The following is a 72,089-nucleotide window of genomic DNA, read 5'->3' on the forward strand; positions in this document are numbered from 1 at the left end:
ATATATCCATGTCACAAAACTGTGCTTGTATCCCCAAAGCTATAAAACAGTGTACATATATTTACTGATTATATAAATATAAAAGACCATTCTTTTATCACTTAACATTTTCACTTTAGCTTTAAATCTCCAGGAGGCTGCAATTGTTGAAGATCTGGCTTTTTAATGTACAGGATGGGGAGCAATGGTGAGCAAAGGATGAATACCAACTCCCGTCAGTGGTCCACACTCTGGATTTTCCCTGCGGGTCAAACACCACCCAAGGGGTGGCACTTGGAGAGCTAGGAAGGATTTAGAACTCTATTTTTAAAACGTATCTCACCAGGTAAGAAATTCTTTAGGTTCCCGAGTTTCCAGCCTACTCGCTAATACCAGGGGAGCCTCCTAATCTTAGGCTTTCTGATGGAGGCAGGTGAGTCCAAGTCACCAGGAGAAGCAGATTCTTAAAGCTGCAAGCTGAAAGAGGCTCAGTGGTCATGTGAAACTGAGAGGGGAATCTAGAATGAGTAACTATATAAGTTATTGTAAAATATTGATCACCTTTGAGAGTGAAAAGAGAACTCTTCGTAAATACGCTTGTGACAGCCTTTGAAAACCGATGTAATTCACCATCAAAGAGAAAAACCATATGGCCATCCCCATAAATGCAGAAAAAGTATTCGACAAAATTCAACATCCATTTATGATCAAAACTCTTAGCAAATCAGGAATAGGAGGAAATTTCTTCAATATCATAAAGAATATTATTAAAGGAAGTATGCTGATAACATCATACTTAATGGTGACATATTGAATACTTTCTCCTTAAGATAAAAGATAGGATGTCTGCTAGCACCTCTTCTATGTAAGGTTTTATTAGAGGTCCTAGCTAGTGCAACAAAGCCAGAAAAGAAAGAAAAGTCACAAAAATTGTAAAGGAAAAAATAAGACAATTATAATGGCAGACAATATTATTTGTGTATAAAACCTCGAGAAATCAATAAAACAACTAGTTAGTGTATTTAATAAAGTTGCGGGATACAAGGAGAATATACAGAAGTCATTTGTATTTCTAAATACAAATCGTAGCAAACAATTCGAAAATAACAGTTCCATTCACAATAGCACCAAGACAAAAAAGTTTAGGAATAAATGTAACAAAAGCTATATCATTATGCTGAAAACCAAAACATTGCTGAGAAAAACTAAATCAGGCCTAATAAATGAAGAAATACATGATGTTTGGAAGACTCACTATTGCCAAGATGTCAATTCTTCCAAAGCTGATCAAAGAAAAAAAAAAAAACAAAAAAAACAACCTTCGGCCTCTGGAAAGGCAAATAAAGAAAATGAAAGCTCAAGTCACACATTATGGGAAGATATTTTCTTCTTTCTTTCTTTCTTTTTCCTTTCTTTTTTTTGAGATGGAGTCTCACTCTTTTGCCCAGCCTGGAGTGCAGTGGTGGGATCTTGGCTCACTGCAACCTCCGCCTCCTGGATTCAACAAATTCTGCTGCCTCAGCCTCCTGAGTAGCTGGGATTACAGGTGCATGCAGCCACACCTGGCTAACATATATATATATATATATATATGTATTTTAGTAGAGACAGGGTTTTACTGTGTTGCCCAGGCTGGTCATGAACTCCTGAGTTCAGGCAATCCACCCGCCTCAGCCTCCCAAAGTGCTGGGATTGCAGGTGTGAGCCACCACGCCCAGTCAGGAAGGTATTTTCTTTTTTTTTTTTTTTTGAGACGGAGTCTCGCTCTGTCGCCCAGGCTGGAGTGCAGTGGCCGGATCTCAGCTCACTGCAAGCTCCGCCTCCCGGGTTTACGCCATTCTCCTGCCTCAGCCTCCCGAGTAGCTGGGACTACAGGCGTCCGCCACCTCGCCCGGCTAGTTTTTTGTATTTTTAGTAGAGACGGAGTTTCACCATGTTAGCCAGGATGGTCTCAATCTCCTGACCTTGTGATCCGCCCGTCTCGGCCTCCCAAAGTGCTGGGATTACAGGCTTGAGCCACCGCGCCCGGCCTGGAAGGTATTTTCAATATGTTAATCACCATAAGGGACTAGAATCAAGGATATGTAATGGACTTCTATATATCCAAAATAAGGACAAACAATCCAATAAAAAAACAGGCAAAAGATGGAATAGATATTTCACAGAAGAAGATGTGTGAATGATCGATAAGCACACAAAGACATACTTAACATCATTAATCATTGGGGATATGCATTTTTTTTTCTTTTGAGACAGTTTTGCTCTGTTATCTGGGCTGGAGTGTAGTGGTATGATCATGGTTCACTGCAACCTTAACCTCCTAGACTCAAGTGATTCTCCTGTCTTGGCCTCCTGAGTAGCTGGGACTACAAGCATGCACCACGATTCCCAGCTAATTTTAAGGTTTTTTTTGTTTGTTTGTTTTGTTTTTTGGTAGAGACTGGGTCTCATCATGTTCCCCAGGCTGGTCTCAAACTTCTGGGCTCAAATAGTCCTCCTGTCTCGGACTCCCAAAATGCTGGGATTATGGGCATGGACCATCACCCTTGACCAGGGACATGCAAATTGAAACTGTACTGAGATGCCACTTCACACATACTAGAATGGCTGAAATTTAAAAGACTGATAACACCAAATATTAGCTAAGATGTGGAGCACCTATGACTCTCATATATTGCTGGTAAGTGTATAAAATAAAACACCCATTTTGGAAATCTTTTTGGCAGCTTTTTGTTTTTTAGAGTTAAACCTACACCAACCTTATAATCCAGTGAGTCCACTCTTAGTTACATATCCAGGAGAAATGAAAGCTATGCCAACAGAAAGGCTGTATAAGAATGTTTACAGCAGCTCTATACATAATTCTCCAAACTGGAAACAACCCACATGTCCATCAACAGTGAAATATACTCAGCAATAAAATGGATAAACATACAACAGTATGGCTGAATCTCAGCAGCATTATGTTGGGTGAAATAATCCAAACACACAAGAGTACAAATGTATGACTTCATTTATATGAAGTTCAAGATTTGGAAAAGGTAATCTATGGTGATAGAAATCAGAATAGTAGTTGCCTATGTATGTATAAGTGAGAGTGGTTTGAGGGGTGACAGTATGAGGAAATCTTCTGGGGTCATAGAAATGGAGTATATTTTGAGTTGTTGCTTATACGGATGGATCTATTTGTCAAAACCTATAGAATTGTACACTTAACAGCTATAATTTTAACTATAAGTAACTTCTATTTTAAGAGAGATGGGGTCTTGCTATGTCACCCAGGCTGGAGTATGGGGGCGTGATCACAGCTCACTGCAGCCTCAAACTCCTGGGCTCAAGCAATTCTCCCACCTCAGCCTCCCAAGTAGCTGGGACCACAGGTATCCTCCACTGCTCCCTGTTTGTAAGTTTTAACTTAATAAAAACTACATGGAACCGGCTAGGCGCGGTCGCTCACGCCTGTAATCCCAGCACTTTGGGAGGCTGAGGCGGGCAGATCACCTGGGGTCAGGAGTTGGAGACCAGCCTGGCCAACGTGGAGATATTTTTAATATCTCTATTAAAAATACAAAGTTAGCCGGGTGTGGTAGTGCATGCCTGTAATCCCAGCTACTTGAGAGGCTGAGGCAGGAGACTCACTTGAACCTGGGAGGCAGAGGTTGCAGTAAGCCGAGATCGTGCCATTGCACTCCAGCCTGGGCAACAAGAATGAAACTTTGCCAAAAAAAGAAAAAAAGAAGAGAAAGAAACAAACAAAGAAAAAAAACCCTGCATGGAATCAATACGTAAACCCGGGCAGTCCCAGGGAAACCGAGATATATTGTCACTTAAGTCTGGAGGTTTCCGGTGCAAGTTGGCAAAGTGACAAAGGAGTCCCTGTTTCTTAAGAAGAAGTAACAAAAAAACTAGCTGGTCATTGAGTAGAAAATAGCCTTCTTTCCAGATCCCCAAGTACAAAGAATGGAGACAATGATTGAAGAGCTAACTGAAGCAGAAGACACTGTTGACACAGGTCTGCTCCGACCTGGGTCTGCCCTGGAAACTATTTTCTCCGTTGTAATTGCAAAGACTAGAGGTCCCTGAACACCTGACCATCTGGTCCCTGCTTGCTACCGGGAGCCAGAGTGCTGGAAGGGCAGTTTTTTTCTGTCCTATTGGCCCTGGGGCTGATTTTCTGGATCAGGGGCTTTAGAAAGAGAGCTCGTGTATAATCCTGAGGCATCCATATGCCGCCTTTTTCTCCACTTGGATTTGTACTTGAAGGACTCTGTTTGCAAAGTGAGATTTCTGCTCAGCGGAGTTGTTTTCTGAGATTCCGAATCAATGGCTTCTTTAACATGCTTTGATTACCTAATCTCTAGGCTGCATTTCAGTTTTTTCTTTAATTAAAGGATCCTTGGAGCTGAACAGAGAAAATCAAATCTCTTGAGAGCCTCAAAATTGGTTCATAGATGGAAAGAATCTTTGGGAACTACCAACTGCAACCTCCCATTCTGGCATCCTTCCTTATGCAGAAGGGGCCAAACCAGAAAGCTGCTGGTGTTTGAACACTGCACAGAACAAAAAAGAGAAAAGCAAAGGCATCTGCTGTCTTGTAGCTGTTTTTTTGTTTTTTTTTTAGATGGAGTCTCACTCTGTCACCCAAGCTAGAGTGCAGTGGAGCAATCTCAGCTCACTGCAACGTCCACCTCCCGGGTTCAAGTGATTCTCCTGCCTCAGCCTCCAGAGTAGCTGGGACTACAGGCATGCACCACCATGCCCAGCTAATTTTTGTATTTTTAATAGAGAGGTGGTTTCACCATGTTGGCCAGGCTGATCTCGAACTGCTGACCTCAAGTGATTGACCCGCCTCGGCTTCCCAAAGTGCTGGGATTACAGGCGTGAGCCATCACACCAGGCCAGAACTGTTCCTTTTAAAAGGTCTTCCTCATTGGCTTCACTTGATTGTTCCTTATAGTTTAATATTCCAAATAGGTTGTCCCTCATGGTTTTCCATCAAGATTGAGGCTACTGCACCCTCCCTACCTCTCAGACTGGACGCCTTGGACTCAGTTTGATTCCTCACTCTTCCTTGCCCTCCACAGATGATGATGGTCTCCAACTCCTGCAGAGGCTTCCTCTTTCAGGCCCCTCACATCCATCCACTCTCATGCCCAGTAACACCTCCCCTGTTTAGATCATTTTTTCTTCTTCCCTAGATCATTGCAATTGACCTGAACTGACTTCCTAACCTCTAGTGTCTGCCTCTGTCCAACCTATCCTGCAAAGGTATGTCCATTTATTTGACCCAATGTCCGGCTCAGATCACCACATTCCCACACTCCCTCATCTTCAGGGGCTACCATCACTCAGGGAATTAGGCACAGACTCTTCTCTGAATCAGTTTTCTCTTCTCTGACTCTCCCCCACAGCCTCAGTGGCCTGATTCCTGCCATGTTTTTTCAACTCTGGGCCTTGGCTAATAATACTTCTCTTTTTTTGGAGTGTCCTTCATCTCTGTCCATTTCATTCTTTAATGCTCATTCCAATGCTAATTCCTTTATGAAGTCTTCCCTGAACTTCCAATTGGATGTGTTACCTTCCTCCTCTAAGTGTCTTAGTATATTGGAAAAAAATCTTATGAATGTACTTTCTGTCTTACAGTAAAGTCTACATTTGTCTTATTTCCATTATTAGATTATAAGCTCCTTGAAGGCCAGAGCCATGTTTGACTTATCTTTGTAAGCCCGTCTATATTTTATACAGTACTTAACACATAGTAGTGCTTTAAAAACTATGAGTTGACTTCAATTCAATTCCTACTACTTAAAATTTGTATTTATACTACATACTTAGGATGAGTGTTAGCTCTCACTTTCCAAATAATTGATTACAGTCTTCATTTGGCATGACACATTAAAAATGAAGGGAAAGGGCTGGGTGCGGTGACTCATGCCTGTAATCCCAGTATTTTGGGAGGCCGAGGCAGGCAGATCACCTGAGATCAGGAGTTTGAGACCAGCCTGGCCAACATGGTGAAACCCTGACTCTACTAAAGACACAAAAAAATTAGCCGGGTGTGGTGGTGGGTGCCTGTAATCCCAGCTACTTGGGAGGCTGAGGTGGGAGAATTGCTTGAACCCAGGAGGCAGAGGTTGCAGTGAGTCGAGAGTGCCATTGCACTCCAACCTGGGCAAGAGGAGCAAAACTCCATCTCAAAAAAAAAAAAAAAAAAAGAAAAGAAAAGAAAGGAAAGGCCAAAAGACAGGACTGCTATTTAATGAATTAATGTATTTATTTGAGACAGAGTCTCACTCTGCTATCTAGGCTGGAATGCAGTGGCACAATCATTGCTCACTGCAGCCTCAAACTCCTGGGAACAAGTGATCGTCCTGCCTCAGCCTCCTGAGTAGCTGGGACTACGTGTGCATGCCACCACATCTGGCTAATTCTTGTGGGTTTTTTTGTAGAAATTGGGTCTTGCCTGGTTGCTCACTCTGGTCTTGAACTCCTGGCCTCAACCGATCCGCACACCTCTGTCTCCCAAAGTCCTGGAATTACAGGTATGATTCACTGTGCTAGGAGCAGCACTGAAATTCCTTAATACTCATCAACTTCAAAGCATCATATACTTGTCATGGCCCTCAGTTAAATAGGTGCTGTGCTCCCCTAGGAAATAAAATATGGAAGTTGTAAGAGAACTGTGGGTCTTAGGAATTGTCTGGGAAGCAGAATGAGCAGGAAGCTTAGTGGTGGTTAACGACCTGCCCTGCTGCCTGTGACTACAGCAGAGTTATCAACAACTCAACAACTTTGGAGTCATAACCATTTTTCTTTGGAGAGCTGTCTACAAAATATTATTTTTGCTGTCTTAATATTTGATAAAGTTGTTCTTGCAAATGTCAGGCTTTCTAGGCATCACTGGAGGAACCAAGGAAAGAACATTTTTTTCTAAGGTTGAATGGGGTTTTAAAGGAAGAAGGGTTGGGTTTTATGATAGTAGGAGAAATTGAAATTCTTAAGGGAAAAGTAAACATCTACGGGTCAGAGGAATTTGGGGGATTTGAGGTTGCTTTTACATTTCTCTCTCATTACCTAGAGATTTCCTCCTGGAACTCTTCTCTGATAAAACTGTGATGTATTTCATTACTGTTTTAAGCAAGACAGCTAGTCCCTGTCCAACATGCTCAATAAATATTCACTGATGAATTGCTGATAAATATCCTTGACTATTTCAAATGGATTAGCTCTGCTTGATGTGAGAGCCATATGGAACTTCCATCTAAAATGACTACTAGCCCTCCTGCAGTTCAGAGATGACCTGGAATTGCATTTGTTTTTTGTTTGTTTGTTTTGATAATCCATGAGTGTATTAGTCCATTCTCACGCTGCCATTAAAGACATACCTGAGACTGGGTCATTTATAAATAAAAGAGGCTTAATTGACTCACAGTTTTGCATGGCTCGGGAGGCCTCAGGAAACTTACAATCATGGCAGAAGGGGAAGCAAATATGTCCTTCTTCACAAGGCGGCAGGAGAGAGAATGAGAAACAAGTGAAGGGGGAAGCGCCTTATAAAACTATCAGATCTCATGAGAACTTACCACAATCATGAGAATAGCATGGGGAAAACTGCCTCCATGATTCAATTACTTCCCACCAGGTCCCTCCCACGACACGTGGGAATTATGGGAACTACAATTCAAGATGAGATTTGGTTGGAGACACGGCCAAACCATATCTATGGGCTTCCAATAGCTTTGATACCCCAGCCCTGGCCCCCTTGACTGCACATTAGACACTTCATTTGGACATGAGTGGATCCTAAATTTGATGAGAAAGGCTCTTCAGATTATTTTTCGTGTTTTCACAGGCCTTGAAGGACACATGCTTTTTTTATTCATAATCTTCCACTCTGTTGGTTTCCTCTTCTTCCATTGTGAAGAGCAGATTCTTAGGTAGGAGGCCACTTAAGCCAAGATGTTCACTGGAGCCTGGGAGGAATGCGGAACTCCTTTTAGTCCTTGGCAAGGAATGACCGTCCTAGGGAACAGAGCAGGAAGAGAAGAATCTGAGCCGGAGAGGCCACCTCTCCTCACTGTTTCTGGACAATGCTTCAGGATGTAGCCTTTGGGCTTCAGGAACCAAGTCTCGGTTTTAATCAGGACAGTGATTCTGGAACAATTCGTTTCTAAGACAAGGTTTTCCCTGCCACCGTGGGAAGAAGCCAATGCAGAGGAATTACCATCAACTGGGTTTCTACCTTTCTGATTTAGAGTTGTAACTAACTTTTTGAAACTAAAAATAAATGTAGTAAAAAAAAAAAGCTACAACATATTGATAAACATTCTAAAAATAAAATGTAAAATATTACCATGCAAAAATAGACACTATTATGTACATATCAGGTAGATCCTTCTAGATATTTTTCCCAAGCAAATATACACACACATATATTTTAAAAATATGTTCATACTAATTGCTCAGCCATCTGGGTTTTGTTTTTCTTTTTTTATTATTTATTTATTTGTTTGAGACAGAGTTTCACTCTGTCACCCAGGCAGGAGTGCAGTGGCATGATCTCAGATCACTGCAGCCTCCACCTCCTGGGCTCAAGCGATCCTCTTGCCTCAGCCTTTCCAGTAGTTGGGACTGCAGGTGCATGCTATCATGCCCAGCTAATTTTTGCATTTTTTCTGTAGGGATGGGGTTTCACCATGTTGCCCAGGCTGATCTTGAAGTCCTGAGCTCAAGTCGTTCACACACTTTGACCTTGTGCTGGGATTATCGGCATGGGCCACCGTGCCTGGCCTGTTTTTCTTTTTTTAAAAACATATTACCTTGTATAGTACTTCCCTGTCAATACGTGTAGATATATATAAACATTTGTAGTGGCTTCATGAATATGATTTCAGAAATGTTTTATGTTAAGTGGTATGTATCATTGTTTCAGCATTGGATTTGAATGAAGTTGCAGTCATTAATATTAATTATTTTGCTTAATTTTGTTTTGCAATGAGGATTCAGAGTTCCTTTGGTGTAATATTCATATTAATATTTGGGCAAATAATTCTGACATTTGGCCTAAAAGATTTTTATGTAACCCAAATATTATGATACATCATTCAGGGCCGTGCTTTCACTCATGAGTTTAAGTAACATTAGCCTCTAGCTCTTATTCTAGGTTGGAGGATTTCAGAGTCCCCCCCAACAAATTCTACATTTTCCTTTCGTTTTTCCTTGTTTTTAGTTCTGATCCCATAGATTCTTCACTGTGCCACCTTAAGTCATATTTGGACATAAAGCCAAACACAGGGCCTGCCTTTCTCTGTTTCTCACATCAATGCAATCTCACTGTGTTTTGTGCTTAATTGAAGATCTGAAGTGTCAAAGGGAAAAACCCCATCATGTGTTATACAGCCTTTCTCATTTCCCAGATAAACCCCTTCCCCACTGCATGCTGGCTCTGCCATCACCCCCACACCGTGACCCCCAGATCACCCTGTTCCTCCACTGAAGAGCCACTCCATGTGGTCGGACAGTCTGTCCAGTGGGACCCTCAGAATTCTGGTGAACAAAAATAGCACAGACATATAACTGTGTATTCATTTTGGTTTATTGGAATAGAATTGGCTACCTTTTGATGCTACCATTCAAATGGACATATTCTCCTAACATAGAGTTATGGACCTATGGAGCAAAAAACAACCTCAAAGGATGAAGTCCAGCTTCCTCATTTTACAGAGCAAGAAACCAAGGGCAATATTTCCAACCTCTTTGGGATCTTTAGGGCAGAGCCTTACCCAGAATTTCAAGTTTCTGGATTTTGATACCACTTCTTTGCATCATGAGACAAAATCAGGAGCCCTTTCCCCACCACAGAGAAAGAAGGAAGCCCCTGCAACCACTAGCCCCATCTCTGGGTCAACAGGATTCAGGACCAGAAGATACAGACAGAAGAGTTACAAAAAAGATACAGATGCTTTAGGCTCTAAAGCATCCGGGCTTAAAAAAATAGGCAGAAATTAAAGGAGACAAGTTTTTAAAGACCAGAGAAAGAGCGAACTATTAGCATTCAAACCACAAAGTCTAACGTTACTGCTGTGACTTCTGCTTATCTCATAAATCTGCCTAAGCCTTTGTGACCAGAAGGATGACCTCAGTTTGGGGACCCTGAGCCTGAGATCCAAGATTTTGAAGATTTGTTCCAGGAGTCGCCCTCTGACTCTTTATACAATCCTTGGGAATCACCTTAACCTTTTTGTGAACTGACCCGTCTGTAAAGCAAGATAATATTACCTGCCTTCATACGATGCCTTTTAAAAATCTATGAGATTCCTGGGGGAGGGGGAAATGTTGTGTTTTAGTTTAGAGGGAAAAGTCGTACTTTGCCCTTTCACCAATGCTTAGATGATTATCTGAGACAAACAACGTAATGAAGTTTGTGTACGTGTGTGTGTGTTTAGTACTTTTCAGCTGAACAAAAGTTCACCCCACGAACGGTTTAACCTTAACTTTTGAAAGTCTTTTTTTCATCTTGGGATGTTATAGCTCATTTCTCATAGGAAAAACCAGCCTTGGAGAATAAAATTTGAAATTATAGACAAATATTGCCATCCCTTCTAGAATGTAACTGGAACTTCTCTTTTCTCTGTCTGCATATAATATAATGTACAGTTCTTGCTGGCTACTGATATCTAGTCCCTTGAGTTAGGGTGCCAGTAGCTTATTTGCAAGTCAATTTGCTGATGACTTTGTACAGCATCTGTTCTGATCTCTCCAGTGAGCTTTAAAATTGAATTCTAACTGCCTGCAGAGTCTCCACTTGAGTATCCAAAGCCAAGTCCAACTAAAAATGTCCTGAACAGAGCTCGTCATTATCTTCCCTGTCCTCCATACCAAGTTGTCCTCTGTCCCAGTTAGTCATTCAAGCCTGACATTCATTCCACACCATTCCCCTTGTGTCATCCAGCACTTTTCAGTAATTGGGAAATCTTATAACTATATCTGAAGTCTTTCTCCTTTTCTTTGCCGTATCATAGTTCTAATTCAGTCCCTTATAGCTTATCTGAACTACTGCTACTTATTGATTCAACAAATATTTGTTGGGGATATATTGCATGCCAGGCACTATTCTAGGAAAGTGGGATACAATTAGCAAACCAAATGTACAAAGATCCCTGCCCTAGAAGATTTAGGGGAAAAAAGAGGGCAGAAAATAAAAACATAATGAATGGGTAAATTATATAGCAAATTTTAAAAATATAATGAATTTTAAGAAATTATTTAGTAAATTTAAAAAGTAACTGCTGGCTGGGTGCAGTGGCTCACGCCTGTAATCCCAGCACTTTGTGAGGCCAAGGTGGGCAGATCACCTGAGGTCAGGAGTTCGAGACCAGCCTGACCAACATGGTGAAACACCATCTCTACTAAAAATACAAAAATTAGCCAGGTGTGGCAATGCATGCCTGTAATCCCAGCTACTTGGGAGGCTGAGGCAGGAGGATCACTTGAACCTGGGAGGCAGAGGTTGCAGTGAGCCGAGATCATGCCACTGCACTCCAGCTTGGGCAACAACAGTGAAACTCCGTCTCAAAAAAAAGATAATAATAACTACTATCCACAGGGCATGGGTACTAGGAGGAATTTGGGTGGAAAAGCTGTAGTTTGCCTTTTTAGATAGGATAATTGGAGTAAGACTCTTTGAGAAGATAACATTTTGTGAAAGGCTTGAAAGAGATAAGCCATGTGCTCCCTGGGGGAAAACATGGCAGACATGGGGAGAGGCCCTTCAGTTGGGAACGTGGCTGCTAGTGTGCAACTGGAAGAACACAAGTGGAGGGGCAGGAGCCAGGAGAGAGTGACTGGAAGTGCGATGAGGGTTCACTATATGAACTTCAGCTTTTTCTGAATAGGATGAAGAGTGATTGTGGAGTTTTGAGCACAGGAATCATGGGACCTGATGTTTGTTTTAAGAAGGTCACTCTGGCTGCTGCCTTGAGAACAAACTTAAGAAACCAGAGACAAACTGGGAGACAAGGCTGGAAGCTGTAGCCACAATGCGGGCGAGAGATATTGGTGGCTGAGACAGGGTGTTAGCAGTGGAGGTGGTGAGAGAAGGCAGGTTGTGGAAATAGTTTGAAAGTAAAGACAACAGAGTTTCTGGAAATACTGGGTTGCAGTGTTAGAGAAGTACCGGAACCAAGGATAGGGAGTTTAGTGACCCAAAGGGTTTACCTGCCCATGGGTTCTCCCTGTCCAGTAGTACTTCCTCTGCGAAACTCATCTTCTCTCTTTTTTTTTCCTTGGACGGTGTCTCGCTCTGTCATTTAGGCTGGAGCACGATCTTGGCTCACTGCAACCTCCGCTTCTTGGGTTCAAGCGATTCTCCTGCCTCAGTCTCCCGAGTAGCTGGGATTACAGGTGCGCGCCACGATGCCAGGCTAATTTGTTTTTTGTATTTTTAGTACAGGCGGGCGGGGTTTCACCATGTTGGCCAGGCTGGCCTTGAACTCTGACTTCAGGTGATCCACCCGCCTCAGCCTCCCGAGGTGTTGGAATTACAGGCGTGAAACAACACACCCGGCCCCCTCCTGCTTCCAGGGTGATCCTTCTACGGGGCGAAGCTGGACCTGTCTCTCCTTGCTTAAAAGGTTCAGCAGCATCTCTTTCCCTAGAGCCCCTTCACTGGTTACAAGATGCCGTCTGTGAGGTGGCTCTGCCTCCCCATCTTCGTTTCCCACCTCTGCACCTTGTGCTCCAAACCACCTGCAGGGCCTGCCTGCACTTCCAGGTGGGCTCATGATTTTGTCTCTTAGACAACGGTGTTTCATGCTTTCCTACTTTGCTTGTGTATACCTTGTTCCTGAAACTCTCCTTTCTGCTGATTTGCCCAATTGTTGGGAATTCTATTTCTACTACAATATCAGACATTTCACCGGGGAGGTGGAGGTTGCAGTGAGCCAAGATCGCACCACTGCACTCCAGCCTGGGCAACAGAGCGGGACTCCATCTCAAAAAAAAAAAAGTAATGCTATATCCTGAGTTGCAACCTAAAGCCCTGTGAACTGGGAAGGGGTTTGGTTTAATTTAGATTCACATAGACCCAGACTCTGAGCATTCTTTAGAAGCTGGACTGGCCACCACCCGTGGGTACCCAGGGTTCATGGTGCACACCTGCCATAACAATCATTGCATCACATTGAAATGTGTCTGTTTCTTTTGGGACTGAATATAAGTGCCTCACTCCCCTCACCTGCAAATACTTGGCACATTACTGGGCACAAAAAGTAAAAGTGACCCTTGGACAACACAGATTGGAACTTCAGAGATTCACTTATATCCAAATTTTCTTCTGCCTCTGCTGCCCCGAGATAGCAAGACCAACCGCTTCTCTTCCTCCTCCTCCTTAGTCTACTCAACCTGAAGACGACAAAGATGAAGACCTTTATGATAACTGATGTTCACTGAATGAATACTAAATACATTTTCTTGGCTAGGTGCAGTGGTTCAAGCCTGTAATCCGAGCACTTTGGGAGGCCGAGGCAAGCGGATCACCTGAAGTCAGGAGTTGGAGACCAGCCTGGACAACATGACGATACCCTGTCTCTACTAAAAATACAAAAATTAGCTGAGTGTGGTGGTGCGTGCCTGTAATCCCAGCTACTCAGGAGGCTGAGGCACCAGAATAGTTTGAATCCAGGAGGCGGAGGCTGCAGTGAGCCAAGATCACACCACTGCACTCCAACCTAAACGACAGAGCAAGACTCCATCTCAATAAATAAATAAATAAATAAAATACATTTTCTCTTTTTTAATGATTTACTTAGTAACATATTCTTTTCTCTAGCTTACTTTCTTCTAAGAATACAGTACATAATATATATCACACACAAAATATGTGTTAATCGATTGTTTTTGTTATCAGTAAGGCTTCTAGTCAACAGCGGGCTGTTCATAGTTAAGTTTTGGGGGAGTCAAAAGGTCTACGAGAATTTCCGACTGCACCGGGGTATGTCCTCAACTCCCACACTGTTCAAGGTTCAACTGTAGAAAGAACTCCATTAATGTTTGCTGCACTGGTTTGAATGCTAAGAGTCTGGGTCTTCGTGAATCTAAATTAAGCCAAATCCCTTTACAGTCCAAAGGGCTTCTGGTTGCAACTCAGGATTTAGCATTAATTTTTTCTATTTTTAGATGAAGTCTCACTCTGTCACCCAGGCTGGAGTGCAGCGGTGTGATCTCCGCTCACTGCAACCTCCATCTCCCAGGTTCCAGCGATTCTCCTGCCTCAGCCTCCCGAGTAGCTGGGATTACAGGCGTGCAGCACCACACCTGGCTAATTTTTGTATTTTTTAGTAGAGACAGGGTTTCATCATATTGGCCAGGCTGTTCTCGAACTCCTGACCTCAGGTGACCCACCCACCTTGGCCTCCCAAATTGCTGGGATTACAGGCCTGAGCCACGTGCCCGGCCTAGCATTACCTTTTATCCCTGAAAACCCAGAGGTGAGATGAAGTCAGTGCCTCATGTGGCTAATGACTTTCCCTCCATCCCACTTGAGGTTCTCTCCGCATCGCTTCAGCCACCCTGGGCTCCCGGGGGCCCGCATGCCCCTTGGGTATTTCTGTAGTAAATCTTGTATATTTTACATTTCTCTCCAGAATATAAGAAAACAAAAGCACAAACAGCATTTTCTGTTGGCAGGCCTGGTGACTTTTCTGTGTAGGGTTAGTATGGCGGTGGAGACAGCACAAGAGAGTGACCAAGGGACATGTCTTTGTGGCTGACGGAGGTCGCCTTTGTGGCCCAAGTCTGAAAGACGCAGATGGGGCCATTTTGCAAGCTTTCTATTTAAAGAAAATCAGGAACAGAATAAAAAGGGGTTTTGAATGCACAGGCTAATGCAACAGAGCAGATGCAGGAAGCATCAAACTGAGTTTTTCGGGAGGGAAAAAAAGAAATGAGAACCCGAACAAGGCATTCCCCCTACAGCAAAATAAAGACCCCAATGCTCCATTACACTGTCTGTTTAGCTCTCCCAGCAGGGGTCCTGGGATTGCAGCCAGGTGCACAAACCAAGGCTATTTGCTGAAAGACAATGGCGCCCAGCCTTTAGCCAGTGCAGCCTCGCACATGTGCTTGGGAGAGCCACAGCCTCCAAGTGGCTACGTTCGTGGCAGCCTGGCAACCTCACGTTCTTCTGAAGGCTGGAGGGGCTCAGGGAGAGCTAGCGGGGAGGAGTTGGCAAGGGCAGTGGGACTGAGGCTTTAAACAATCTCAAATGCCCTGTGACTTTCTAAGTCTTTGGTCAATTACCCTTTATTCGCTTTGTTAAACCTCAGCAGCCTGGAATTGTCTCCTCAAAACTCAGCCATCTGTTCCCCTCCTGTCTATATTCTGACCACAAAAAAAGGGGCTTAATTTCAGTAAAAGACTATTCTTTCCTTTAAAAATAATGGAAAAGGAGCCAGGCACCATGGCACGTGCCTGTAGTCCCAGCTACTAGGGGAGTGTGAGGCCTGAGATGGGAGGATAGCTTGAAGCCAGGACTTCTGGGCTGTAGTGCCCCATGCCAATTGGGTGTCCGCACTGAGTTCAGCATCCATATGACCTTCCAGGAGTGGGGGAACACCAGATTGCCTAAGGATGGGTGAAACCACTAGGGCCAGGAATGGAGCAGGTTGAAACTCCCACGCTGATCAGTAATGGGATCACGCCTGTGAATAGCCACTGCACTCCAGCCTGGGCAGCATAGTGAGACCCCATCTCTAAAAAGAAAAAAAAAAATCTATAGAAAAAAATAATGGAAATGGAAATGGAGAAGGGGAAATGAATGATGATGAGAGTTTCAGAGACACCAAAGAAGAAGGTGGGCATTTTTGAAACAGAACCCTGAAAAAGCACATTGTGAATTTCTTGGTGACTGGAGTTTGGATGAGTGGCACATTAGTCAGCACGTTACTGAACAAAAAAACAACATATATCAAGCTACTTTCAAATGCAAGGAACTGGATTAGGTGCTGCGAAGGGGGTTTGCGGGAAGACTTTCAAGGAATAGTTCTTGCACTCAAGGGAGACAAGTGTAGAAATTTAAATAACAATGTAAGAGAAAAACCAGCTCAGGAAATGTTGCAAGATGGATGTCAGGTACAGGCTAGAAGTTCCGTAATCATTTAGCAGAGGGTGCAAGCACTGTGAACTGAAACGTTTCAAGGAAGGGAAAGTGAATTTAAGGAAATAGAAAAGATTCACAGAGGCACCAAGTCCACCTTCCTACCCAAACAGAATCCTTTCTGCAGCACACAGCTTCCTTTGAAGTACTTTTGATGACAGGCATCCATTACCTCTCAAGTCCAGCCCTTTTGTTTTGAGAATGCTATTTTTTTTTTTCTAGAAAATTCTCCTCAACACAGAGCCGAGGGCTAGCTTTCTTTAACTCTTCCAGTCCCTTCTTTTTTCCTTCTAGACAAGATAGTTTTGCACAGCCCCTCTTTAAACTTGAAGACAATCTCCAGCAGTTCCCGGGTCCTCTCCTCTCAGGACCAAGCACGCCTCCCTGTTCCCCTCACATGGTTGGGAATCTAGCTGTCCTCTGGCCTCATTCTAGTCTGGAAATGCTCCTGTCCCCGGGGGTTGCACAGCCCTGAGCCTAGGACTCCAGATGTGATTTTTTTTTTTTTTTTTTTTTTTTAAGACAGAGTCTCACTCTGTCGCCCAGGCTGAAGTGCAGTGGCACGATCTCAGCTCACTGCAACCTCCGCTTCCTGGGTTCAAGCGATTCTCCTGCCTCAGCCTCCTGAGCACCTGGGATTACAGGCGTGTGCCACCATGCCCAGCTAATTTTTGTATTTTCAGTAGAGATGGGGTTTCGCCATGTTGTCCAGGCTGGGCTTGAACTCCTGACCTCAAGTGATCCACCCGCCTCGGCCTCCCAAAGTGCTGGGATTACAGGCACGATCTACTGTGCCCCGCCCCCAGATATGTTCTGATCGATGATTCCGCAACCATTATTTATCATTCTCTGAACATGATTCTCCTATCCATACAGTCTAACGTTACCTTGGGTTTCAGCTACTACACTGTAAGTGGCAAACCTGTGATCAACCAAAAACAACTCTTCACTGTTTTCCCCTTAAACTTGCTGCTGAGACAGGTGTCCCCTGCTTGAGCAGAATGTCGAGATGGGCAGATGTGGAGATCAGGTGAAGGTGTTTGGATTGGGGATAGGTTGGAGCAGTCAAGGTGTTCAGGGAACTGAGGAGCTGCCAGACATCAAAATTTACTTTCAGTCAGGCACAGTGGTGCACCCCTGTAGTCCTAGCTACTTGGGAGGCTGAAGTAGAGGATGCCTTGATCCCAGGAGTTTGAGACCTGCCTGGGCAATACAGTGAGAACTTGATCTCTAAAAAAATTTTTACTTTAACACTACAATATTAAAATATTTTTATACCAGCATGAATACAGATTGAATAGAATATAGAAACAGAGACATGGAAATTAAGTATATGTTAGAGATTTCCTTTCCAATAAGTAGGTAGCTATGAATTATTCAGTATATGGTATTTGGAAATTTGGCTGTTTGTTTGAAGTGACAATTCAATGCATTGTTATCTACCACTATACACCCAAATTAATTTCAGATATATTAAGGATCTAAATGTTATCTCATATAAATATAAATATATAATATATAATATAATAAATATTCAATATATAATAAATCATATTTATTATATAATATTTAATATATAATAAATATATTATTATATATTATATATAAATTAATAATATGTAATTAAAAATAATATATAAATATATATCCCCAAATATATATAAAAATTTATAATATATAAATATATATAAAAATCTTCCCCCAAAAGACATAAGACCCCAAAAATGTTATTTAAAATGTTGTACACAGGCCAGGCACAGTGACTCACGCCCGTAATCTCGGCACTTTGGGAGGCGGAGGTGGGCGAATCATGAGGTCAGGAGATTGAGACCATCCTGGCCAATGCGGTGAAATGCGGTCTCTACTAAAATACAAAAAAGTAGCCAGGCATGGTGGCGGGTGCCTGTAGTCCCAGCTACTCTGGAGGCTGAGGCAGGGGAATCACTTGAACCCGGGAGGCCGAGGTTGCAGTGAGCCAAGATCGCGCGACTGTACTACAGCCTGGTGACAGAGCAAGACTCCGTCTCAAAAAAAAAAAAAAAAAGAAAAGAAAAATGTACACAGCACAGCCTTTAGATTTTTTTAAAGAATTAAACGATCCTACCTTTGTGGTACTCACCAAGACGGATAATGGATCTTTTGCATGTGAGAGGGTTGGGCTGTAAAGGAATGACTTTCTTAAGAGACAAAAACAGGTAGCATGCCACAAAGTATTATAAAAATAGAACGTACTATTGTTCTTGTAAACTTTTCAGATTACAAGTCTTTTCTAACTGGACGACCAAGAATAGCTACACATATATATGTAAATATGAACGTACGATATGTGTGCATATATCCATACATATATAAAATATATACATATATAATATATATGAAAAAAAGTATCAGATGTTTCCAGCGTCCCTGTTTCATATCATGTTTACATATAATACACACTTCCTCTAAACCCTATCCACATATTCCTTACAGGAAAGCTGTCACCTGGCTAAATGCAGCTGATGACCCTCAGAAGTCTTGGTGATAGAGAAAACAGCTCCATACAAAAAGATGGTGAGACAGTTTTTCTAAGAGTTAAAGGACTCCAGGCATGTGGTGGGGCCTTTGGAAAATATTATTGAATGAATAAGTGATTTAATGAACAGATAAATGAAGCATGATAGGTTGAAGGGCTTCTAAGTTTTTCACCCTGACGTGGGTGGATAAGGACCTATCAGAGGCCTTGAGAAAAAACTGCCCTCACAGCCTTAACCCTACAGGCCTGGAACAAGATGGACATTTTGGCTCCATTGATCATCCAGTTTACTTGTTTTTCTGTTCATCTCTCCCCTGTAACAACATGGGCTGTTCTAGCTATAATTCACCTCCAGAACCATCAGAACCCTCCTGGTGAAGATGGCCCTAATATCAAACACAGAGGCCATTGCTAGTGAACTTTATAAATCGAACAAGAAATCATGTGATATAATCAGATAAGTAGCCTTATTTTGTCTCCCAGTGTGTCATCATAACTCTTCCCCGGGGTTGATTACTCTCTGACACTGTGGTTTGGTAACTCTTTGGTAAAAGTTCTTCAAACATTTAGAGACACATGGTGTAATTCCAATGATATAAACATCCAGGCTGGGTACGGCGACTCACACCTGTAATCCCAGCACTTCTGGAGTCCAGGCGGCCTGATCACTTGAGGCCAGAAGTTTGAGACCAGCCTGACCAATATGGTGAAACCCCATCTCCACTAAAAATACAAAAAAATTAACCGGGCGTGGTGGCACACGTCTGTAATCTCAGTTACTCAGGAGGCTGAGGCAGGAAAATTGCTTGAACCTGGGAGGCAGAGGTGACAATGAGCTGAGATGGTGCCACTGCACTCCAGCCTGGGAGACAGAGTGAAACTCAGTCTCAAAAACAAAACAAAACAAGACAAAAAAAAAACACAACACAACAAAAAAAGTCCAGTCCCAGGTAATACACTTTAAACTTGAGTTAACGTTAACTCTTGCCTCCCACAGCTGGACCCCACTGAGAGCTGCCTCGTTGCTGGGGTGTGGTAGTCACCTTTGCCAACTGGGACCCAGGCAGGGGAGAGGGCAGGGAGTAAGGGGATGTTGGAAAGTTCTTGCTCAACTGTCACAGTCTTGCTCAACTGCTACTGGTCTGAGGAGACTCACTCTCTTGGGATCTCTAGATTTTTACAACCAACTTTTTCTCTCATCTGCCATTTTATGGGATATTTGGAGACTCCTAGCAATGCTCCTCAGACCTCAGATCTTGAGATGCAGTCAATTCCCTTTCATCAAAGGCCGCTTCAGGTTCAGACCTTGTTTTTCGTTGGTTTAGGCCATGAAGAATGTCTCCTTTGATCTCTCCTCCTTCATGTTGTGCTCTGCCTGGATTTTAAATGGAACCAGGATAGCTCATTCTCACCCAGGATCCTTTTTGGTTCTATAGGAAACATTTATGCATTCTCTGCCAGGCTGACTCTGCATATTCTAGGCAATCTCAAGTAGTGACTCTTTTCAAAAAAATTTTTCTTTTTTTTTTTTTTTTTTTTTTGAGATGGAGTCTCACTCTGTTGTGCAGGGTAGAGTGCAGTGGTGTGATCATAGCTTACTACAGACTCCAGCTCCTGGGCTCGAGCGATCCTCCTGCTTCAGTCTCCCAAGTAGATGGGACTACAAGCATTCGCCATCATACGTGGCTTTTAAAAAATATTTAAATAATTTTATTTCCAAATTAGTGCAGTAACCTGAGTTCAGTTACCAACACACTGAAGATTTGAAAATAATTATTTCCTTTTAGACACACTCTTACTCCCAGCTTTTCTTTCTTTAAACGGAGCAAGTAACTTTTGTATAGGTGGTACAAACGTAAACTGAAGTCGAGTTTAAGTCCCATATCAACAGAAAGCACATTAGAGAGCTTTTATTATACTGTTGTTTATTTGGTATATTTTCTTTAAAAAATCAAAGAATACATGCAAAAGCTCAAAAGACTGATTCTTCATTGTTTCCAGATGAATATGGTAGAGATGAAAAGTGGATCATTTTTACTTGACTACATCATAAGTTTTACATGAACGCTTCAGTTGACAGCTATTATTTATTATGAGTAACTATGCTCTTACTCTGTATGTATTACAACCCTTTAAAAACCCACAACATCACCTCTGTGTATTTCCCATTGGGGTAAAAGGCATTTAAAATATAAAGTATCCTTTTTATGCTAAAAAAGTAACATTTACTAATCTTCTACTACACAGCTAGTATTACTCATGCTGTTTTTATTTATAGGGTGCTTAACAGCCAGATAGTAGTTAACCTTTCCAATCATCCTGGGCAGGAGAATAGTAGGAAATCATTTCATATTAGCGCAGAAATACCAATCAGTAAATGCAAGAATTAGCAGAGGATCCTGGAATGAAACGATGACATCCAATTGACTGAGTACAGTATGTAGAATGTCTTTCAGATAAAGTTAATTTAAGAAATATATTTTTAAATTTGTATTTATTGATAATCATATTTGTATATATTTACAGGGTACATGTGATATTTTGTTACATGCATAGAACATGTAATGATCAAATCAAAGTATTTAGAATATCCATCACCTGGAATATTTATCATTTCTTTGTGTTGGGAACATTTTAAGTCCTCTCTTTCAACTATTTTGAAATATACAATATATTCTTGTTAACTATAGTCACCCTACTCTGCCGTCAAACATTAAAACCTATTCCTTCTATCTAACTATATGCTTGTACCAATTAACCAGCTTATTTTTATCCAACCCCCTTCTCCCCACCACACACCCTTCGCACCCTCTAGTATCTATCATTCCATTCTCCACCTCCATGAGATCAACATTTTTTAGCTCCCACATATGAGTGAGAACATGCAACATTTGTCTTTCTGTGCTTGGCTATTTTCACTTGACATAATGTCCTCCAGTTTCATCCATGTTGCTGCAAATGACATGATTTTACCAAGCCAGTGACTCTTCTTTACAGAGTGTCAACGAGCTCACCAACACATCTCTCCTGACGACCAGATTTCCTGGACAGAGTCAGATGTCCATCCATTCTGCACCCTCAGCCACGAAGAACACATTTCAAGCCTTCCAAACAATCCAATTAAAACTACTCTTGTCACCTTTAGATAGAACTCATGGTAATCAATTACCCCTCCAAATCAACTCCCCTCACACATTCTTTCTGATTTCCCTCTCTCTTGACTTTTTATACCTCTGATGTGGGAATAGCCCTTGGGTGCAAAGCCTAAGACTTGTCTAACCACTTTTCAGATATTTCTTTTGAAAAATTGATGCTTGTCTCACAACGAATTTCAATATTGGATACCTTTCTTAGTGCCTCAGTTGAGTAGTTTAGCATATTTTTATACTAGTTGATAAAATCTTACTTTTTGTCCCAGGTTAATGGCTCTGATTCTATGGCTAAATGGAGACCCTACTAGTAAAATAGCCTTATTAATCTTATAATATGAGTATGTTAAAAGCCACAGGACAAGGACTTTAAAAAGAATCACCTGTTTAAATTGTTGTCTGTTGTAGCCAAGCCTCCAAGATGGTCCCTGCCTCCTGGGATTCATATCTTTGTGTAATGTGACAAAATCCCCACTGGCTCAGGGTTCCTGGTCTGTTTGATCAGTAGAATAATACAGAGAAGTAATGAGATGTTACTTCCAAGATTAGGTTATAAAGTATTTTGATTTCGTCTCACTTGCTCCTTGTCTCGTGTAGATATTTGCCCCGGGGAAAGCCATGTTGTGATCAGGGTCACTCTGGGGGGGAAGCCATGTTGTAATCAGTTTCACTATGGAGGAAGCCATGTTGTGATCAGTTTCATGGACCATCCCACACAGGAAGGAACAGAAGCCTCCTGCTAGCAGCTACATGACTGATCTCGGAAGTGGAGCTTCCAGCTAGGTTTTCAGAGAATACAGCCCCTGAAGACAGTTCAACAGCAACTTAATGAAACATCCTGAGCCGGAATCATGCAGCACCCCATTCCTAGATTCTTGAACCTTAGTAACTAGGTGAAACTAAATGTTTGTTATTTCAGTTCCTAGGTTTGGAGCTTTTTAATCCAGCAATAGAAAACTGATATGCTGTATAAATAGTTGGACTAAAGTTCTTCACATTTGTAAAATGTTTTGCAAGGTATTACATTTACTGACATAACTGAGTCCCTCTATATTCTAAAGTCCATTATAAAAATAAGATATAAATTTATTGGACTCATCTTCATTCCTTTCAAAATATTTATTGCAGAATTCCTGTGAAAATATAAGCAGAAAAATTAGGAATATTTTTCTGACTAAATGATTTTGCATTCAAACTGTTCTATTTTTGTTTTGCTTAATTTTTATTATGTTATTCTGAGAAGAACAACCATTTAGCACCTGGAGAACTGAGGCAGAGACTGAAAGAGACTTTCAACAGATTGTGCAGCTAACAAGGGAAGGGAGAAAGAGGGTTAACCTGGGTCTTACTGACAGACTATGCCCCATGCTGAGTTCTGTTCCTAAACACAGAGATGTGAGAGTTTGTTAATGTAACTGATTTTTCATAGTATTAAACATGTTTCCTCTTTTATCACTACTAAAGCAGCTGAAAATAAAAGTCCTAAACACAGTGGTGTGAGGGGGTGGGGGCAAATTCAGAATTTACTAATACATCAGTAGCAAAGAGACAAATTATATTTGGTGCCATGTGAGAAGCCTAACACGGCTCATTAGAGCATAAAACATGTTCCAGAAGCCACTCCTAAGGTAGCCAGGATGAAATACACACAATCTCCCCATCCACGTCCTACTCTTTCCCTTGCAGTGGGAATCTGAATTCCGAAACTGCATTTGTAATGCGGAAGAGTCATCTTGCTAAAGACTTTCGTATCTTCCTTCGCCTTCCTACCTAACCTTCCCACCTCCTGGAAGGTTTGTGGTTCTGGTCTGCCTCCATCTCTATTACAGGGGTGAGATGCCATTTAGTAAACATTCCTGAGTCTGTGTCATGGTTCTGTTTGCATCCGATGCCCATTTCACTGTCAGACCTGAGCAGTGTCTGGAATGGTTCATTCTGGAACAGTCTAGCCTGCTTCAGACTTCCTCTGCAGCTAAAGGAAAGGCCAGGGCTGACACTGCTGCCCCTCATAGGTTACGTCTGTTAGCCGCATCTTCCTTCTTACTGGGAGAAAGTTTATATGGTCTGTGCGGGAACACAGGTTGACTCAGGTAAACTAAGGTAAACTCAGGTACACCCAGCTACATTCAGGCATTCTCAGCTATACTCAGGTTCAGGAGTTTCTGGTTCAATGATACCTTTCCGTGGTTCTCAAATTGCGATTTTTCAATTAAAAAGGATAATTTGAAACTCCATCTGAAGTATAGAATGAAAATTTGAAAATGAGATGACCTTAAGGATGAGCTTGTTGTTAAGTAAATAAGAAAAAAGATTTAAATGAATAATAAAAAATATTAAAAATGAGAGGACTAAATGTATTAAGTAGCTAAATTAAATATAGATTAACAAGTATATATTTTGTACTCTTTGGTATGAATCGAGTATAAACAAATGGATTCAAATTTCTGAACCCACAGTCCAATTTTTTCTTTTAAGAAAAAAGCTGTCATAGCCACAGAGGTCTCCCTTGGTCGGGCTTGCACCTGCGCTTCTCCCTCCAGTGACAAGTACAAGTCTGTAGCAGGGGAGTCTGATCATGTCTCTGCTTCCCGGAGCTCATGGTACCTGTGGGACAGGACATTTGCCTTCAAGGCCTGAGTTGCTCCCCATCAAGGCCTCCATAGGGTGGAGATACCTTCGGTGGAAGAAGAGAAAATGTTCCTTATGTGGTATTTTGCTTGTGACAAATAAATACTCACACATCAATGAATTGGTTAAGAAGTGAACTACACTAGATTTGTTAGAGTCTCCTAAAATTGGAATAGAGAAAAGAACTTATTTCCAGATGTCTGAAGCAGGACTTCCTAACCATATGGAAGTAGATGTTAAATTACGTAAAATAATCCTAATTTTAAATATCCCTCATATCTCACTGTATTAGTCCATTCTCGCATTGCTATAAAGAAATACCTGAGATGAGGTAATTTATACAGAAAAGAGGTTTAATTGGCTCACAGTTCTGCAGGCTATGCAGGAAGCATGATGCTGGCATCTGCTGGGCCTCTGGGGAGGTGTCAGGAAACTTACAATCATGGCAGAAGGTGAATGAGGAGCAGGCACATCTTACATGGCCAGAGCAGGAGCAAGAGTGCTCAAGGGAGGAGGTACTATGCATTTTTAAATAGCCAGATCTCACGAGAGCTCACTCACTAGCAGCAGGACAGTATTAAGAAGAATGGTGCTAAACCATTCATGAGTAATCTGGCTCCATGATCCAATTATCTCCCACCAGGCCCCACCTCCAACACTGGGTATTACAATTTGACATGAGATTTGGTAGGGACACAAAATCCAAACTATATCAACTGCTCATTCCTATGACACCACTCTACTAGCTATATATCTGCACAGTGGCTTTTATTATGTTAATTGCAGATAATATGCATTCCTTGAAGCTGGGTGTACTCTTTTTTTTTCTTTTTTGAGATGCAGTCAAGCTCTGTTGCCCAGGCTGGAGTGCAGTGCACTGCACTCTAGGTTCACTGCAAACTCTGCCTCCCGGGTTCAAGTGGTTCTCCCGCCTTACCCTCCTGAGTAGCTGGGATTGCAAGCGTGTAGCACCACTCCTGGCTGATTTTTGTATTTTCAGTAGAAAAAGGGTTGCACCATATTGACCAAGCTGGTCTCGAACTCCTGACCTCAGTGATCCGCTCTCCTCAGCCTCCCAAAGTGTTGGGATTACAGGCATGAGCCACCGTGCCCAGCCCTGGGTGTACTTCTTATTTATACGTAGCACTGCCTGGTATTTGTGGAACACCAGTAAACGTCTGTTACATAACTGATCAATGGAATTAATGAACTTGGCATACTTGTAAATAAAAATATCTGATTAATCTACATAATTTACCCAAATGAAGGGCTGTAGCCGTCCTTCATGCTTAGCAATGTTATGCATTCTCTTTTGTTTTCTCCTAGTCCAGTGACAGATGCAGTTTTCTTGCTTTACTTATTTTCCACATAACCTCTGGGTGACCCTAAATGAGGCCTTACCTATCTGGCACTTTATCTTGTCAAAACTCCTTGCATGGTTATCACTCCTATCTATCTTGACTCACGGTTGGATCAATCGACAGAGTAAGTATTTAATCCCTGAAATCAATCTCTCCGGATTCTCAATCATTTGTCTTTGCTGGGTCTGACTTCCTTCTAGTTCTATGTATGAGCCTTTGTAAGGTTATCTCAAACTCAGCAGCCCAGGGGAAGTTTCCTAGAGGCAGCTGAGAGGCACATGCGTCTTTGGCCCTGATGAGGACATCTGTGTATTTATGTGTGTGGACATGTAGTCCCTTGGAGCCAGGCAAAGGAGATTTGTAAACAAATGTAGTTTCTGCTGCTGACTGCCTGTCTGGCCACAGTCTTTTCATCTACAAATAGTTCCCACCCTTTCAGTCTTATTGAGAGCTAGCTATGGGAAGACATGCCAAGCTCATGAATTCCCATTTAAATGCCACACATGTAACATGAAATCAGGTGCAGCCTATCAGTAAGAGGAAAGTACCTAAATGGCTTAAATGTCAAAGGGAAAGCAGGTCGGCAATGGCATCCTATCCCCAGTGTGAGATGCAGACCATCGGCTCCAAAGCCCTGCAGGCTGCCTGAGTGCACAGTAAATGGGGTCAGGCTGTCCTTCGGGTTGAAATTTCTACCCAGCCAAAAGTTAGATCTTCTTGGAAGCAAATTGACTCTTCCAGTGGTTTAATGGAATCTACCTGCCCCTGCAGCTGTCAGTGGTATCATCATCACTGCCAGAGGTGACAAAAGTGGGGATTGCTGCTGGCAGTCACTCGTAAGCAATTCTGCTCAATTGTCTGTGTAATGTTTAAATTGAGGACTACTACCTAGGCGCCAGGCACTGAGCTGTATGCTTTCTATGCAATTTCTTGCAGTTCCTCTCCTGATGCTCTGATGTATACCATTAGAATTTTTCAGATGAAGAAATTGAAGCTGTAAGAAGATATTCTCAAGATTATACAGCTATGAAGCAGAAAGATAAGGATTTCAACCCTGTCGTGCCTGACAGCAGAGCCTGAGAAGTAGGAAGGTGGCAGCAGAAGATGGGTTTACCCCAGCACCAATCTGTGTGACCTCAGTGACAGTGATTGATCCGGCCTTATCTCCGTAACTTCAGAAAAAGTTCTTCCATCATACTTTAATCTTGTTCAATGGGAAAATATTGGTATCCTCATGTCATTTTGTCTTTGCCTCCTTGCAAATACTTATTGAACATGTGAAAGTGTATTTCCAAAGAGTTAGAAACATGACTGTCATCTAAATATAGAATGAACATGCATCAAAATGTATTCAACTCATTGAGGGAACCAGTATGATGGTAATGCTGGTTCCAAAAGCATTTGGAGGAACTGAACATTCAGAGGCATTTTAGGGGAAAAATGCCAGAATAAGATTCCTGGATTAGACACAAAACTGTTAATGTCCTACAGGCAATACAATGTGAAATTGAGGTTATCATTTCTACCAAATAGAAATCTACAAAGTAACATGTAACCTCACAGGAGTGTCTAGCTCTGATCTGAGTCAATGACAGAGTCGAACACAAGTACCTTTCCTTAGATCAGTGGGCTCTCAAACTTTTCTGCATGTTAAAATGACTTGGAGAGATTTTTTTTTTTGTAATCCTGACACCTGAGATCCCACAGGTATTAGTTTCTTATTGCTGCTGTTACAAACTACCACAGGCATCATGGCTTAATGCAATCCAGCTTTATTCTCTTACAGTTCAGGAGGTCAGAAGTCTAAAACTGGTCCAAAGACCTGCTTCCTTCTAGAGGCTCTAGAGGAGAATCCAGTCCTTGCCTTTTTTACCTTCTAGAGGCTGCCTGCATTCCTTGGCTTGTGACTCCTTCCTCACCTTCCAAGACAACAGCACAGGGTCTTCTCTGATCTCTGCCTCCATCTTTAAGCCTTCTCTCTCTGACTCTGACCCTCCAGCCTCCTTTTTGTAAGAGCCATTGGGATGACCTTGGGCCCATCCAGATAATCCAGGATATTTCCCCCATCTCCAGAGCCTTAACTTAATCATATCTGCCAAATCTCTTACATGTAAGGGAACATATTAACAGGTTCTGAGGATTAGGAGGTGGGCATCTTTGGGAGGTTATTGTTTAGCCTATCACATCACCCTCCACCGTTAAATCAGGATGTCTAGGGGTGGGAGTCAGGTAGCCGTAGTTTTCAAACATCCCAGGCGTTTGCAATTGGAAGCAAAGTTTGAAAACCAATTCCCTAAATAGTTAAATAACCTTTAAATGATGCAGGAGTTAGTACGCCACCCCAAAATAGGCCACTCTGACATATTGACTATTTTGAGTTTAGGGTACCTGGAAAACAACAAGTGTGAGAGGATCACTCTGACCTTCTGTTTCTTACAAATAGGAGATGAAATTCACATGTGAAAGATCCCTTTCCTATATCAGAAGGAAAGCATCATTCTTATCCTCAAGGATAGGAAGTTGAGGCTAAGGGAAATTTGTACAAATAAACCTTGTTTGACTAAACTTACCTTCTGAGCCACTTTTTCACCCAATTAACTACTCAGCCCAAGCTTCTTGGCCTTGTGACATTTTCACAATTCATGACTCTTTGTCTAATTCTGTATGTAAGTGTTCAATCTAACTGTGCCTTTGGGTCTGCATTTCCTTATGTAGTCTCCCCTGCCATGTAAAACTTGTATTAAGTAAATTTGTTCTTCTGCTGTTGATCCTGTCTTATGTCTGTCTTATGTTAATATAATTCTCAGCCCCAGGAAAAAAAAAAGGGTACAGGTTAAATTTTGCTTCCTCTGTATTTTTAAATTTTGGATAATTTTTCTTAACAAAGTGAAGAAATTACTGAATATTTATCAAATGACCACAGCTATGTTTCAATTAGCATCTGCAATCACGTCTTTGTTGTATTTGATCCTGACCTGGTTGCTCTTTTCCCTGACTGTGTAAACTTGGTGAGTCAACGCCGCCTTTTGCCCTTACGTAAAATGGAGCAAATGGAACTCATTTCTGTCGGAATGGTGGTGACAGTGGAGGAAGGTGTAAGCCAAGTGACTGAAACGCCATCTGTCACTGTGATGCTGCACATGTCCGTGGTCGGCTGCTGGAGGACGCGTCAGCCTCAGGTTTGCGTAGCCAAGAATCATGATCTGTGGACCACAAAAGACTGAGGCTTGTCAATGCTGCTCAAGTAACGAAAATGAAAATAACATGCACACGCTCACACCCACCCATCTATCCTTCAATTATGCCTGACGGCTGAAAGCAAGCAGAGGAGAGCTGTGAAAACAGTTAGTGGCGCCATACCTGGGAATCTTGGTGAATCTCCAAAAAACATAAAATCTCTTGCAGTAAACCTATCATCGGTCTGAGTTTACTACATTTCACCCAGCGCTGATCCTGGAGCCTCGGGGTAAACTTTTCAGAAGAGACTGGTACTGATTTTCAACCTGAACACCTGAATTTATTAGAGTAGTTCTTGTATTTTAATTGAAACAACAGGACATTCCCCAGGTTTGCAATGATCTGCAGGATATTTCTGAAAACTCTGAAAGGTCTGAAGAATGTGTCTCAGGCTGAAGGGAGGGGAAAGTTTCATTCTTAAGGTTCCACTTAGAGACCACATTCCCATCTCCAGACTCCTCTGTTCTGTTTATGTGGACAAACCTTGCTCTTTTTTAGATATAAGATTCAACTTAGTTGACAAGCTTCATCAGTTCCTTGTTATAAGACTAATAATCACAACTTTAATGAGCCATGAATCAGGTTTCCTAAAGCTACAATTTTCAAATCTCCTTCAACCAGCAGAGCCAATTTTTCAAATAAAATCATACAAAAGCCAAAATATACATGACAAAGGGAAAACTGTGACCTTCGCAGTTGGCGCTATTATGCTTCTTAAAATAGGACATACAGTTGATCCTGATTATTTACTAATTTCAGATTTGTGACTTCACCTACTTGCTAAAATTAATTTGTAACCTCCAAATCAATACTTGTGGTGCTTTTGTAACCACTAGCAGACATCCACAGAGCAGTGAAAAAAATGTCACCTGAGGCTCCTGTTCCCAGCTAAGGCTGAACAAGGCGGCTCTCTGCCTTCTTGTTTTAGCTCTTATACAGTAAACAAGAGTCCTTTTGGAAATATATTTAGTGCTATTGTTTTACATTTTTATGGTTTTTGTTAGTGATTTTGCTGTTTAAAATGGCCTCAAATAGTGCTGAAGTGCGGTCTAGTGGTCCTAAGTGCAAGAAGTCTGTGATGTGCCTTATAGAGAAATACGTGTGTTCCAGAAGCTTCATTAGGGCATGAGTTAGAGTGCTAGTGGTCGGGAGTTCAACGTTAATGAGTAAACAGTATATATTAAATATGTTGTCTTGGCCCGGCATGGTGGCTCACACCTGTAATCCTAGCACTTTGGGAGGCTGAGGCAGGTGGATCACTTGAGGTCAGGAGTTCGAAACCAGCCTGGCCAACATGGTGAAACCCCATCTCTATTAAAAATAAGAAAAAAATTAGCTGGGCGTGGTGGTGGGCACCTGTAATCTCAGCTACTTGAAGAGGCTGAAGCAGGAGAATCGCTTGAACCCAGGAGGCGGAGGTTGCAGTGAGCTGAGATTGTGCTACTGCACTCCACTCTGGGTGACAGAGTGAGACTCCGTCTCAAAATAAATAAATAAATAAAAATATGGTGTCTTTAAAAAGAGAAACACATAAAACAAGGTTATCCATTAATCAATTAATAAAAATGTCATGACCAGAGATTTGCAGGAACCTAATCCTCTGTTTCCCCTGGAAGCAATGGTTCAGTGCTCACTGATTCAGTGTTTGCTATGATTTTACAAAATATAACTGACATGAATAGTAAGAATCAACTGTGCCTTTGTTTGGAAAAATATCTGGGTGGCAGCTTAAGTTAGGTGGTGAAACTCCAGGAGCCTAGGCAGAAATGTGTTTGTTCCTGCAGGGATGAAGTAGAGGAAGAAAAGAAGAAAAGACAGGGAGAAAAAGGGAGGAGAGAGGAGCTACAGGTAGAAAGGAACTATTAGGTTGGTGCAAAAGTAACTGCGGTTTTTACCATAACTTTTAATATTTACCCCCATCTCACTGAAGGACCAAAAAAGCAGCCCCCACCCAGCAACAGATACTGAAAAGGTGCTGGAGAACAGGAATGTCTAATCCAGACTTTTAGGATTCCTTGCCATATTGGGTATACTATGAAACCGTGATTTCCAGCTCTTTCTTAAAATTTACTATACTTAAATGTGCCTCTCATGCTAGCTGCTTAGCTTCTTTTTTCTCATGGAAATCAGGAAAGTTTCTTGTCTTCAGCAAAGCGATGTGCATTTTTTAAGGAGGCAGAGTCTCAGCAGAGAGAACCATGACAATGTAAGCCCTGCAGGGATCTGAAAGCATCTTGGAGAAGATTTTGCTGTGCTAAAGGACTGGGCTTGAAAACTCCCCATCCTAGCAATTTTACCTGGCCTTCAAAGGGCTGGGAGGGCCCAGAAATCTGTTCTGTTTGCAGCAGGACAAACAGATAGAGAGGCTTGTGAAATGCCCTTGCCGTGGTTCCCACCTTGACTTTGCAGAACAAAGAGCCAACCATGGACGGGGCATATAACAGCTGTGTCCCATAACAGAGTAGCAAGCACAGTTCCTCCTTGGATCTGTGCCTAGCACATTCCCTGACAATGCCCCTGAGAAACAGTCACCAGGATTTAGCTTCACCAGTCTCTTCTCACGTGGCCTTTCAGGAGGGTTGCAGGGTTGTGCCCAGAGCACAGTCACAGAAGCCAGGACTGGACTGGGGCCTGGAAAATACAATGTTCCCTGTGGCCAATTGCAGCACTATGTTTGGTAGCATATGCTTTGCTTGTCTTTCTCCTTCCCTGTGGGATTCTGCTAGGAATCAGGCTCCCCCTGGCCTGACTCCTTTCTTGGAGGATAGAGTTTTAAAATTTTATTATTTATTTATTTATTTGAGATAAGGTCTCACTTTGTTGCCTGATATGGAGTGAGTGGTGCAATCACAGTTCACTGCAGCCTCAAACTCCTGGGCTCAAGGGATCCTTCCACCTCAGCCTCCAGGCAGGTGCCACCATGCACGCTTAATTTTTTTAAAGTTTTTTTTTGTAGAGGTGGGATCTTGCTATGTTGCCCAGGCTAGTCTTGAACTCCTGGTCTCAAGTGATCCTCCCACCTTGGCCTTCCAAAGCACTGGGATTACAGGCGTGAGTCACCGCACCCAGACACCACGGAGTTTTTCGTGAACTGAAACCGTCCTCTGAATGTTCCAGCAAAGCTCCAGCAGATGGTGATTTCCCCTGACTGCACGCATGTGCCAGAAACGCATTCGTTCCTAAGCCATTGAGCCACGTTCATCAACTTGCCCCAGTGAATGGAGGATTCCTTGGGACCCTCCTTAGCAGGAACTGGAGAAGAGAAACAGACGAGGCTGCCACTACTGCTCCTGCCGCACTTGTACATTTAAGGGCCAAGGAATTCCAGAGCACACCTTCATCTTCCTGGCTTGCCCGGTCTCTTGGCTTCTGCTCTGAGCTCCGGGATCCAAGAACCCAGGACTTCCTCATCTGTATCCTGAGTGCAGCACGTGCACCAGCCATAATTATGTCCCCACATCACAGACGTGTTTACATCCCCTTTATCTCATTTTTTAATTTACCAATTGTGTCAGGCTGACCGCTGTTTTCTCCTTTTGCGCTTATGGACCAACAAATCAGCAGTTGTAAATATCTGTGACAAGGATAATTTATTTGCTACACACAAATGTGTTGGATGTAGGTGGTAACAGAAAGAAACAAAAATATTGTTACCCAAAATGTAGTGATAAGATGCCAGGGTCTGAGTAAGTCTGCTGATGGACTTTCAGGGTGGTAGAGTGTTTGTACCTTTTGAAAATATGAACTGAACAGCCAGTATAGACCAACATTTGGTCAGTTCTGTAAAACAGATGTTAGATGACTTCCTTGACTGGGTAGACTGTTTAATTCAGGCAGAATATTCTGACCAGTAGCCCTGGATAAACACAGACCGGCAATGGCCCAGGTTGTTTTCTTCTTCTTCTTCTTTTTTTTTTTTTTTGAGATGAACTCTCACTCTGTCACCCAGGCTGCAGTGCAGTGGCATGATCTCAGCTCACTGCAATCTCTGCCTCCTGGATTCAAGTGATTCTTGTGCCTTAGCCTCCCGAGTGGCTGGGACTACAGGCATGTGCCACTACATCTGGCTGGTTTTTTTTTTTTAAGTAGAGACGGGGTTTCACCATGTTGATGAGGCTGGTCTTGAACTCCTGACCTCAAATGATCTGCCTGTGTCAGCCTTCCAAAGTGCTGGGATTATAGGCATGAGCCTCCACGCCCAGCCCCAGGTTTTTAATACCTATATGTACTCTAGTTAAAAGATTTTACAACAAAATGTGAATATCTCTCCTGTCTTTTTCTTCCTTTCCCAGGTGTGCGAGTGTGTGACATGGAGCTGAGGGCTTGGAGGGTGAGCTCTAGGACAGGACCCACAGGCCTGGTAGCCTGGTGACAGGTGCACTCAGCTTCTTATCAGTATGGAAATAGAGTTGGTTGAAGCCAGGCTTGGGGGAGCCAGGGCCGGGGGCTCTCATCTCACCTTCTGCTGCAAAGGTGACTCAGCTTTCATGGCCTTCAGTTCTCATCTGGTTGGGCAGGTACTGAACAAAGCAGATGACATCAGCCATGCGTGGAATTCCTCACCACTGTTCTCTGCTAAACACACCGTATTTTCAATAGAACCTCTCATCGACAGAGACTCCTTACGCACATAGTGTTGCCAAGAGCAGTGTGGTCCAGAGTTACCTGTTGGCTCTTGGCTCCTGGATCAGGCTCCTCAGTTGCCCATCTGTGTAGACAGAGCCAGGCTCATGGAACGCAGGGCAGTGGTCTCCGGAAGCTTGGTCTGAGCAAAGTCACATATTCTGGCATTTGGTCAGGACAGCAGAGCTGCTTTTTAACAGAGAAGAGTAAATTCTCCTCCCTGGCTCTGACCCTTCAGAGGTGGAAACGTTGGTTCACCAACCCACCTTTCCACTTCCGGTCATTTCTTTTTTATCACTTTTACCGGAACAAATGCCATTTCTAGCCTTCTCACTGCCCAGCTCCAGTGAAGCCCACGCAGCACTGTCAGATTCTTCTTCCTTAAATACAGCTTTGATCGTCATTCCTCCCCTGCTCAAAAAGCTGCAAATACTTCCCACTACCTACAGAGGAAGGAAGACCATGCTTACTCAACCTGTCCCCGAGCCCCTACAATAGGGTCTCAAGCTACTTTTTCACCCTCATCCCCTCCTTCCCTCCTAAATAAACCTTCCTCTTCCCTTCAATTCTCTTTGCAGGTTGCTCAGTGTGCCCAGAACGCCTTTTCCCCGGTGTCTCTGTTTAGGAATGGTTCCTTCAACACCCCCACTCCTCTCTCCCCGTGAAATCCACCCCATTCTTCAAGTGTCAGCTCCTTCTCCAACTCATTCTTAATTCATTCAGCCCGGAGGGACGTCTTTCACTGCTCTGAATTTACTGTCCGTTTCAGGCATTCATTTAGTGCTCCTGATTCTCTCCAAACTTTTTTAAAAAGTACTTTCATTTTAAGTTCAGGGGTACACGTGCAGGTTTGTTACAGAGGTAAACTCATGTCATGGGGGTTTTTTGTACAGATTATTTTATTGCCCAGGTACTAAGCCTAGCACCCAATAGTTGTTTGTTCTGATGCTCTCCCTCCTCCCACCCTCCACTCTCCAATTGGCCCCAATGTGTGTTGTTCCCCTCCCTGTGTCCATGTGTTCTCATTATTTAGCTCCCACTTATAAGCGAGAACACGTGATATTTGTTTTTCTGTTCCTGCATTAGTTTGCTAAAGATTGTGGCCTCCAGCTCCATCCATGTGCCTGCAAAGGACATGAGCTTGTTCTTTTTTATGGCTGCAGATTCTCTCTAAATGTATTGCACCAATAAGAAATTGGTGAGTGAGCACTGATAACTGGTGGCCCATGGCAATGGAATATTCATAGGCTGGCCCCCTTCTCCCTTTCATAGCTCATGCCTGGTCAGGAGTGAAGAGCAGAGGGGGAATAGGACAGTTCTCAGGTGAAGAAGCACCTGGCGTTTACCCTAAGAGAAGGGATGTTTCCTAAATGACAAGGCTGTTTTGTTTAGCAAATTGAATTCTTCACTGTTTGGGGCCAAATACACTTTGTTTGCTAAAACAGAGTCTACTATTACAGCTGTTTTACATAAAGCTGATGCCATTGCCTTCATCTCAGCCCCACTGGGAGCGTGCTTCTGCCCTGTGTTCTGAGCAGCTGTAATGGATTTACGGAGATATTCACATACTCCTCCCCAGCCCCTCCCAACCCCCAGCAGGGTCCCATTTTTACAGCATGGCTGGACAACACCTCCACACTCTACCACGCATCCTGAGCCAAATGGACAGCTCATTCCTGACTCAGGTCTATGACCTTGGCTTCATCAATACATTAGTCTCAATAAATGAGCCAGGCAGCCTCAGAGCACTGTGGCATTGATACAGGATAAAACCCTTACACCTTGTGAAGGGAGAGTGTGGTCTTCTCAACCAAGGCATGAGAAAGCCTCTCGAACTGAATTCCAAGAAGCTGCCAGCTATGATAAAAGGGTTCCTCGATTACGAGTTTAAATGCCTGCTTTCTGATGCTTCATTACTCCTGAAATGATCGGGAAAAGAACTTTGTTCTCGGTAGAGGTTTTCTCATCAGCAAACGAAGGTTTTTTGTTTGTTTGTTTCCTGACAATTTCTTGGTCCTTTTCACACTCTAAAATGCTAGATGTCTGAAGAATCTTTGCACCCAAGACTGAAGTACATGACCTTTTTTTTATTTGAGACAGTCTTGCTCTGTCACCCAGGCTGGAGTGTAGTGGTGGGATCTCATCTCGCTGCAACCTCTGCCTCCTGGGTTCAGGCAATTCTTGTGCCTCAGCCTCCAAGTAGCTGGGATTACAGGCACCTGCCACCATGCCCGGCTAATGTTTGTATATTTTGTAGAGATGGGGTTTCGCCATGTTGCCCAGGCTGGTCTTGAACACCTGGACTCAAATGATCAGCCTGCCTCGGCCTCCCAAAGTGAGCCAACACACCGGCCCTAAAATACATGACCTTTTAAGAGCTGTCCCAACATTGTGACTTCTGAGATTTGCTATAGTCCTCACTGCAGAAAGAATACACATTTGTGAAAATCTGTCTCAGTGCTTTGGAACTGTGCTTACAGTTCTTCTGTGCTTGTTTGCCTGTCTGTTTGTTTAATCTGAAATGGCATGTCAGTGTTTTTCAAAATTCCTGCCTCTTTTGGCATCAGTTAAGATTCATGATTGCAAGCAACAGAAATCAAGTCTGGTTAACTCAATATGAAAAGGACTCTCATGGCAGATTCTTTGAGACCTCACAGTTTCAGCTCTGTGAAGTGAGAACCTGGAGTAACACACAAGGCATGTTATAAAGGAGCTCACTCCATTTGCGATGTTTGTCCATTGCCAGCTGGAGGGCTTCCACTCCCCTTCCCTGCTTGCCCCACACCTGGGCAACCAAGTTACGAAGACTGTGGGTGTTCTGTGCCCCTGTCAATGTCCAGGAACCTCAGATAGTGCACCCTCTAGCCCATGTGCCAGCCCCAACCCAACTTCATCTCCTAACCATAATAAAAGCCCAAAGCCACCCCTACACCGCCTTCCAACATAAGCTGTTCCCTCCTAGGACTCGCCAGCTTGTGAGTACTAAATATAATTTATTCAACATCACTGGTGAGAGTGTTGTGTTATCTCTCATGACACATGGAAAACCCCTGGGTTAAGCCACAGAATTCCAGCTGAACATGGGCTGCTGCCCCTGCCTGACTCTTGAAGCTGCCACAACTTCTGGGAATAAATTGCGAACTGACCCCAGGTCTTTGTGACATGCCCTGAAGATTCAGTTCTGGACGGGAGAATTGCCATGTTTGAGCCTAGGCACATGCCATCATCCCTGGTTGCCAGGGCAGGAGGACAATCTCCTCTTCTGCTTCTCTATTTATGAACACAGCAGCTTTAGAAGTATCTGGAGGAAAAACAGTGAGACAAAATAACCTTCCAACACAATACTCAAAGATGGAAATTCTGACATTGAAAGACTTACTAATTCTTTGTGAATAAAAAATACGCACCTCTTGTAGTCTTCAGGTACTTACAAAGCCTTTTAAAAAATTAAGATAAAATTCACATAACATAAAATCTACCATTTTAACCATTTTAAAGTGTACAATTCAGTGATCTTTATTCACAATGTGGTGCAGCCAATTACTGATATCCAATTCCAGGACATTTTCATCACGTCAAAAAGATATTATCTTACCCCTTAAGCAGTCAGTCCCCATTCCTCCTCCTCCCTTCTCCCGGCAATCACTAATCTGCTTTCTCTCATTGTGGATTTTCCTGTTCTGGACATTTCATATACATAGACTCAGATACTCTGAGGTCTTTTCTGACTGGTTTCTTTCACTTAACACAGTATTTTCAAGGTTCATTCATATTGTAGTGTGTATATCAGCACTTCATTTTTATTGCTAAAAACATTCCATTGTATGTTTATACCACATTTTGTTTCTCTTTTCTGATGATGATGATGATGATGATGGTTATTATTATTATTATTTTGAGACAGGGTCTCACTCTGTCACCCAGGCTGGAGTGCAGTGGCACAATCTTGGCTCATTGCAATCTCTGCATCCTGGATTCAAGTGATTCTCCTGCCTCAGCCTCCCGAGTAGCTGGGACTACAGGCACACACTACCATGCCCAGCTAATTTTTGTATTTTTTAGTACAGAAGAAGTTTCGTAATGTTGGTCTCAAACTCCTGATCTCAAGGAATCCGCCTGCTTCAGCCTCCCAAAGTGCTGGGATTACAGGCATGAGCCACGGCGCCCAGGGCCTTATTTATCTTTTGAACATTTGGGTTGTTTCAACTTTTTGGCTGTTTTGTGTAATGCTGCTATAAACATTTATATACAAGTTTCTGTATGAATATCTGTTATCAGTTTCTTGTGTATATTCCTAGGTGGAGTAGAATTGCTTGGTCTTAACTGTAACTTCATGTTTAACTTTCTGAGGAACTACTGGAACTTCCATTTGACATTTCTATCAACAATGTATGAGGGAGTCACTTTCTCCTAATACTTGTTATTGTCATTATTATTATTTTCATAGTCCTCTTAGTGGATATGAAGTGGTGTCTCATTATGGTTTTGATTTGTATTTCCCTAATGACTAGTGGTGCTGAGAATTTTTTTCACGTATTTATTGACCACTTGTGTATCTTCCTTGGAGAAATTACTATTCAAATTCTTTGCCCATTTTAAAATTTGATTATCTTTTTGTTGTTGAGTTGTAATAGTTCTTTATGCAGTCTGAGTATCCCTTATCTGAAATGCTTGGCACCAGAAGTGTTTCGGATTTCAAATTTTTATCAAATTTTTGGAATATTTTCATATACATAATGAGATGCCTTGGGGATGGGACAACACAAGTCTAAACACAAAATTTATTTATGTTTCATATACACCTTATATACATAGCCTGAAGGTAATCTATACAATATTTTAAAATAATTTTGTGCGTGAAACAAAGTTTGTCTTCACTGAGCCATTCGAATGCGAAGGTATTGCTATCTCATATCAGTGCTCAAAGCTTTGAAATATGGAGCATTTCGGATTTTGAAATTTTAGATTAGGAATGTTCCAACTGAATCTTCTGGATACAAGTATCTTAGCAGATACATGCTTTGCTAATATTTTCTTCCATTTTCTCGGTTATCTCTTTATATTCTTTTTTTTTGGACAAAGTCTCACTCTGTCACCTAGGCTGGAGTACAGTGGCACAATCTTGACTCACTGTAACCTCTGCCTCCTGGATTCAACCAATTCTCCTGCCTCAGTCTCCTGAGTAGCTGGGATTACAGGCACGTGCCACCATGCTCAGCTAATTTTTATATTTGTAGTAGAGACTGGGTTTCACCATGTTGGCCAGGCTGGTCTCGAACTCCTGACCTCAGGTGATCTGCCCACCTCAGGTGTCCTTGAAGCAGAGTTTTAAATTTTGATAAATGGTCTCATTTTTCTATTGTTTCTTTTGCATTTGTGGTTTTTGGTGTCACATCTAATAAATCATTGCCTAATCCAAGGCCATGAAGACTTAACCCTATGTTTTCTTCTGGGAGAGTTATAGTCTTTGCTCTTCTATTTATGTGTTTGATTCATTTTGAGTTCATTTTTGTAGATGGTGTGAGTTAGGGATCCAACTTGATTCTATTGCTTGTGGTTATCTAACTGTCTCGGCACCATTTGTTGAAATGACTATTCTTTCCCCATTGAATGGCCTTGGTGGCACTCTTGTCAAAAATCAACTGACCACAGATGTATGGTTTTATTTCTGGGCTCTCAATTCCGTTCCATTGATCTGTATGTCTATCCTTATGTCAATACCACATTGTTTTGATTATTAGAGCTTCCTGATTGTTTTCATATTTGGGAGAGAAACTAAAAAACGAACTTTTACACTAGGGAGATTGAATTACAAGAATTGTAAGAATACAGATGCTAAGAATACAGACACAATGCTACCTATCTGATTGAGGGTAAAAATAAGGAGGTGAAAACCCCGTTTGCATCTGAAGAACCACATAATCTGCTCTATTTAGAATAATTTTATGTTGCCAAAGAGAATATTTTGTGTTAAAATACTTTATTAAAAAGAAATTTCCATTAAAAATAAAATCTTATACTTTTTTTGAAAATTTCATTCAAAATCTCATGACTCAAGCACAATTATTCTAATTTCTCCATGGTTTCCTTCTAGTCTTTGATTACATTTTACATGTTTTTACACATTTTAATCATATTATAAGTACACTTTTCCTTCTTTTTAAACTTAGCATTGCTATAAACAATTTTCTTATATTCATATGGTATTCATATATTAATAGGTACTTAAAATCCTATTAATTTACATATCACGTTACATAACCAATTTATTATTTTATATTGTGTTTTTCTCACAAACTCTTTTTGCTTTTAAAAATAATAAAAGCCTTGAGCTTACGGTTTTTCTATTTTTGAAGTATTCTCTTAGGATAAATTACTATCATTATAATTAGTCAAACGGAAAGAATATTTTCACTTATTGCAGATTCTTCTCTAAAAGTACGCTATCAATTTGAACTGTTAACAGCAATGTCTGATGGGTCAGTTCCTAGGCAGTCTTGCCAATATTTAGATTTATTAATTTTTCTTTCTGTTAGCCCATCTAATAATATAAAGTGATTATTTTAATTTTTACTTTAATTACTATCCAGCTTAAACACTTTTTATGCTTATCATCTTTATTTTCTTTTACATGCTTTATTGAGAATAGAGTATTTTAAAATGTTTTTCTAACTATTAAAGTAGTATTTGTTGAATATAGAAAAGCATTATAAAAAAAAGAAGTTATCCATAATCCCACCATTGAGAAATAACTAAGCTGAGTATCTTGGGAAATTGGAAGAACGTCGTATTCGAACGTCGTATTCATAATTTGATTTTTTTTCAATAACATCATTTGCCCATAGCTTACATATGGTATATAAATTTTACAGTATATTTTATTTCCTTCTGAAATGAGTATGACAAAGTGAAAGTAGAGTGCTCACATCTGAGTTTCCAGAAAGTTCTGTGCTGGAGTTTCTGGTATGGCCTGCAGTGTCTAGGTCGAATTGTAAAGATCCCTGCCTTGGGATAGCTGACTCTCAAGGAAGTGGCAAAGCACAGCCTGCTAAGAACCTTGCTAATGACATGCTGACATGCTTCTCATATCTGTATTCCCAGGCCCTTCAGGAAAGGCTAGAGAGCACTACCTGTAGTTTGGCAGAGGGTCCAGTTTTTCTGCTGATCTTTTACATTTCTTAACATCAATTTATCCTCTTTGATCTGCTCCAATTGATTCGGATTTTTAAAAGCAGATTCATCAGTGACTAGGCAGGGTGCAGTGGCTCACACCCGCAATCCCAGCACTTTGAGAGGCTGAGGCGGGCAGATTTCTTGAGCCCCACAGTTTGAGACCAGCCTGGGCAACATGGTGAAACTCCATCTCTACAAAAAGTACAAAAAAATTAGCTGGGCATGGTGGGGCACACCTGTAGTCCCGGCTACTCAGGAAGCTGAGGTGAGAGGATTCATCTGTGCCCGGAGAGGTAGAGGCTGCAGTGAGCAATGATCATGCCACTGCACTCCAGCCTGGGCAACAGAATAGACCCTATCTCTAAATAAATAAATAAATAAATAAATAAATAAAGACTTAATATTTGGAGTTTGCCATAAAGCATTTTTGGTTTGATGACTAAATATTTCCATAACTAACAGTCACAATGAACTCAATAGCTGACTCATACTTTAAAGATTAATAAAAACAGAAACTTTTGACCTATAGCTGATGTGTGGGTTTCGTTAAACTTATGCATCTATCCCAGCCATCATTTTTCTTTATTTTGTAATTGTTGAATCTAGTTATATTCATGCATAGTCTGTTTTATAATTTACAAGGGTCAGAGTTTCCTCGACATTTGAGGAAGCTTTTGCCTTGGGTAATGAGTTGTAAGCATCTGCTCTGAGTGTTTGGGTAAATGTCCAACTTGCAGTGGCCACAGTATAAATCCAAGGTCTAAGGGCATATTCTGTGGAAGTAGCCAGTTCTTCATTCTAAGAAATATTTTCTAGTCTTTTGAGGAGCCCTCACTATTTATAGACACCCATGTATTTTAGAGTTTTCTTTCACAATTATACTCATGCTTCTCTTCCGTTTATCCACAGCAGTTTGGATCCAGTTGAAGACTTCAGATTTTCCTGAAGATAGAATTCACCTTGGAGTCAGGTCACCGTGATAGCCTTTTACCATCTTAGAGCTAACATAATATTTTGTGGGCAATAACCTTGCGAACTGCACAGAGATTTCAAGTTGATTATTTGACTGCCCAATTGTTTCAAGCTATGAAATTCTCAGATACTTACAAGCACCATGTGCTGAAAACTACCAACTTCTGCAGTGCTCACAAGGGTCTGTTTTGATTGGTGGCTTTACTCAGCCATGTTTCTGTTTTTCAAAGCCCAGAGTCAGTTGGACTGCCTCCATATCACCACTTACCATTTCCCAGAGGAGATGAGTTCCCAGCTCATCGCTGCATACCCACCAGCTTGGACATAGCTGCAGTTGCTGCCAAACAACAGCCTAGATAAGTTTTGAGGTTTCTTCCATTCCTGGGAGGCTATGATTCAGTCTTGTCTTCTAGCAATATTATGGAAACTGCATGCCAATAACCTTTTAGATATCATCTTGATCTTCATGATACTGGCTCATAAACTTAATAACTCTTCTAATTTACAAAAGCAAAAATGTACACTGGAAACACCATTATGCCACCACTAGATTTGAGGCGTGGCTCCCAAGGCTTAGCTTCCTTATCAGAGAGCAGAGACCTCACCTACCTCTTCCCCTAGTTGTTGGTATTGTTGGTTTCCTCTTTTCCTCTTTCAGCTGCAGGAGACGTTGTTTTAGAAAGAAAATCTGCTCACAGAAAGAACCATTCACTTTCTTTTCACCTGTGTGGGGATAATCCTGCTGTGCTCCTCTGAGTGGTGGCAACCCTTGGGTTCTCCTTTTACCTGGAGTTGCAAGAGGAGCACAGACACCATTTCACTTAAGGGCACATTTTGAATGTGTGGCAGGGAGTCAGTCCAGTTGTCATACAAGAGGAACAAGCCAAATTATTCTCAGTTGGGTTCATAACAAATTTGGTTGGAGTGGGAGTCTGGAAATAAAGGAGACAGGAGATGGTAATGAAATGGAAAACACATTTGCATAAATGTGTGTAATTTCCCAAATCTCCACGTAGGTGAAGAAAACACATGAACTCTGTTGAGATGATCACTGGTGCTTTTTAGGGACCCTGTTCCTTTCCTCTGCTCTTGAACAAACCCGTGAAAAGGGGTCTCATATCCAGAGGCCCTTGGATAGAACTGGAAAGAGATACTGATGCTTATAGGCATGTGCAGGGAGGAGCTGGGCCAAGCTGGGAACCTCTGGTTTGCACATATTTAGGTAAGGCCTCTGAGGAGCGCTGGGCATTCTGTAAGAAGAGATACAACTGCCAACGTCTTTGCTTGGAGTAGGTTTTCCTTTCTAGGTTTCAGCAAGCGACGTGAAGACCATCTGGCCTTTGGCTTTATATGGGCAGCCCAGGCCTTAGCAATCTCTCATGTTTCACAAGCACAGGCTGCTTGGGCTGGCCAAGGAGTCCCAGCACCACAGGCCCTTGACCTTCCCAGTCACCATGTTGCTTTGCTCTGTGTGCTCTTCGCCAGGGGCCTGCAGACTACGGTTTATGGGCCAAATATCACCACCTGACTTGTCTAAAAATAAAGTTTTCTTAAAACACTGCCATGCCCAATCATATGTGGTGCTTTCATCTTATGGCAGCAGAGTTAACTCTTGGAGGGTCACAAAGCATGGACTATTTACTATCTGGTCCTTGCAGAAAAAGGCTGCCAACCTGTGCTTCGCTCATACCACCCTGATTGCCTTTCACTGCAGATATCAAGCTTTCCTAAGGCTCTACTGTTTCCTTGGTTTCCTTGCTTGTCCACAGGGCTAACTTCTCTCTCCTTGAAAGTTCACTACAGGCATCAGTTGCTCCAGGAAGGTTTCCTTGAACCCCAAATTGAACTCAGTGCTCTTGAGGGATATAAAATTATGTGTGATTAACTTAATACCCTCAAGGCCTTCACATTTCCTGACACAAAACAGGTACTCAATAATGTTTGCTGGTTTGGTGCAACGAGATATGCACCGCTACATCGTGCTGCCTTCAAAAATGTTAATTGCCAGTGGTGTAGGAATGGTCTGCTGAGAACTTTCATGGCAAATTCGCTAGAGCTTCACTGCCTGTGACCTTCTGCCAAGCAAAATTAACTTTGCCAGGCCTGACTCAGACCCCATCCAAGGGAGTTTAGTCAGCGGGATTGAGTGGGCCACATTCTGATTCTTGTTTCAATTGTCAGAGCCTCTCCATAGAAGCCTCTTGGGCTCCATAATAAAAAGACCCCAGGGCCACTGGCAGAAATGTGCTGTGTTCTCTCTTCTTGAATGCCAAAGGCAAGTTCTCTCTTGGGCTTCCCCTAAACAATTGTGATTTGCTACCACCTGCCCTAAGCTCTGCCTTGATATCCCGCAAAGGAGCATTCTATTACGGGTTGCATTGCCAGAAATACAGCTAATGTGAAAAATTGATTTCATAGAAATTCCCCAAGGAAATAGGTAGGTATGGATTTCTTAGTGTAAAATGACTGAGCATTTATATATAAATATGCATGAGCACAATTTACTGGAGTGCAAAGTGATTAGAAAAAAAATGCCCTTAGCTAAATTGTTTCTCATATTCCAATGTGCAATTGCAGAGGGTTTGTTCATCTCTGTTTTAAAACCTAGTTAAGTGATGATCTAAAAGGGAACAACAATAAGAGAGATAAGAATTCATGGGCAAGTATAGAAAATGATCTTGGAAGAAGTCATATACAGTGATTTACTCTGTAATTGATTTGTGATCCAACCTGATTATACCTTGGGATTCTTGCATTATGACTAACTCAAATTTGGCTTCTAAAGGAACTGCAACATTTGATATGAAGTAAGATCTTGTTCTAGCAAGAAAATGAGTGCTCTCACTCCAGTTTTAAATGATTCCAGCAGGCAGGGTTTGAATTCACTGGTGCTGCTGACTGCTAACTTTGCAGACATTAAGCTCTAGAACGCGGCCCGTCCCACCCTCTTCTTCCCTTCTCTTGGCCTTCTTTTTACCATTTAAGATACAATGACCCTGAGAATGTGAAGAAACTTTATAGTTTGTCTAATCTAATGCTTTCACTTACAGATGAAGGAATCAGGACTCAGAGATGAAGTGATTTGCCAGAGATCCCTAGTCAATTTCAGGGTTGAACTCATGCCTTGTCTCCTTAAATAATAACCTCTTTATGCCATTATGAACCTGACAAAAGGTGTGTAAGATGGTTTAACAATATAAAAACTATCATCGGTCAGAATTATTGATTTAAAGCAATGGGAAATATATGATGATCAGAAGATAAATTAATTCATTGACAGTACTTCCTGCATACTTCATAAAAGACAGTTGAAAAAACATGTGAATTTCAATTATCCATGAAGAGTAGAGTATGGTGGTTGAACTCAAAATTTGTTCTTTAACATTCATGACACTGAGTAAGCAGAAACCGTCTCCAAAATGAAAGGCATTCCACGAGACAGCACGATCACTGATAAAATTAAATTACTGGAACATTTTTCTACAATGATTTTTAAGCTCAAGGATTTCTGAACCATTTAAAAGTTGAAGGAAGCCCAGTATAATTTTGCCTTATTATATTTCTTAATATAGCTGTGGTGCCAGAGGAATCCGTTGACTCTCATTGTTGCTCATGCATTTTTAAAAAATTAGTGGAATGTTTTAATTTTAAATATTGTTAGCAACAAAATCCTCATTAGCATTCTAAAGAAATAAGCACCTACCAATAGGTATTTCCTTTATCATCTGGCATTTCTGAAAAATCACATGCAATTTTATGAAAACTCTAAGATAGTCTGCCTGATTCTTAACATGCCATATTTGAACTTGACTACCAGTCGTTACTGGTAGATAATCTGCTGAACGCAAGAGTGGGCAGAAGGCAATAAGGCACACTAGCAGGGATACATGTGATTTGGGGGAGGATGAATTTTTATCCATTGTTAACTAACACCGTGGGCCCCAACAAGACTCTCTGTTTTACTGGCACTGTCTCTTATTTCTTCTTGTAATGCTATAGAACATTCTGAGTATAATTTATGACAAAGAGCAATGCAGATAATGGCTCATGCAAGCGCCATAATGTTTAAATCATGGCATTGAAACTTGACAGACGGAAAGGTCAGGAGTTTGTCTTGACAATTACAACAGCTATCTATGTGCTTTTGCCCCAGAATAAAACTCCCTTAATTAATATTCCTTTGGATTTCAGCAGATTTAACATTTCAGAGCATACCTGAGCCTCTGGCAACTCTTCTCTTCCTCATCTTAGTCCTCATCATTCTTAATTATTAGAGAGTTTTAATACCTTATTTCAAAGTCACATCACAGTTATTTGTATTGGGCATTGACTGACAGAAAGTGGCATGTCCTGTGCAGAGTTCTACACAAAGCATTTGTACTGATTTCTAATTTTTGTTCCTTACTAATTACCTGTCTGATTTGTCAGTCATTTTAACCCTCTGACCTTTCCATTAAAAGTAAGAGGGTTGGATTAGATGATCTCTAAATTTCCAGCTAGTGTTTACATTCCTAAGGAGTATACACTGATGTGTTGTGCATTTCTGTTACAATTCTAAAATACTGTTAAACTATTTTAAGAGAATTTTTTTGTGCCTGTGTGAGGAATATATGTGGAGAAAATAAATTAATTGCATAAAGATGAAAAAACGAATACAAAAATCCACGGAAGAGATCTGAACTTGGGAGAGAGTAAGATGGAATTTTCTGTATCAGTATTTGGAAGAGGTATTTGGAGAGGCCAGGAAGGCTTGGACTTGCTGATAGCACACAACGGAGGCAGCTGCCTTCTCAGTCAAAGGGCTGTCCTGTAACCCCTTTCCTCTTTCCCTATTTTTAAGTAGGTGAGAGGGTGTGAGAGGAAGTAAAAGTATGGTAATAAATTAGGAGTGGGAGAGGCCATACGATGACAATGAAACTGTTGCCCCAGCCCCTCCACCCCCACAGTTCTATGCAACAGGGAAAAGCAAAATACCATAAGGGGAAGGCCCTGACCCTCAGAGTTATTTTAGGAGTTTGGCAGCCGATTCATAGGAAGGGTGGTCTGGTTTCCACAGATCCCACACAACAGACAATTTTATGTAAATAGATCCTATCGTTCCTGCCTTGATGACAGAGTTTGACTGGGTGCTTTTTTCAATACAGGCAGGTAAGGAAGCAAGAGTTTTAAGATTCTTTGTCCTTCACCACATAGAAATCTTAACAAATTCCTCTTCCATTCCCACCTGAAACACCTGAGCCAGCTGAACACATCCATCCTATCTCCCACACAACCCACCCAAACACCACAAAACAGAACACTCGGGACCTTGTACAAAGAAAAGATTGTCCCATGACACCACCCTGTCTCCATTTTGAATTCAAAACACTTTCACAGCAAGCTGTCAGCTCTCTTTCCTCTCCAAGCCCTGTAGACTTCAAATGGGATTCCTAGTAATGTATTCATTTTAATAAAATATCATTAAATAAACATTTTTTTACCCATTGAAATAAGTAAAAATGCCTTTTAAAAAAATTTTTTTAAAAAATATTTTTAACTACAACAAGTTACAGAATGCAGGAGAGTGTCCACCTCTGATCCAACTCTGGAAAGAAGAGAACCAGGAAAATTTGGCTTAATTTGTGGCAGAAGAATTTTGACTGAATATGGAAAAGAGTTTTCTGTATAAAAGAAAACTGAAATAGCTCACTGAAGAATGTCAGTCGTTTTCTTCACCCAGAGATGTTTAAGCAAAGAATAACTCATCCACCCACTTCTCTGCCTGGGAAGAAGAGTCATCCTGTGGGAAACTATGAATCAGCAGCCATGTTGTTGTCCCCACACCCTCCTGAAGAGGGAGCTGTGTTTGACCCATGCAGGACTACACACCCACACATTCACATACAACTGGAGCCTATTGAGGCCACTGGCAGAGTCTTCACCTCTCAGAAAAAGTAGGAAATAAGAGTGGGTTGAGGGAGATCATTTTTTCTCTGGATAAAGGTCTCAGATTATTCCAGAGTCTTGCTTAGTTTAAAGTAGACAGCACTGAATCCACTGGGCAAGACCACACTTATTTGCATTAATTCATCAGGCCAAGAAAAGCTATGCAACATGCAAGGTATAATAGAGGTGACAAAAAGTGTGTTATGCTTCCTCTCTATCTTCAAGGATCACACATATTGTAAAAGCTATGACTAATAGTGCAAAGCAGAATATGATATGGAGTAAAGAACTAGAACTAGAACTAAGGAAAGTGTTTTACAGATGAGGGAAGAAGAAAAAGTAAAAGTATGCCTCTTTAGGGCAGCTTCAGGAATGCCATGAACAATGCTTCTTCCAAATTTTTTCCCTCTTGCCTTTGGCTCTGGGTTAAAGAAAAGACGTAATTTTCCAGCCAGAAAAGAAGATGGCTAACTTGTTTGCATATTTGGATACCTCCCTGCCTCCCTCCCTCTCTCTCTTGTAATTACAGCTGTTTCTTGTGAACTTCCTAGGCTCCTTAAATGCCATGGAGTGCTGAGAATTCAGACAGAGGCCATGTCGAAAAGAACTATGGTCGTTACGGGACCTGCAACCAATCAGAATGACCTTTCATCTGGATGCAGTCTAACCACCTTTCACCCAGATACAGTCTGACTGGACCGGAAGTCAGCCATGAGCAAAGCTGGAAGTGACTAGACATAGATGCTGGGTCTTTGTGTTCAGTATCTCTGTGATGAGGGTTTGACAGGTCCTGCCTTTCTTTGACACCTAGGTCTGCACTGCATTTGTTATCGAACTGAAAGCTAATTTGCTCCCACACTGAGGAAAGGCACACAATCAGACAATTGAATGTGAGCTTCCATTATCGGGATCCCCTCCTCCACCCCACTCCCTCACTGTGGGCTTCAGGAAAGTTGACTCAGGGGTGTCTTCAACAAGCTCTTGCCTTTTACTTCCCACAAATGAAAGGGAACCTGACTGCAGCAAAGCTCATCTCAACAAAACTCCTCCCAAGAGACCATGTAACCAAAGGACTACAGGATACCTTAGACAGGCCATTTGGTATATTCAGATTCCTCCTTGTGAATAGGGGCCCAACCCCTTCACACGTCCGCTTCTCAGGGCAAGTCCCGTGAATGAACTGCACAGGGTCTCACTCATTCGTTTATTCAATGCTGGGTGTGTCAAAGCATTTCCACAGTCCCAGAGAGGCTACCTGAGCAGGGAGTGCTGTCTGACTGGTCTTGCTCTGCAATGATTCTCTTTCTGCATGGACTCTGCTGTCTACTGGAAGTAGAGCCCCAGAAGGTCATTCGTCTCTTTTGTCACCTATGGGGAACCTTTGAGGCAGCCCGTGTGATTTGCGTGCCTTGAGTCAATGAACAGCACACCATTAGTCAGTTTCAGTCTCGGTCTCTGTTTCTTTCTCTCTTTCTGTAGAATGATTTTAAAGTGCAGGCTTAGCACTATCCATTGAGCATCCTTTCTCTTTATCAGTGCACTTACAACAAGAGAAAATGCAGTTTATGCCTTCCATAGCACAGAAATGAACAGCCTCCAATTGATTTCATTTATGATCTGGATTAAGTGGAATGTCTTACTATATTGTTTATTTAATAACCTTGCTGTACTTTGCAAACTCAGTCAACTATAGCTAATTCCTGCCTAAGAGAACAGCTTCCCTGCAGTATCCATTGATATGAATATACAATATACGTACTTTTACTTTATTCACTTGACTATAATACATGCATACGTTCATTTGTGCCAATCTAATCTCCGTGTGGCTTTTACAATTTGACCTTGATGTTCTCTCTCTCTCTGAAATTATAGTCATATTTATTCTATTTCTGATTGGAGCTAAGGACTGTAACTTTTTTTTATGAGGCTGGAAGAAAGAAATGTTTGATAATAGGAAACAAAATCATACCCTTAAAGTTCATTGTGATAACTAATTTCAATAGAACATCCTAAAATGTTTAAGCAATTTTTGTTTTTAAGGCTCACAATAACTCCAGTTAAACTTCAAAAACATTTAGCTAACATGTAAAAACAGCGCTTTTTAAAAAAAGTAGCTATGTAAAATTTCCATTACATGATACACGCTGTCTTTACATAAAGATAAAAGGGTACATTTCTTTAATATTACATACCTAGGGACAAAATATCATTTGATTAAAAAAACGTATTATAATTTTTGAAATAAATGCATTGATGACTATTTTTAAAATGTGTCAAATGGTTACTTTTTAAAATAGTCTAGACATTCTGTTTGTATACTGCAGGCTCTATAATTTCATGTACTTCACTAGAACTTTCACAGAGGGTCACAAAAAATTTGTAAAAATATCTGGTGACAAATATTAATATGTTATATATTCAAATGGGAAGGTAGATTAGTCATGTTTCCAAGGATACTTAGAGTGACAGAGCTAGAAAGAATGAGATTTTTTACTCCATTACACAGTTTAATTGCCTGGATGGGTTGGTTGATTTCCAAACAAATTTGTTTCTGTTTTTATGATGATTCACTATTGTTTTTTAGGTTAAAATATTTTTAAAAAATAATTTCTGTGTTGTGTTATCCAGTCAATTCCACTACCGCACATTATGATTCTGCCACCTAAATATTTCTTAACAATAATAGATGCTCAGCACTATGTGAGGAGGAAGCTTGTATTTTTTTCCTTGCGTGTTTAGGGTATTCTCATTTGTCTTCAAAAATCCATTCTCTCCTTATTTTTCCAAATATGCTACTTAGTGAGACTAAAACAGACTCTATAGGGAAAGGCAATATTTTACAATCAGATTTTTTTTTTTTTTTTTTGAGACAGAATTTGCTCTGTCACTTAGGCTTGAGTGCAGTGACATGATCTCGGCTCACTGCAACCTCTGACTCCTGGGTTCAAGCAATTCTCCTGCCTCAGCCTCCCAAGTAGCTGGGACTACAGGTGCACGCTACCACGCCCAGCTAATTTTTGTATTTTTAGTAAATGTGAAATTTCATCATGTTGGCCAGGTTGGTCTGGAACCCCTGACCTCAAGTGATCCACCTGCCTTGGGTTCCCAAAATGCTGGGATTACAGGCATAAGCCACCAGGCGTGGCCTACAATCAGAACTTTTGATCCTTATGTAGTTTATAATAAACATTACCAGGCTCCAAGCAAGGCATGGTCATTGGGCTAAACTGTACAGCAGTATCCTTTAACTGTGGGCACATATATAAAGATATGGGTCAAGATCATGTGAAGAAACAGTGACCATTGGAAATCTCTCTCTCCTCCCACCTCCTTTTATGGTTCAGTTCATCCATGCAGACTGGCTGAGATGATGAAGAAAGCCACTGAGTGGGAGAACTCGGCATTCCTATGCATCTTATGATTTTCTTAAAATTTGTGTGAACTGTCATTTCAGCAATAGAATATGACTGCACACAACACTTCATAAACCAATAGGGAGAAGAGTTTAATGCTAATTACTAGTTCTGATTTTTATTTTTCACTTTTATTTATTTTTTTGAGAAAGGGTCTCATTCTGTCACCTAGGCTGGAGTGCAGGGATGCGATCTTGGCTCACAGCAACCTCTGCCTCCTGGACTCCAGCAACACTGTCACCTCAGCCTCCTGAGTAGATGGGACCACAGGCACACGCCACCACGCCTCGCTAATTTTTGTATTTTTTGTAGAGACAGGGTTTGCCATGTTGCCCAGGCAAATCTTGAACTGCTAGACTCAAGGCATCCACCCTCCTCGGCCTCCCAAAGTGCTGGGATTACAGGTGTGAGCCACCGTGCCTGGCCTGGTTCTAATTTTTAAAGAACTAACCCACAGTGACCCATGGCTTATATTACCAATATATATAATTTCTCTAATAAAGAGATTTGAAGCTGTTCATGCATGAAATAAAAAAAAAAATCACTAAAAGAAATTTCACTAAATTAGAGCAGACCAGGGTGAGGCAATTAGTGCCTGAACTACCAAGCGAGCAGTAGACAATTAAGGGGTTGATGGTAGAGATGTTGTAAAAGAATCTTCTGGACTTGGTAACTGAGAGGCCTTGGCAGGGAAGGAGAAGTAAGGGAGAAGGAAGAGTAGAACATGAGCCTCAGAGTTTTAAGGGTGCATGACTGTCATCGTCAAAAGAAAAACCGAGAACCCATGCAGTTTTTATGAGGAAAATCTATGAGTGTGGTTTAGACATACTGAATTTAAAATTGGCCCACCCTCAGGCACACCTAAAGGGAGGCCTGCCTGCTTTCCACCTCTCCAGAGCCAGGTAGGCAGGAGAGTTGCCTTGGGCAGTTATGGGCCTAGGTATGGCCTGGCCTGGGAGCTCGCAGAAGCCCAGGGCACCTCTGTTGAGTTCAGTAGATGGGTAGCGCCAGAGCCACTGCTCAATGAATTCTCACTGGGTGTCTGAGGCTCTGCTGGGTGCTTTCCACACATTAGAGTCTTTAATGTAACTTTCATCATCATCCCCCGCTTTCTAGATGAGGGAGCTCCAGCTTAGAGAGGTAAAGGGATGAAAGGAAAACCCTAATAAGCAGGTGGAATTGCACGCTGCATCTGACATCCTACATTTACCAGATATGAATGGGCATGCCATTTCTTTAAACATTGGCCTCTGAAGGATCAGGGCCTGAAATGTGCCTACATCAAACCCTCAGGGGAAAGCAGACACCACCAGGGCAGCCTCCCACCACCCACTTCTGTTCTGAACACTGAAGACCTATTATACTCATTCTGTTCAGTTCTGCCTCCATTTAAGACAGCAGGATGCAGCACTCAATGACATTCCTGGCAATTTGAGAATTCCTAATGGCATCCATGAGGTCATTAGAAGTCATCCCAGTGCCCTCTGTAATCTTCAGTTCCTTCGAACTTCCAGGAAGTCTTTGAAGCTTCCTCTGCTTGGTTTATTTTTAGATTCCCATACGATATCCATTGATGCTTGAACTTGACCACACTTAATTTTAAAAGGACCTGCATTGTAGACATTGACCTGGTTATAGTGGGGGAGCTGTAAGGCTGCCTGCTTCAGGCTACCTCCTCTGAATTTGGCATTGAGAAGGAATGCTTGGGATGGGAACTTGGGGGCAAAAGACTGTGCCTGCAACTCTTGGTGCAAATGACAAATGGCATTAGTTGTGCTTAGAGTGATCTCTAATTCCTCTGAAATATGCAAGAATGTCTTCCTCTGACCAGCCAGTGCCTGTGAGATAAAAGAGCTATCAACTATCATGAAAGAGAGTGAGAAAGCACATTCTAGCTGGCATAGCCACAGCAAAAAACCACAGCCAGAAGTCTATGACCTGCAGAATCCAAAGTGGAAAGGGCCTTTTAGAATAGCTCTGGGAACCCTTGAAAGCCTGCCAAGAGGCTTCTTGTTTTACTTTTTTTTTTTTTTAAGTCAAATTGCAAAGATTTCAAGCAATGAGTGTTCCTTTGTGATTGCTCAATAATCAATGAAAATATTAGATCTGCTGTCTTCAAGGCTGGAGTGCATTTGCCTCGTTATCCTTTCTTTTGTGTGTGAACATTTTCTCTCCTTTGCTGTCATCAGCACATGTGAATTTAAGCCTTCCCCCTGCCTTTTATTTAACAAATTATATTGTGTATCATAAGTGACAGAGATAAGAGGTACAGAGTCTCAAAGGGCACCTTTAAGGATGATTATTATGCCTGTCAATTGAGAAGGGGTTTTTTTTCTCCACATGTTGAGTTGGGTACTAAATTTCCATTGGAATCAGAAGGAACAGGGAATTTTTTTTTATGTCAACAATAACTGGAGCTCTTCATCTTCCCCTTCCCTTTTTCTTTATTCTGGAATGATTCAGTCCTAAAGCCATTATGCAGGTATTTATTTAAGAAGAGGAAAGGGAGCCTCAGTAGCCCAGAGTGGGGAGTCAAAGCTTAAATAGATGGGCAACCTGGTATGGTGGTAGAAACCAAGAGGAATGAAATCAGGTGGGGAGATGAGTGGCCCAGTATCAGAAGTCAGAGGATAATGAGGGCGAGATGGGTGTCTCCAAAGGCAAAGGGAATTTGGAGTAAGGTTTCCGAGCCCAAGCATGGAGAGGAAGCTGTCTACACGGGATAGGATTGGGCAGCAGTGATGGGAAACTGTGTTTATACAGAGAGATTAACCATGCACGCAATATTAAGAAGAAAGGGAGCAAGGTTTCTTAAGTGTCCAAAAAGGGAATTACAAATACAGAAAGGAGGAATAAAATAAACCCCGTGTGGTGTTAGATTGGAATTAGATATATCAGGATAAACTCATCGTTTTCAGTATATAAAATAACCACAGAGGCAATTGTATGTGTGTATGTGTGTTCTCTAGCTCTGTCCACTCTGTCCACTGAGAGGACCTGGGATCATGACACCCCAGTAACGATCAGCACCCCTAAGACCCAGAGCTTGGCTACTAGATACCATGTTTCACTAAAACAAGCTGAATCTAGAGCTAGGGCAGAGAAAGTACAAATTGAGCCTGAAGTATCTTACTGTGCCATAAAGCAAGGAAATGCTCAATGATGTGGGCATTAAAAGAACACAGAAGCCAGCTTAAATAGGTCCCATTGGCCACATACAGGCAATTTCAGCATCAAAATAAGTAATAATATAGGAGTTTATAACCAAATGGATAAAGGAGGAAACAATGATTTCATGTTGGTAAGTCAATTAATGCTTTGAGAATTTGAGGAAGAACAGAATATGTACATAGTTTCAAAGTACTTCCTCACACACAAAATTAATTACAAAGGGGAAGAGAATAACTGTATAATAGAGAATACTGGGCAGATACATTATTAATCAAATGATCAGAGTGAGGGCAGTGGGACTAATTGTAATTATGCATCACCCAGTAGAATGAAATGAGAAGGATACTGCATCACTTTAATGATAGTCCTGCCAAAGATACATAACTTGAATTTAATCATGAAGAAAATTAAATCAAAATTGAAAGAGATTCTACAAAGTACCTACCCTGTAATATTTAAAATGTTAAGGTCTTGAAAATGAAGAAAAGTCAGACTGAGGAATTGTGGATCAAAGGAAACTAAAGAAACACACAACTAAATGCATCGTGTGATTCTGAACTGGATTCTTTTACTATAAAGGCCATTACTGGGACAACTGGAGACACTTGGGTAGAGTCAGAAGATTAGATGGTAGTTACGTATCAAGATTAACTTCCTGAATTTGATTATTGGATTATATTTACATAGGAGAATGTCTTTGCAGAAACAGACGCTAAACCATTTGGTGATGACTTAGCACTAAGCAGCAATTTTTTTCGCAAATGATTTGGGAAAAAATTTCTTTGTACTATACTTCTAACTTCTATAAAGGTGTATGAGCCTTTCAAACAACAAGAAAGAGAGAGTGGAGAACTAACTCAGCCAAGGAAAGTTGTCTTATGTTTATTTGCATGGCCCACAATCTCTCTCTCTGTCTCTCTCTCTCTCTCTCTCTCTCTCACACACACACACACACACACACACACACACACACACACACACAAACACCCCAATGTGTTCCATTAACAGGAATTACTTTGACTGCTGTACCCACTGAGAACACTTAAAAAGTACTTAATTGCCAAATTTAGCCTTGGATCTTAAGGGAGTTGATATTTCTATGCACTTGTTTTATGAGCTGTCTTTAGAGAAATGTAAACATCTTAACCTTTGTTGTTTCTCTCCTTGACTTCAAAGAACTGAAATAAAGAACTGAGTAAATTTAGTATGGTGAAAATTAGCAACAAATGTCCAACAGTAAAGAATTGCTTAAATAAATGGCTACATCCATACAATGCACAGCCATCAAAAATCATGTGTAGGACAAAATTTATTTTCATGAGAAACTGTATACCATACTACAAATTCAGTGTAGCCATTTAAGAACAATATTTCAGCAATATTTCAATACTCCAATATTTCAGCAATGTTTCAATACTTCCTACACCAGAAGAGTACATATTAAAATATTTTTAGTAGCTATCTGGGGTGGTGAATTCTGGGTGAGTTTTACTTCCTAATTTTGCATATCTGAGTTTTCTGAAATGAACATGCATTAAAGTGAAAGTTATAATAAAGCTTTTGCATGGTAATTTTGATCAATAATCATTGGATAAAGTGTAAATATTCAGCAAAGACATTTGTTAAGTAAGCATTAAATGCCTATGGGGATTCAAGTACACAGGAAATGGAAATCATGCTCTTACTGATCTGAAGATACAACACATGTTACTTACTCAAAAATACTCAAGGATCCCACTGCCTATAGATTGTCTTAAAATTCACAGTATTCTAATTTCTTTTTTTTCTTTCTTTTTTTTTTTTTTTTGAGACAGAGTCTCTCTCTGTCGCCCAGGCTGGAGTGCAGTAGCGCAATCTCAGCTCACTGCAACCTCCACCTCCCAAGTTCAAGCGACTCTCGTGCCTCAGCCTCCCGAGTTGCTGGGATTACAGACACGTGCCACCATGACTGGCTAATTTTTGTATTTTTAGTAGAGATGAGGTTTTCACCATGTTGGTCAGGCTGATCTTGAACTCCTGACCTCAGGTGATCCACCTACCTTGGCCTCTCAAAGTGCTGGGATTACAGGCATAAGCCACTGCCTCTGGCCCATGGTATTCTAATTTCTAAACAAGCCCTGCCTAATAGATATATAATGTGAGCCCCACAGGTAATATGAAATTTTCTAGTTGCCACATTAAAAAAGTAAAAAAAAAATAGGTGAAATTAATTTTAGTAGTATATTTTATTTAACCCGATATATCCAAAGTATCATTTCAATATTTAATAATATAAAAATCATTCATGAAATATATCACATATTTTTACATTAAGTTTTCAAATTGCAATGTGTATTTTATACTTACAGCACATTTCAGTTGCTCAGTGACCACACGTGGGGTGGCTACTGCATTAGGCAATGCAGCTCAACAGCAGACTATGTCCCTAGTTTAACTCACAATCAGCTTTTCCTCAAATATACCATTATAGGTATTTTTTTTCTTTTTTTTTTTTTTTCTTTTTTTGAGATGGAGTCTCCCTCTGTCACTCAGACTGGGGTGCAGTGGCATCATCTCTGCTCACTGCAACTTCTGCCTCCTGGGCTCAAGTGATCCCCCCACCTTAGCTTTCTAGTAGCTGGGTATATTTGTCTGTTCTCATGCTGCTAATAAAGGCATGCTTGAGACAGAGTAATGTATAAAGGAAAGAGGTTTAACAGACTCACAGTTCCACATTGCTGGCGAGACCACACAATCATGGCAGAAGGCAAAGGAGAAGTAAAGGCACATCTTACATGGCAGCAGGCAAGAGAGCTTGTGCAGGGAAACTCCCCTTTATAAAACCATCAGATTTCGTGAGACTTATTACCACAAGAACAGTATAACTGTCCCCATGATTCCATTATCTCCACTTTCACATTCAATTATCTCCCTGTCATTGACAATTATCTCAAAATCTTACCTTGATTATTACAATTCAAGGTGAGATTTGGGTGGGGACACAGCCGAAACATATCACTGGAATTACAGGTGTGGGCCACCATGCCTGGCTAATTTTTGTATTTTTTGTAGAGATTGGGTTTCGCCATGTTGCCCAGGCTGGTCTCAAACTCGTGAGCTCAAGTGATCCTCCCACCTCGGCCTCCCAAAGTGCTAGAATTAAAGGTATGAGCCACCATACCTGGCAATAGTTTTTGGCCTCTACTCCTGCTGTTTTCCTCAAATTGGAATGCTTTCCTTCACTTAATTACCTGTAGATATATCACTCCTACTTCAAAGAAAAGTTCTCTTGTTGACTCCTCCAGGAGACGTTCTTGATCCTCCAGTCAAATGCATCCCTCTCTTCTGTGAGCCATCATTTTTGCCTTTGTTTGTTGTGTATTTAAGTCTGCCTGGTGTTAGAATTGGTGGTTTACTTATCTTTCTCTTCACGCAGACCAGAGAAGTTCGTGGCAAGCAGCCTCTTATTCATAGGTACTTATCGTATCTTCAGTAAATATACTTAGCTCAATGAAAGTTCAGTAGGAGGAATATACACTAAATCCCCCCACCTCCACCAACAACAAAAAGTAAACAAGGCAAAAGGAGAAGACGTTTACAGTTGTGGAACTGAGAACAAATAACCACAGGGCTGAGGGCCTGAAGATAGGGGAGCACTGATTGGCATCAGGACTCACTGAGGACCTGAGCCCTGGACTCAGTCAATCCCTCTTTTGTGAGCCCCCATGAAGTCCTGAACCAATGTTTTTTTCTTAATATACCAACCTTTTCCCTTAGGGCAGAGGTTTAACACATTTCAACACTGTGTTTTTCTCTCTTGTCTAACAGAATGATTGAGCCAAGTCTAATCTTAACAGAATTAGCCTGCCAGATGGAGCAAAGTTGACTTGTAAACAGCCACTTCTATAAAGTGTAATTTGTGAAACAGGTGATTTCCCTGTCCCTGTGACTCTAATTTTAAGGGCTCCAGGAAGAACCATCCCAGTGTGCTCAATGATGCCTGAAATATCTTTAATGATGCCAAATCCATTGATTGTTAAAATGCAGTTATCAGTTGGAGGAATAAATTCATAGACTTAACTTCATATGAAAATAGCTTAAAGTGAGAATGCATGCCATTTTGTAGAAAAGAACACAGGATTTGAAGTCTGAAGAGTTGTTTTTATAATATCACAAAATTGTTTTCCTAATAGGCAGTTCATCGTATCATTCTTTAGAATGTCAACACCTTGAAAACATCCATCCCAAACCCCCAACTATAAGGGAATGAATAGTATATCACGAGGTCAAACTTTCAGGGTAAAAAGACTGCAACAGAAAGGGGCTGATCGAGGAGTTGCCTGGAGCAGGAGTGATGGAGACCGGAGCAGCCATCCAAACGAGATTCTGCCCAGATCAAGAGAGTTGCGGAAGAATGGACCTATCAAGGAATAAAGAGCCCAAGTCAAGAATTTCCAGGGCCAGTGAGTGTGAAACTTCACATTTACGATGATCAAGTGGGAACTATCCTTTCCCCATTAATCTCCCTCCCTTTGTTTCAGTCCTGAAGAGTCATAGATGGTAGCTAGCTAATCTGTAACCAGGAGAGAGAGGAAGACATTGTCTCTCTGAAATAAAGATTGAAGAGTCAGGGCACAGTGGCTCATACCCGTAATCCTAGCACATGGGGAGGCCAAGGTGGGAGGATCACTTGGGCCAGGAGTTCAAAATCAGTCTGGGCAACATAGGGAGACCCTGTCTCTACTAAAATTTTTTTAAAGTCATGACAAAATTGAGATATTAAATAACATATTGGACTAGACACTCTAATTTTGTAATCTTACTCAAATTTATTATGGGATATTCTTTTAGTTAGGAGTAATTAGAAAAGTCATGGTACAGCCCATGTGTATATTCAGGGTCAGGAAAGGACCCAGCTATCGGTAAAGAGTCCATGTTAAGAACTCAGAGAAAATATCCTAAAGCTGTTCTTGTAATCACACTTCTTGAATCCTACATGTTCAATTATTGATTGACCATCAGAAACATCAGATTGGCCAGGTGTGGTGGCTCACGCCTGTAATCCCAGCACTTTGGGAGGCTGAGGCAGGTGGATCACTTGAGGTCAGGAGTTCGAGACCAGCCTGGCCAACATGGTGAAACCTGGTCTCTACTAAAAATACACAAATTAGCTGGGTGTGGTGGCATGCGCCTGTAGTCCCAGCTACTCGGCAGGCTGAGGCATGAGAATGGCTTGGACCTGGGAGGTGGAGGTTGCAGTGAGCCAAAATCGCACTGCTGCACTCCAGCATGGGTGACAAGGAAGAGCAAGACTCCATCTCAAAAAAAAAAAAAAAAAAAGAGAGAAAGAAGAAAAGAACAGAAAACAGAAGCATCAAAAGCCCTGGCACAAAGGAGGTACCAATAAATGTCTGAGTAACTTAACGAATGAATCAATTCTCTTTGACTCACTGAAACTCATTAAAAAATTGGTTATTAAAGAGGAAAATAGACCAGGAGGAAACAAATCCAAGGATGAACTATGAATGCATGAGAAAACTGGTTTATGATTCAGCGAAGATTGTGCTGATTTTGAACTCTTTCCGGAAATTTTATATCCGTGAGTCCTCTAGTGGGTGAGTAACTGCAGAGAAATGTCGTTCTTACAGGGGAAATAAAGCTTTGGAATTCCTGGTGTTAAGCATCCTATTTCTATAGGGCCAGGATGAGGGTGATGAAAGACAGTGCGGTGGAAGGTGCAGACTTCAAGGAAGCCTCACTCTCAGAGCCAGACCAGCACTTTCACAACCCCGGGAGCGACTAAGCATCAGGGCCCTGAGCAAGGAGGCTGACCCTGGGAGACCTCACGGCTGTGGCTGGGTGAAGGGTCATTTGCCCAGGCAACCAGAGCAGATGGAACCCCTAAAAATTAAAGGCTGAGAGAGACTGTAGAGGGTTCAACCAGAGGAGACAAATCTGTTGTACTTATGAGTCAGTGAGTATTTGGGGAAATGCAAGGCATAGCCAGAAGGAGGAGGATGGATGCTGAATCAGAAAGAAGAGGCAGAAAGTGTAAAACCAGAGGGTGTGGGATGCATGGCCCAGGGATGTTCTGGGAACAGGACTGAGACTGGGCACAACCTCCTTATGAGAGATGGCTTCAGTTGTGTGGTTGCTTAGGCCAAAGCAATGGAACAGAAATAAAGCAAATAAGCCTCTTTTTTTTGGAGATGAAGTCTTGCTCCATTGCCCAGGCTGGAGTGCAATGGCGATATCTTGGCTCACTGCAAACTCCGCCTGCGTGATTCAAGCGATTCTCCTACCTCAGCCTCTCAAGTAGTTGGGATTACAAGCATGCATCATCATGCCTGGCTAATTTTTGTATTTTTATTAGAGACATGGTTTCACCATGTTGGCCAGGCTGGTCTTGAACTCCTGACTTCAGGTCATCCGCCTGCCTCAGCCTCCGAAAGTGCTGGGATTACAGGCGTGAGCCACTGCACCCAGCCTGCAGACTGTTAAAGCTTCAATTTCCTCATCTGTAAGATATAAGTAATATCTTTGTCATATGGCTGTTAGGATTCAATAGAGTGATCGTCTCCAGTGTTTCCATTTTACAAAGTTCCCATCATCCTAGTCATATGGAGTGAGAGAATATAGGTTATGCAGAGGTGGGAGCCATTTATGTCCTTTTTAGAAGTTTCTTGTAATATAGGGCAGGAGGTCTTAGGTCACAGACATAGGAATCAGCTGTGTGTGTATATGTATGTGTGTGTGTGTGTGCGTGTTCATGCATTTGTGTCTAACCCTTAGCCAAATTAACTCCACCTTCTAATGCTGCTGGTTAAGGTTTGTGAGGTTCCCCTTGCCTTTTGAATGTTCTCTGGTTCCTCTCTCCCTCTCCTCTAAAACTGTGAGCTGCTACAGCACAGGAACTAGGCTCCTCTCCCAGCACCCACCACCATGCACCACACAAAGAAAATGCCTCCTAAACATTCAGAGAATAAACAAAGAGGGGAAATCCCGCATCTAGAAGGAGATCCATTCAAAGATCTAATGGTCAAACACAGGATTTTCCCTGAAAAGTGCATTTTGATGTTTTCTGAGGTTATTGTGCCTTTTTCCTTGCTCATCTTTTCCATTTGAAAAATTGTCATCATGTTTCCCTAAATAGACTTAGGACATCAAAGTTGGGGCAACAAATTAGAAATGTTGCAGGGCCAGGGTCGTAGTGGCTCACATCTGTGGTCCCAGTGCTTTGGGAGGCCAAGGTGGGAGGATTGCTTGAAGCCAGGAGTTTCAGACTAGCCTGGGCAACAAAGCAAGGCGCTATCTCTACAGATATAAAATAAAATAAATAAAATAAAATAATAAAATAAAATAATCTAGGCGTGGTGATGCATACGTGTAATCCCAGCTGCTCAGGAGGCTGAGGCAGGAGGATCACCTGAGCCCAGGAGTTCGAGGCTGCGGTGAGCTATGATTGTGCCACTGCACTCCAGTATAGGTGACAAAGTGAGACCCTGTTTCAAAAAAAAGAAAAAAAATGAATTGCTGCTGACTCTTAAGTTAGAAGTTGATGTTTGAGATCTGTTATAGACCTGGGAGAATGATGTGCAGTGGGGAGAATCAAGCTTCAGAGTCTGAATCCCAGATCTGCCATTTACTAGCTATGAGACACTCAACAAATCACTTAATCCAGCTGTTCCTCAATTGCCTCAATCTCTAAAATGGGAATATTTGTCTCATCAAGTGGTTGAGGTTAAATGGAGGCCCAAGGCAGGCTTTCAGGATCACTCTGTTTAAAATAGGAAAGCTTGTCCCCACCCCAGTCTCTTTTTCCATTTTACTTTTCTACACTGCACTTATCCCCTTCTGATATACTATGTAATTTATTTATTTATTTTGTTCATTGTCTGTCTCTCTCTGCTCATGTGTTAAGTTCCATGAGGCCAGAAACGGACCTAATTTAAGAGAAGGAAGTATTTTGGGACCGAGCCTGATGGGAATTCTGCTGCCTAGATCCTGAGTCCTGGTGTCTCTACCCTGCATGTGAAGGACTGGGTCATGTCAGATTCCAGAGGTCACACAGTCCTTCCAGAATTGTGGTTCTCAAAGAGTAGTTCATAGATACCCCCAATACGGTCTGGTTCTGTGTCCCCACCCGAATGTCACCTTGAATTGTAATAACCCCCACATGTTGTGGGAAGGACCCGGTGGGAGGGAATGCAGTCATGGGGGTGGGCTTTTCCCATGCTGTTCTTGTGATAGTGAATAGGTCTCACGAGCTTGTGATAGTGAATAGGTCTCACGAGATCTGGTAGTTTTATAAAGGTGAGCTCCCCTGCACATGCTCTTATCTGCCACCATGTAAGATGTGCCTTTGCTCCTCCTCCACTTTCCACCATGATGTTGAAACCTCCTAGCCATGTGAAACTGTGAGTCCATTAAACCTCTTTCTTTTATAAATTACCCAGTCTGGGGTATGTCGTTGTTAGCAGCATGAGAACAGACTAATACACCCCCCTACCACCACCAGGGATCTTTGCAACCATTTCAGTGGCTCCACGAAGTCAAAACTATCTCTCTAACAACATGAAGGTCTTATCTGCCTTTTCACTGTGTTAACATCTGTATGGATGGGACAAATGCAATGGTGGGTAGAACTCTCGGAGCCTTGGCATGAATCATGACAGTGGGAGCTAACCGTACTAAGAGTTATTTTCTTTACAATCATACATGCACAGTGAAAATGAAATGAAATGGGGCCGGGGGCAGTAGCTCATGCCTGTAATCCCAGCACTTTGGGAGGCCTAGGCGGACAGATCACTTACTTAAGGTCAGGAGTTCAAGACCAGCCTGGCCAACATAGTGAAACCTCGTCTCTACTAAAAATACAAAAATTAGCTAGGCATGGTGGCAGGTGCCTGTAATCCCAGCTACACAGGAGAATGAGGCAGCAGAATCGCTTGAACCCAGGATGCGGAGGTTGCAGTGAGCCAAGATCGAGCTACTGCACTCCAGTCTGGGTGACAGAGCAAGACGCTGTCTAAAAAAAAAAAAAAAAAAATCCCGAAATGAAATGAAATAAAATAAACCAAAGTCCCAGTTTTACAGTTTTACTTAAGAATGTCTTTGATAAAACCATAAAAATAATTAACTTTAAAGATCTTGACCCTATGGAGTATGTCTTTTTAATATGTAGGAAGCATAATAAGAAGCACACATAAGGCACGTCCACTGCACACCTCAGTATAACTTGAGGGAAAGCCTGTACAATTGAGTTGTGTGCTGAACAGGCTGCTTTTTTGGGAACACCACTTTTCACTAAAAAAAGAAAATGGCTGACAGGCGAACTACAGTTATTCAGACTTGGGTATCTGGCAGACACATTCTCACAAATGAAAGAAGTGAACTTGTCACTCCAAGGAAAACTGACAGTATTTGTTGCCAGTGCTAATATTTGACCTTTCAAGAGAAAAGTTGAATTTTGGAAAACTTGTGTCTGCCATCTTGAGCTTAACCATGTCTACATACTTCCAATATTTGAAGACTTTTCTGCAGTGATCAGAGACAATATTAGCAATTGTGACTTTTTGTCAGGCATGGTCTCATCCCTGCAATCCCAGCACATTGGGAGGCCAAGGTGGGTGGACTGCTTGAGCTCTGGAGTTAGAGATCAGGTGGGCAACACGGTGAAACCCCATCTCCACAAAACATACAAAAATTAGGTGGGTATGGTGGCACGTACCTGTAGTTCCAGCTATTTAGGAAGCTGAGGTGGGAGGATTGCTTGAACCCAAGAGGTCGAGGTTGCAGTGAACTGTGATTATACCACAGCACTCCAGCCTGGACAACAGAGCAAGACCCCATCTCAAAAAACAAAACAAAACAAAACAAAACAAAAAGCCCATTGTGACTTTCAGGTAATGGAAAATAAAATGTGCTGCCATTAGGAATGCTGTCATTAATATTTTCAGATGACCAGTATGTAAGGTTACAGAATCATGCATGGGTAAAAGACCCACTCAAAGCACAAGAGAGACCTTTAAAAATACATTTTAAAAGACCTTTAAAAGCAATTTTAATATAACAAAGCATGGACTCTTCATTGACATGATTTCAGATTCTGCATCCAATATTTCTTCAAAAACAAATACCTCTAATTATCTGTAAAGGCTATTTAAATACTCTTTCCTGGCCGGGTGCTGGGGCTCACGCCTGTAGTTCCAGCACTTTGGGAGGTCGAGGTGCGTAGATCACTTGAGGTCAGGAGTTCAAGACCAACCTGGCCAACATGGTGAAACCCCGTCTCTACTAAAAATATTTTTAAAATTAGCCAGGCATGGTGGTGCGGGCCTGTAGTCCCAGCTACTCTGGAGGCTGAGGCAGAATTGCTTGCATCGAGGAAGCAGAGGTTGCAGTGAGTGGAGATCATGGCACTGTAGTCCCGTCTGGGTGACAGCGAAACTCCATCTCGAAATAAATAAATAAACAAACAAACAAATAAATACTCCTTCCTTTTCTTAACTACATATTTGTGGGAAGCCACATTTTCTCTGTATGTTTCAACCTAAACGACATCACAGCAGATGGAAAGCAGGAATCGCTATGAAAATCCAGCTGCCTTCCCTTAAACCAAACATTAAAAAGACTTGCAAAAGTGTGCGGTGCCACTCTCCTCTCTTCTTCAGAAAACAGTGATTTTTATAACATATTTATGTTATCACGAAATGGATTTCTTATTTTCTCTGGATAAATAAATATTTCTAGAATTCTGTCATGATTTCTAATATGGCAAATATTGATAAATACAAGCCACATGAACAAAAGCTTTCTGGGTCCTCAGTCCTTTTTAAGAGTGTAAAGGGATCCTGAGACTGAAATGTTTGCAAATTGCTATTCCAGAGTATTTTGGGATTCTAGAGTATGTGGAACATGGTGGGCAAGAAAGAACATGATCTTTGGGACAAATTGCTATTTTTCCATTCTGGATTTTCCATTTGCTAGCTGTTGACTTTTGGCTGGTTATTGAACCTCTCTGAGCCTCAGTTTTATCATGCATTGAAGTGAGGATAATGGAGGCTTCCTCTCCATTTTATTTATTTATTTATTTTTTGAGATAACGATTTCTAAGAAACTTGAAATGTGGTAGACAACTTGCAAAGGCTGATTTCCTTTCTTCTTTTTCTTCATTAGGCCTAAATACACAGATCAAGGCCACTCAGGGAGACCTTCCGCACACCTCAGCAGATCTGGGTCTTTAAGAGTAGTTGCCTCCACTCAGAGTGAACCAAAGATAACCAAATTAAAATACAAAAACAGGCCAGGTGTGAGGTGGCTCACTCATGTAATTCCAGCACTTTGGGAGGCCAACACAGGAGAACTGAATAAGGCCAAGAGTTCAAGACCAGCCTGGGAAACATAGTGAAATCTTGTTTCTACAAAAAAATTTAAAAATAGCCAGTCGTGGTAAAGCGCACCTGTAGTCCTCCTGGCCAAGGTAGGAGGATCACTTGAGCCCAGGGGTTTGAGGCTGCAGTGAGCTATGATTGTACCACCTCACCTCATCCTGGACGACAGAGTGAGACCCCGTCTCTAAAAAACAAAACAAAACAAGAAAAGCAAACGTTCACAGAGGAGCCCACACCCTGGAAGTTTCTGCTCCGCAAGCACCCACCGGCGGTTTACTGAGATCATCTTTGCGGCTTGTTCCCTGCCTGGTCCTTCCAGCCTCAGCCTGTTTTTTGATTGGGATGATCTACCGTCTTTGAGATTCTGTCCCTCCTTGACCCGGTCCTCCACCTACCTGAGTTCGCCTTCGGGACATGACCTTTGATCTGATTGCTCCAAGCTGCAATAGCTTTGTCCACGGGTCCTACATTATGCTCGACTCACCAGTGACGTAGAATGGAACATTTCATCCCTGCTAGAATCAAGGCTGAATCCACTCCGTAGAGGACTCTCTCCTGAAAGTCACCCAGGGTGACAGCTCAACCTTCTCCCTGGCCTTTGTTTCAACATTGTTCTTCAGTGCTGAGGAAGTAAGACAAGGGTCGTATATTTGCTGCCGCACATTTACAGGAGCAGAAGCAAAGGCTTCCTGAAAAGCTGATGAATAGAAGGAGTCGAGTTCTTCTGCCTCCATTCAGGAAACTCTCCAAGACCTCTCCAGGACGGCATCGTGTGCATAATTGTGAAGATGTCTTGCAGAAAGCTGGATGGAGTTTTGAGTACATTCTGGATCCTCTTTGATCCCTGGGGACCTGGACCATTTCTATTTTCATAGTCCAAAGGAATGCTCAGATGCATTTTAAAACCTGAGTCAGGATTCCCTGGAAATTCTTTTCCATAGCTGCGATGCTCATCTGGATTCCAGACATTTTTACATCTGATCAGAGGAAGCAAATAGCTGCCCTGGGAATATTTTAGCATGTCTGCCTATTCACCATGGAAGTCAATGAACATTTGTTCAGCAAAATGCAGAGGGCATGAGCATAGGGATGGAACGAGTGATGAAAAAGAATGAGTTATTGAAAAGGGAAGGAGAGAAAGGGCCAAAGGGATGTCCGTTAATCAAGAGTGAGAAATACAGCCAAGAATTAGATCTGATTTTTAAAATTTTACTTTGTTGGTGAAGTTTTGCCCATCTCCTATCTTCCGGCAGCTCTTGCTAATGGAAGTACACGTGACCTTGGTAGTTTGTCTTTTGGCATCTGCCAAAGTTGGACAATTGCCCAGTGCAAAGCTGTCCGAAAGGGTGTTTCTGTGAGATGAGAAGCAAACTTTCTAGCCACAAACACTTACTGCCATCCTACCTGCCATCCACCTCTATGATCATTTGACTTTGTATGTCTTGGTCATCTCATGTTTGAAACTGGAATCACGTTTAGCCTGTCCTCTCCTGTCAATGCTGGTAAGAATGCTCATCCAAAATCAGCTATTGGCCAGGCGCAGTGACTCACGCCTGTAATCCCAGCATTTTGGGAGGCCGAGGTGGGTGGATCACTTGAGGTCAGGAGTTCGAGACCAGCTTGGCTAACACGGCCAAACTCTGTCTCCACTAAAAATACAAAATTAGCTGGGCATGGTAGTGCATGCCTGTAATCCCAGCTACTAGGGAGGCTGAGGCAGGAGAATTGCTTGAACCCAGGGGGCGGAGGTTGCAGTGAGCCAAGATTGTGCCACTGCACTCTAGCCTGGGTGACAGAACGAGACTCGTCAAAAAAAAAAAAAAAAAAAAAAAAACTCAGCTGTTGCCATTTTCCTATTGAGAGCGTCCATCATGATGGTTTAGAAAATTTTGTTCTGTAGTCTCAGCACAAGAAACCTAGCGAACCCAGACACCATGCCAAGACCCCTTCCTGCCTGCTGAGCTTCCATCTCAGTCTCCTGCACTGGCTGGTAGCCGCCAAATCATAAAGAATTGCTCCTCTGCTGACTACCTCCCAAGAGTGCCCCCCTAGATGGAGGGCATCTTAATCCGACTCCTTGCTGTGTTGGAAATCGGAGTGGCATCATAGATTTTTCTTTTTTTTTTTTTTTAGACGGAGTCTCGCTCTGTCACCCCGGCTGGAGGGCAGTGGGGCGATCTCGGCTCACCGCAATCTCCACCTCCCGGGTTCATGCCATTCTCCTGCCTCAGCCTCCCATAGATTCCTAAAGCACTGTAAACTCCCAGCACCTAGCATGCTGCCTACAACATTGTAAATGACCTGCTCTCTCTCTCTCTGTCTGTCTCTCTCTACACACACACACACACTCCTTAAACTCTGTCTCCCTTAAGACTTTTGCAAAACCTGTCTCCCTGCCTGTTTTGTTTCATGTTTCCAAGCTCTCTGTCCTGACTGCACAATAAAAATGTAGTTTTATATCCAGTCGCATTTTTCTCTGTGTGTGTTGTTTTCTTTCCGGAGCCAACTGTCTCCTGAGCACTGGTTTTGGGTTTCTGTGCAGCCTTATCCGCAGAAGACAGATACTCCTGCTTTCAGACAAACCTCATTCTCAGAAACCTGGAGCTCCACAGAAAAGATATTTAAAATTTCTCATGAGCTCCTGGAGTTTTGCCAATTGTTTCTTAAACTTTACTGACGAAAACACTTAATTTCTCATGTAAGAAAGACACCACCCCTCCATTACGGGTGGCTCATGCCTGTAATCCCAGCACATTGGGAGCCTGAGGTGAGAGGATCGCTGGAGCCCAGGAGTTTGAGGCTGCAGTGAGCTGTGATTGCACCACTGCACTCCAGCCTGGTCAACAGAGTGAGACCTTGTCTTATTTATTTATTTATTTGGTTTTATTTTTATTTCTATTTTTTTGAGCCGGAGTCTTGCTGTCATCCAGGCTGGAGTGCAGTGGCACGATCTCTACTCACTGCAACCTCTGCCTACCAGGTTCAAGCGATTCTCCTGCCTCAGCCTCCCGAGTAGCTGCAACTACAGGCATGCACCACCACACCTGGCTAATTGTTGTATTTTTAGTAGAGACGGGGTTTCACCATGTTGGCTAGGCTGGTGTCGAACTCCTGACCTCAAGTGATCTGCCCACCTGCCTCGGCCTCCCAAAGTGCTGGGATTACAGGTATGGGCCACCGTGCCCAGCCAGACCTTGTCTTTAAAGAAAGAAAAAAAAAGAGACCTCCTCATTTTAATACCTGTTCACTAATTAAATACCTCAAGGCTTCTACGGTAAATACCTACTTTGAATTTTCTGAAATTTAGCTCTTTCATCAGGGTTTACTTAAACTGGGCTGAAAATCTTGGACCAGGAGGAACCTTTTGGGAGGAAGTGAAAGAAGCCCTTGAACATCCAACGCTAACAATAGAGACAATAAAGAATCAATCTTTTGGATACCATATGCACCCAGCATTTTCCTACACTTTTCGTTTAAGAAATAGGCTTGTCTTCATCGTTTACTATGTAAGGCTAGTGGTCAGGTGCCTTAGAGAACCTGTGGATAAGCCACAGGAATCCTCAAAACTCATTCTTGCTGCTTCTCCCTTGTTGGTTCCAGATGCTAAGAACGTGTCAGCTTGTCCTCAAAAACAGGAAAGCAGAGCCGGGTGCGGTGGCTCACACCTGGAATCCCAGCACTTTGGGAGGACGAGGCAGGTGGATCACCTGAGGTCAGAAACTTGAGACCAGCCTGGGCAACATGGTAAAACCCTGTCTCTACTAAAAATAGAAAAATAAGCTGGGCGTGGTGGTGTATGCCTGTAATCCCAGCTACTTGGGAGACTGAGGCAGGAAAATCGCTTGAACCTTTGAGGCGGAGGTTGCAGTGAGCTGAGATCATGTCACTGCACTTCAGCCTGGGTGACACAGAGAGACTGTCTCAAAAAAAAAAAAAAGAGAGAGAAAGGGGGTAAGCTCCTTATCCCTCCCTACTAGTTGAGAGGGATCAAAATAGAAAAAGAAAACCAGGGTGATGGTTTCAAATAATCTGAATTTAAAATTCTTGTTCTGATAGTTACTAAGCTGTGTGACTTTGAGAAACTTGTTTAACTTCTCTGTGCCTCAGTTTCTTCACATGTACAGTGTGATTAGGGATATCTTCCTCATCAAAGTAGTATGTAATAAGCACTCGGTAAATCATGCTTGTTATTTTCAATACTATTATCAATATTAATAACTAATAATAGAAACTGTATCATTGTATGACAGTAACAATCCCAAACTTGCCCTAGGTTGGGAATAAATCCACACCAAAATCAAGATCCTCTGCTAATGCTGTAGCTTTCTCTCTTTATATGTAGTACAAAGTCTAGAAAAATGCAACTACTCTTGCCTTTACCATTGCAGGCTCTAGAGAGCTCACACTCATATCCAGCTCCGGTTGCTTTCAAGCATGCCAGATGGTGGGGCTTGTAATTAGTGTGCCCATCTACAATCAGAATTAAATTCCTGAGAGATACAGTTCAGGCCATGGCCAATCGAACATTTGCATTTTATTCCTGGCTAAGGTTTGTGTCCCAAAACTTTACCAGTTTTCCTAAATTGCTGAGTTGAGCTGGATACAAAGAAACCTCAAGGTCCTTTTTTTTTCTGTTCTCCTCTATGGTCCAGAATAGAGCCAGCCCACACTTTAGTTCTCGTTCCCTGGACTTCACTCATCCTCTTCGTCTTCCAGAACAAAGGGACATCTTTTCCTTCCACACGGAAGAGCAAAAAGAAAAACAAGACTTTTATCATCTCTCTGATCTTTTAGTCCTCTGGGGTACAGGTGGGGTGGGGACCAGCCATGGAAGCCCCAGAGAGGTCGGGCCTTCCCTAGGGAGGTATAGGGTTTGGGGAGAAGTAGAGGCACAGTCAATAATGATCTTTAAGATCAGCTGCCCACCCATGGTCTTGAATAGCATGGCGGCAGCTTTTGCTTCCTTGTCACCCGCTCTGGCCTTGCCTAGAATGGACAAGTGCCCAATTCACCTGCTCCATTAGTTTATAATGGACGTATGCACAGAAAAATTACATTCCCTCTCTACATCTGCTTTCCTAATTCCTCTACCTCAGATCATGAGATAATCCTGGGAAAGAAAGCACATAACCAGCTACAATTTGCTCTTGCAATGAACTTTACAGTTCTAGTGTGAGGCCAACACCGGAGGCTCTGCCTATCAGTTCATTTGCTCCCTGAAACTGCGGGAGGAAATTGATCATGGAAAATGGAAAACATTTTTCTTTCAAAATGAAAATAGGCTCCCTGGGGCCCAGACTGTGGTCTTTTTCTAAATACTGCACACCACTAAAATGAACCAGACTCCTTAGAGAAATGGCTGACTCCAAGTTTGGAATATAGGGTGAGCCTGGAATATCTTTTCATACCAGAAAGCAAGTAAATGGTCAAAAGCTAAGAGGGCCAAAAAGAAACAGAAGCCAACTTGAAGAGAATCTCAATGGTTAAAGCTGGAATAATTTAAGAATCAAAAGAATAAAAGAATAGGGCCTGGTACAGTGGCTCATGCCTGTAATCCTAGCACTTTAGGAGGCCAAAGCAGATGCATTGCCTCAGGTCAGGAGTTTGAGACCAGCCTGGCCAACATGGTGAAACCCCATCTCTACTAAGTATAAAAAAATTAGCTGGATGTGGTGGTGCGTGCTGGTAATCCCAGCTACTGGGGAGGCTGAGGCAGGAGAACACTTGAACCCAAGAGGTGGAGGAGGTTGCAGTGAGCCAAGATCATGCCACTGTACTTCAGCCTGGGTAACAGACTGAGGTTCCATCTCAAAAAAAAAAAAAAAAAAAGATTTAAGCCTCACAGGGCATGGAGGCAGACAGGGCCTCCATATCTGAGCACCAATTCAAAGGAAGTGAGGAAAAGGAAACACGCAAAGTGACCCAGGGACTTGATCACCAAATCCAGACCAAGGGAAAGGTTCTTTATCCAGTCAATTGCAAGGAGAACCAAAAAAAAAAAAGAAGAAAAAGGAGGAGCAGGAGGAAGAGGACAAAGAGAAGGAAGGGGAACTTGAGAACCTGTAGACTGACAGGGACTGACATTGTGATTGTGTCAATCAATTATAATAGATGATACATATTAGAATCCTGATTTCAATAAGTTGTTTAAAAAAAGAAACAGATATTATGAATCAATCAGGGAAATTTTTTATCATCCTGAGTAATGGGTCATATTAAGGAATTATTGTTAATTTGGAAATAGGTCACAATATTGGCATTATGGTTACTTGTTTTTAAATAATCCTTATCTATTAGCAATGCATCCTGAATAAGACTAAAGTGATATGATGTTGAGAGTTTCTTCAAAATAAACTTGGGAGTGGGGAGGATATGGGTGATGGGAGTAAAAATTTTAACAGTTACCCTAATTTGGCAT

The sequence above is a fragment of the Theropithecus gelada genome, chromosome 8, assembly GCF_003255815.1.
Source record: "Theropithecus gelada isolate Dixy chromosome 8, Tgel_1.0, whole genome shotgun sequence".
Lineage (NCBI taxonomy): Eukaryota > Metazoa > Chordata > Mammalia > Primates > Cercopithecidae > Theropithecus > Theropithecus gelada.